The sequence below is a fragment of the Conger conger genome, chromosome 6 (assembly GCF_963514075.1).
Source record: "Conger conger chromosome 6, fConCon1.1, whole genome shotgun sequence".
NCBI classification, from domain to species: Eukaryota; Metazoa; Chordata; class Actinopteri; order Anguilliformes; family Congridae; genus Conger; species Conger conger.
In genome coordinates, this window is record NC_083765.1 from 17344261 (window position 1) to 17405208 (window position 60948).

Sequence of the window (60948 nt, forward strand, 5' to 3'; positions counted from 1 at the left end):
CCTACTTTCTTAATCTAGGCTTGCCTTTGAAAGTATTAAGATATAACATAAAATGATTTGTATTTTATGAGTATTCCTAATAGAAATGGTTTATTAATGCCATTTTTTTTGCATTCCACCCTGGTGTAAAATCCGGCTATGACCAACTTGAAATTACCAGCTACTAACTGTTTCAAAAGATAGCTTGAGCTGGTCAAACCATGTTGAGTATGAAGCTAGTATGGACTGGTCAACCAGCAACCAGCTCTTTCAAAACCTAGCTCGAGCTGTTCTTTTCAGCAGGGTAAACATGCATGCTTTCTTGCATTTACATTTACATTTACCTTTTTGTCATTTTGCAGACGCTTTTAATCCAAAGCGACTTACAAGTGCATAGGTTCTTCCACAAGTCAAAGCATCACATCCATAACTAGGAAAATACACATGGAATGCTGTTCTAAACATATAGTCGTCATCATAAGTTTTTTTGGTTAGACAAGGAGGATAGGGATATCAGAAAGGGGGGGCGGGGGAAATCAGGAGGGAGGACTAAGGTAGAGTTTGAAAAGGTGTGTTTTGAGTCTGCGTCGAAATAGGGCGAGGGATTCTGCTGTCCTGACAGTGGTAGGCAAGTCATTCCACCACTGAGGAACCAGAACGGAAAACAGGCGTGAACGTGCAGCTCGACCGCCAGGTGCACGTAGAGAGGGAACCATGAGGTGACCAGAGCTGGCAGACCGGAGTGGTCTAGCTGGGGAGTAGGGAGTGATCAAGGATAGTATGTAAGGTGGGGCAGTCGGCAGATTCTGGCAGTGGAGGATACTTGTGGAGCCAGGGTGAGGCAGTTATCAAGAGTCACCCCAAGATTCTTTGCCAGTACCGGAGGCAAATGAAATCTGATATGCCAGATCATAATGTTGTGTCTGTTTTAGGGGAAAAAAACCAATGAAATGATTAAGAATAATCCGAAATAATTAACATTAAACATTAAATTCCTTCCTGATTTTTGCAAGTTAACAAATGTTGCTGTATTTTAATTATACGGGGTTATATTCAATGTCCCGTTATTTACGTAAGGACAGCGGACGTCAGAGTTCATGACGTAATGACGTACTGTATTCTCAAAAGAAATGGCTGCTGTTTGACTGGTGGTTTGATAAAAAAAGAAACGTCCACATGGAGGCGACATTCATTCGTAAATATTGAACTGTGGACACTTCAGACAACTTTTTAAAATTATTCTTTTAAAAACTAATCAATTCGTATAATTAGCCATAGAACGGTATGAAAAATGTGATCTAAAACTTTATGAATGATACAAAATTTTTGAAAGAAATAGAGAAATATATTTTTGCATTTATTTCATCTCTGAAGAGCATCTCCGAACACACAATGCGTCAAACCTCTTAAGTGGATAGGCTACAGCAGCAGAACACCAATAAGTTAAAAGAAAAGTCTAATAAATACCTAATAAAAGTGCTCGCAGAGTGTATATATGCACGTGTATTGTGTGCATGTATGTATGTATTTGTATATGTACCTATACATGTATATACGAGATATACTGTACGTTTTTAATATTCTTATATTTTATCTGTTTGTGCCTATAAAGCACATTGAACTGCCTTGGCACAGATTATGCTATATAAATAAAATGTTATTGATTGATTGATACGGCGGCACGGATGGTGCAGTGGGTAGCACTGCCGCCTCACAGCAAGGAGGTCCTGGGTTCGAATCACCGTCGGCCGGGGCCTCTCTGTGCGGAGTTTGCATGTTCTCCCCGTGTCTGCGTGGGTTTCCTCCGGGTACTCCGGTTTCCTTCCACAGTCCAAAGACATGCACGTTAGGCTGATTGGAGAGTCTAAATTGCCCGTAGGTATGAGTGTGTGAGTGAATGGTGTGTGTGCCCTGCGATAGACTGGCGACCTGTCCAGGGTGTATTCCTGCCTTTCGCCCAATGTATGCTGGGATAGGCTCCAGCCCCCTGCGACCCTGATCAGGATAAGTGGGTTCAGATAATGGATGGATGGATGGATGATTGATTGATATATTTTTTGTTTTGTTTTTATCATATAGCCTCTGTCATAACAATTACCAAAAGAAATATAACAGTTTTATTATCTGTTATGGTAAATGGCAGGCATTTATAAAGCGCCTTTATCCAAAGCGCTGTACAATTGATGCTTCTCCATTCACCCATTCACCCATTCATACACACACTGACAGCAATTGGCTGCCATGCAAGGCACCGACCAGCTCGTCAGGAGCATTTGGGGGTTAGGTGTCTTGCTCAGGGACACTTCAACACAGCCCGGGTGGGGGATCGAACCGGCAACCCTCCGACTGCCAGATGACTGCTCTTACTGCCTGAGTCATGTCGCCCCTTATGCCCCTGTTATGCCATCTTGTGACAACTGTTAAGTGTATGCCAGCCTTATATTGAAGGGTTCAAGTAATGTGTTACTCAAATTTTATATTTGAAGGTATCACATACATTTCATCACACACTGTAATCTAGAATTATAAACCATTTCAGTGAATTGCTATAATTACAACTAAATTAGCAGTAAATGGCAGTAAATTGTAGCCTGTTGAAATTGGTGTACTCCTGGATTAACAAAAAACAAACAAAACAAAAATAAATTTAACCTTGAGAATAATTTTACTATGAGTGCTATTTAAAGCGAACTACTTCACAAACTACATATTATGAACTGTCAATTTCTTTCATTTCATCCTTCCTGAAAGTACAAAGTTCCTTGATATAGACACCATTCATGTTGAATGTATTAGTCCTTGATTACAATATTTTTGACTCCTCAATCTGCTTTTAGCCTTGAGAGCCAAAAACAGCACTTTCATTTACAAAACAGTGATAATCGTGAACTTTCTCACTGCCCAGTGATGGTAATGTGGAGTGTATTAATGTAATGACAAAATACTGAAATCCTCTGCCAACACTGGAGCTGTTTCCAAACATCTTGTCGTGAAGAAGCACTTCTGTTTGTAACTACTGCCAAAATCCAGCTGCCTGCCAGTAGGCAGTTAGAAAGTTAGCAGTTAATTTGCGTGATATTGGTGTTTAATTTCCTGTATTTAAATTATTTTATTTCATCATCATGAACATCTGCTTATTTGGGGTTTATTCTGTTTGTGATCATGAACATTACCACAATGTTCTTTATGCAGTGATCTAATGAATAAAAAACATAGAAGATACAGTATCCTGTAGTTTTACTTTACACCAGGAGGCCATGGGCACCTTTAGTAAATGAAACATGAACACAAAGCTGAGGTCCTTGCTCTGACCCCAAAATAATACATTAAATTAGTCTGGAAAGTTGATTTTACTGAAGTTACTGAAGCATGGCTTCCAACTTCCTTGTTTAGCCTGAAAACCGTGTACATGTAGGCTACATGTCAAGGTGCACAACACCAGTCCTTTGAGACCTGTTGAGTATGCAACCATTTTTACTGGATTGATGTCCTAAACGATGTCTACCCCAGTGTGAGTTTACTCTTATATCAGGCCATGTGCAGTAAACCATTTCCACCAAGGTATATTTACACCATCAGTAGCTAACATCTGTATACAAATGTAATTTTAAATAAGTGTTTGGGTGAATTAAATAATGAAAGAACAGAGGCTGGAATGAAATCAAGAAACAGATTTGCCATGGTTCTGCATCCCAGCTGTAGGCATTACTATGGTTTGCCTAGGACATGGTACATAGTACATAGGTACTGAAGACAAACTGGACATGATTTTGGGTAATTTAACATTTTGTCAAAATTATCAATGGTCAAAATGAATCATTACATACACTCACCAAGCACTTCATTAGGAACATTTTTACTTTATTACACCCACTTATTCATGCAATTATGTAATCAGCCAATTGTGTGGCAGCAGTGCAATGCATACATTCATGTAGATAAGGGTTGGGAGCTTCAGTTAACGTTCATATCAACCATCAGAATGGGGAAAAAATGTGCTCTAAGTGACTTTGACCATGAAACGATTGTTGGTGGCAGACAGGGTGGTTTGAGTATCTCAGAAACTGCTGATCTCCTGGGATTTTCACACAGGCTAGTCTCTAGAGTTTGCAAAGAATGGTATAAAAAGCAAATTAAATCCAGCGAGCAGCAGTTATACAGACAAAAACGCCTTGTTAATGAAAGACATCAGGTGATAATGGCCAGACTGGTCAAAGCTGACAGGAAGGTGGCAGAAATGCAAATAACCACACATCACAGCAATGGGATGCAGAAGAGCATCTGTGAACACATAACACATCATAACTCTAAGTGGATAGGCCACAGCAGTAAAAAAAACTGTAATAAATACCTAATAAAGTGCTCACATTTATATAATCACCTGGGAGCTGTCAAGTTTTGTACTATTTATACCTGGGGTACCAGAAATGTATATGCTGTTTGTCCCAGGACAAAGTGCAACAATGCAATACTAAACTTAATAATAAAGTATTCTGAAACATGCAGTTTACCACAGTAATATGTTGGTCATTCTGAATCAAATGCTAGAACACTCAAATCATGTGTGCATTCCCATATCACAAGCATAGGAACCCACAGTATGCTGCTGTTCATGCTGAGATTTTTCTTTTATTTTCTTTTCTTTTTTATCATTGCTTGTGCCTTCTTATGGTATTGCATTTTTATATTCCTGAGACTGATTTTCTCCACTTTTGATATGATATGATATGGATATGAATGATTGCTAAGTGAGTGTATAATGTGATGTAATGTCTCTGCCCATAAACAGACAACAGCTCCATGGCCTTAATGTTTTAAAAATATCAGGCAATGTTAAATCCTGGCAAATTGCTATTTGTTTCTTGAAAAACAGGATAAAAAAATGGATTGCTTCTGGGGCAATAATAGCATGAAGAATATATAACTTCTGTATATTTCCAAGGATTCCACATGCTCATTTCAGTTTAACCATAGCCATACACCCACACTGGATTACAGTGACAAAAACAAACGCTCTCAAATCCTTTTTGGCGGCGGGGGGCGGGGGGGCTTTTGGGTGGAATACTGACCGCTCTTTTTGTTAAAAATGTGGTTTGGAATGTCACATAAACAATTCTATTCTTCAGTGCCCTAAAATGAAGCAAGATACATTAACGGTTTCCAAAACACAGGGTCCCCCATGCACATCTCAGTTTCTATCCTTTCTATCCTCATTTCTGCCCATTATAAAACAAAACTCCGTACAGTCACATAATGTAAAGTTTACTTTATTAAATACAATCACGCAGCTTACTCTTCAATATGCCAACATGCTGTGGGTAAAGGTACACAGTACTTTTATTTGCAAAAAGCCATTTTGCAATACAGTCAACCAGGTCTGTACACATTATTGCTTATTGTGTATGCTATACACACAGACTGTACAATGTACTTGAACAATTTAATAAATCTTAAATATACATAGAAATATAGAAATATACATCTGTTTTGTTATTTTACCAAAATTATTAAAGGAGTTACTTTTTAGTTTGTAAAAATATATTATTTCCTTTTTAGTGTATGTTTTTGTTTGGCAGATACAGTCTGATAATAAAATATATTTCATAAACATAAGTTGCTGATAACCAGTCATCTTTACATGTCATATGGTCAGATAGCCAGTAGTCTAAAGCAGTGGTCCTCAGTCTTAGTCCTGGGCTGAGGGCCACTACCTGGGTTATTGGATTGAAATATTTCACATTGGGCCGAGCACCCCAGGCCACACCATGCCCAGGCCACAACCATACCTGCACAATTACAGCATCACTTTCTGAGGGCTCCTGTGTGCCAGGAACCATACAATCAAGCTTATGTTCCCAAAGACTCTGCATATGAACAGATATGTTTTTTATAAAAAATTATAATAAACATATACTTTTTTTATTACACTGGTCTCATGTTGCAGTTGCCATTGGAAACAATTATATCTAAAAATAAGATGAAAAGCAATTAAAAAAACTATAAGATAAATCAGGTAATAGTACATACACCAACAACCTCTGGAGGCATAACATTGCTGAACATGCTGCTTTTGTATTACTTTAAGTGCATGGTCCTGCTTTGAACCACAAACCCTCGAATGCCCATAAACCAGCCCCACATGCCCCTAGACCAGCCCTGAGTTTCCCTAGACCAGCCCTGAATGCCTCTAACCCAGCCCTGAATGCCTCTAACCCAGCCCTGAATGCCTCTAACCCAGCCCTGAATGCCCCTAGACCAGCCCTGAATGCCTCTAACCCAGCCCTGAATGCCTCTAACCCAGCCCTGAATGCCCCTAGACCAGCCCTGAATGCCTTGAATGCCTCTAACCCAGCCCTGAATTCAATTTTCATCCGCAATCCTCAAATTTGGGTCACAATCACAGAGTGATTTGTTTTTTTTTGATACTGTAAATACATTTGCCAAATGTTTGTCAAAACTTGTATTTTGTAAGTCAAAGTTGAATGCTGATTAAATCCAGGCCATTGTCATGCTTTTTTAAATGGTGGTTCTTTTAAACAAACATTTCTCCAGGTTCTCCTTTCTGCTCTTTGCCATTATAAAGTAACCTACAGACGCGACTCGCTGTGAAATTGTACAGCAATCTCTCCTGGCACTGCCTGGGGTTTATTTCAGAAGGAGATCTAATTGGATAGACGCACAAACACACGTGTTGCTGTTAATCCGCCTAGTCCAATGTGATACCCAACCCCTTCTCTTTCAAACATAGCGCAGACCAGAAACGACAGTGTTCTCAGAGGAAATTTGGAAGTGTAATGTGAGAAGAGAAGTAACGGGAGCCAAAACAAAATGAAAACTCACAGCTTCACGTTGTCCTCGCCACTTACGGTTACTTATTTACTTTTTGGTGTTATCTTCACGGTGACCGGTGAGTCGGATTTTATTAAGTTGGCTTATTTGTACTAGTTCGCTAAGGGTTTTTAATACTGTAGCAAATAGGTTAGCCAGTATAGCCGTATACAGTACGTCATTTTTCGGAACGCAGCTATGTTTGTGTTGCTTGGTGGTTGTCCGAGTTCATTGCATGGATCATAAGATTGTTTCATTATTTTAATTTATAAGAAAAGGCCATTGTCTCAGTTAAGTTTGTTTGCTTGGTTGTTTCCAAAATCTATGTAGAAAGCAGAAAGCAAGTTTTATACCTAATAGGGTGTTGTTTTGTTTCACTGAACTTTGATGAAGTCAGATATTCCAGTACAGCACAAAAATATTAATATTAACAGTGAACTATCTATATTACGCAGATAAACTCTTTGATTAACTGGTGCAACTGTAAATAATACGACAATAGCGTTCTGATTTTGTCCACATCACAGTCTACATTCACGTTGTTTTGATTCTGTCTGTGCTTTGTTTGTTTCCGCTCGAATGTTCGTCACGACATCTGAATGAATGAAAAGCTCCTGTTTCCAGATCGCTGCAAAGACAATGTAGCCTTAAAGATTGCACTGAATGCGCGGGGACTCGTGAGATGAGCACTGGGACAATGTCCATCAACAAAACAAAAACAGCCAAGTGAGGCCATGGAGCTGTTATTTATTTGTTAGTCTACTTCCCAATATGAAAATTGCAATAATTTGCATACTGAAGTGATTGCCTTGCAAAAGCTTTCCCCTTAATCACATGGCGTATATTATGTTGTTGAGTACCTTTATGTAACTTGCATTTTGTAGACAGCAGCTTACGAGAGTGCAATGTTTGCAGTGAAGCTAGATGTTGTTTCTGGGCTGTACAAATAAATAGCTGACATAATTTCCACATTAACATGACAGTTGCAACAGGTCAGTAGTCAAACATTTAAGACTCAGGCTTATTGAAGAAAGAGATGGGCCAGACTTGGTCTTTCATCATGAGAATGGCATGCAGTTCAATTGTATTGTAAAGAAATACATGTACATTGGTCTGGGAAGTAGTGTTCATTTACTTTGCCTTCTGCTTCTCCGTAAAAGTGTTCAAATTATGTGCCATGTTTGCTGGTCTCATTAGTCTCCCATGACAGCCATGTCTTGGTGGGAAGATGCTTTCATGTTTCTTCACTGAAACATCACTGGCACAAGATCAGACCAGGGTATGGCCCAAAGCTTTATTCCGGCAGACTGTACAATAAAACTGATGATCACTTAAAGAAGTTTCTCTTAATTGTGATACACATTCAGCCAAAATGAACGTTTGTATGTGTTTAATGTGCTCTCAATGATTACGCTGCATCATTGCAGTTAAGCATCTGGCAATCATCTTCTTTTGTTTGAATGTATGTGCATGAGTAGTTATGGTTACTGTACTTTTAAAGCCAACCCATCCTAATCCAGGCTGATTGGATTTTTTTCAGGCAATCTTTGTAATTGTCTTTTGTTGCAGTTCATACTTTGTTGTGTTGTGAAATTATTTTATTCTACCCTTTTATGATTTGGTAGCATGATGTAGTTTTAAAATCCCTTTTCCAAAAATTCTATAATGCTATTTCTAGTTAGCAGTGTTAAAATATTTTGTATCTCTCCACTTGAGAAAAAAAGGCAGTTCTCTAATGTGAAGGATCTGGCATATTCTATTATTGGGAACAATGAGGAGGCTAATTTTAATGTGTGATAATTAATTGATTGGTCATATCACCAGTGTTCATCTTGGCAACATTTATCAACTTGAAATTATAATGACCCCATTTCCAGACAATTTAATTAGGTATATTTCACAGTGTTGGGTAATATCACAGTTGGTTCTCCTTCTGTTTTGTGTAAAACTGACTACACACCTTCACATTTTGTGTGTTTTTTGTCTTTTCATCTAAAATCCTTCATTTGAAGAAGAAAAACATCACTAATTCAGAAACAATTTGCTCCATTTCTATTTTTAGCAGCAGATATCTCCGCTGCTTTGAAATTGTGCCTGAAGATTACAGAAATCTTGCCTGGAACCATTTCACCGAACGATCCATGTGCCTGCTTATCACGGGTAGATTATGGTTTCCGCTGGGTTCAGTGTGTGCTATCATACTGTTCAATTGTGTTGTTGCCATGTAACATGGATAATTGGCCTGGAAATATGGGGCACGGTCATTTACAGATTTCTTTCTATTCTGTGCCCATATTTCACTTTCTCTTCTATTTATCTTCTCTTTCTATTATAATTATAGTTCACAGATTTCTTTACTTGCTTGCAACTGAACCTTGTTAAAAAAAATCTGTTTTTGAGGTCCGTCAGTGCAACTCATATAAAATAATGGAAGTAGAGAGTGTTCACATCATTACTGATCCAAACACAGTTGGCTGTTCAACGATTCCCTTGTCAAGAAACAGATTCATCCTTTAAATAACAATATTGAATGTTGTCATACAGATACAACTCCATTAAGCTGTGGTATTATAGTATATATATATACTAGGTACGACCTGTTTTAAACAATATGGTACACTGTAACAATTAGTAGTTGGGATGTGCATGTTTCTTGTGAACACTGACTGTTTTGATTTGACCTTGATTCACAGTTGCTTCAATGAAATTACAGCAGAGTTGGATATGCTATGAAAATAATAGGTTGGCTGCAGTAACTGTAGCTGGGGTTTAAACCACTAGTGTAAACCACGAGACCACAAAACTCATCACACTGGGAACCACCCAATTTGTAGACCTAATAATCAAAACACGTGGTGATTTAAATCCCTGACCGGGTCAATGCAGTTCACTCAGTGTGTTAGTTCTCTGAGGGTATTATGTTGAAGACTACCTCAGAGATCTGTTGTAGTTCATTCAAAGTTTATGCTATGGGGTGAGATGTGTTGGCCCAGTCCATAGGGTAGCAGGGTCTCAAGCGATATACAATTTCCCTTCAACAGCACCTTCTGAGCTCTTCTGTGGTCGCTTTTCTATCTGTTAAGTGCTTTGTTTTCTCCCTGTCTGAACAAAGAAAATATGTGAAAGCTGGGCAAACTGTTCACTTGCCTTTAAAAAATGTTAATGAATGTAAAAAGTGTGGTACAGTACATCTTAATGTTAGTTTTGTGTATTACAAATAATGTATATGCTCTCACTGTTCATCTGAAAGGCTACCTTTGAGCTTTGATTTGTTTTGTCCTGTTTTGATCTCCGGGCACTGTAGTTGCCTGTCCTTATTTATGCTGTAAGGGCCTCATAATTTGTTCTGACTCATGAAGCCAGAAGCTCTTTTTGAATGCTCAGGAAACATACATATTGCGTTACTCATCAGGAATCGGATTCCACACCCTGTGTTCTTCCATTACTAATATGGGAAAATACAGTCATAGGGAATTCTGTCCTCTTGTTTAAAGAAATGACAAACACTCCTGGTACATTAAACCTAACAATTTGATTGTCCTGGGGGGACTGTTTATATATGGTGTTCTTTGTCCGTTGTCAGGAATGAATCAGTCTCCACATAAATGTAAGATTCATGGTCAAATTTATATTTATGCCATTTCTATCGAGTGACTCTATTATCCTGCAAAAAAATGGGCATTCCCATTTTCTGCTTGCAATTGATTTTTTTCTCCAGCTAAAATATGCATGTGGAAATACCAGTAAAGCCTGGTTCACATCAAAATGTGTCTTGTGAAGAGGCAGATGTGAACAAACTTTGCATGAACTACTGCAGTTTAGAATGTCTGCTGATGGCTGCTGTAGTGTCCTGAGATTCATCTTGTGAAATCTTGAATACAAAGTTTAGGATATGTACAGTCAGGTCCATAAATATTGGGACATCGACACAATTCTCTTCTTTTTGGCTTTACACACCACTACAATGGACGGCGCTTCACAGTGCAGATGGACAATGACCCGAAGCATACTGCGAAAGCAACCAAAGAGTTTTTTAAGGCAAAGAAGTGGAATGTTATGCAATGGCCAAGTCAATCACCAGACCTGAATCCGATTGAACATGCATTTCACTTGCTGAAGACAAAACTGAAGGCCCCAAGAACAAGCAGGAACTGAAGACAGTTGCAGTAGAGGCCTGGCAGAGCATCACCAGGGATGAAACCCAGCGTCTGGTGATGTCTATGCGTTCCAGACTTCAGGCTGTAATTGACTGCAAAGGATTTGCAACCAAGTATTAAAAGTGAAAGTTTGATTTATGATTGTTAGTTTGTCCCATTACTTTTGGTCCCTTAAAAAGTGGGAGGCACATATACAAACTGTTGTAATTCTTACACCGTTCACCTGATTTGGATGTAAATACCCTCAAATTAAAGCTGAAAGTCTGCAGTTAAAGCATATCTTGTTTGTTGCATTTCAAATCCATTGTGGTGGTGTATAGAGCCAAAAAGGGGAGAATTGTGTCGATGTCCCAATATTTATGGACCTGACTGTAACTCATTGTATCAGCCAAGTGAAATAACAGCCACTGTTAACCCTTTTTTTGATGTGTAGTCAATTCAATTAAGATTTAGCTCTGTCACGACTTCAGTGTGAACCTGGACTATGAGAAAATGGACAGTGTTTCACATTTATTGTTCTACTTTCCTCAGACGTGAAAAAAGCCAAATGAGTTGAAGTGCAGCATGTGATAAAAGTACTTGTAGCTCTCTTTAGCCTACGCAGTGGTTCTGACCAGCAAGTGAAATGGCTTGTATTTATAGTAGCATTTTGAATTAATTGCTGAAAAGACCTATGTATGAATGACCGTTTTATGTCACACCTTGGTAAAAGTTAACTACTCAGTTCACTAATTTGATAGAAATGGTCTCATAACCAATACAAAATACTGTAGGTAACGCTATGCTGTGCATTATTCTTTTTGTTACTGCCACAAGAAACCAGTCATGCAATCTTGTTGAGGCAGATACATGTCAGTTAGTTGTCAATCCAGTCCATTCAACAAACGGATCAACAAAAGCTACCTGCTGTTTTCTCTTTTGTTGATTGCATAATAAAAATACATGCGTGCTGTTCCGGTATTTGTTTCACGGAAGTATTTCAGGTGTTCCTGAGCACATTTGGTACCAAATCACACGCATTATATTAATCAGTGAATGCCTGTGATGGACGCTGCAGGGCTGTAGCTGAGCGCGAGGCTCAGATTTACCACACATCTGGATGTTTTGCTGCGTTTATCTTTCAGAGCCATTGACTGCAATTATATTTTCTCAGGGTTAAGAGCCTGTGTGTAATCTGAGGGTTCTGAGACGTATATGATGTGCCGTCTACACCACAGTGTATCTTAAAACCCATTAAATCCTACAGGAATTATAATGCCAGAAAAAGGATGGGCTGGGTGACTATTTATTCTATTTTTCCTTTCCTATAACTCTGAGTTAGTGGGTTATGCCCTTTCTGGAAGCAAAACGGCCTTCAGAGCTTTGTTTCTAAAAAGAGAAGCAGAGCCTCACAGCCTGGCCTCTTGTGTGGCTTGATAAACGCATGAAAAACATTACAAACAGGAATAAAAGGAATGTTTCCCTTTTTGCATCCGTGAAATTGATGTAAGCCACTCGTAGTTATAACCTTTTGTAACCTCTGGCTATTAAATTTGAAATGGTTTCCTGTCCAAAAACATTTTTTGGTTTCTGTGCATAAGCAGTTCTACCAAAGTCAATTCATGAAAGAAGTCTGGTACAACGTGATGAGATATTGAAATCAAATCCTTGTGTTACAGGCATTGTATTCATTTAAATTCATTATAATATTTATTGTAAAACAAAATCTTTTTTTTTGATTACATTTTGAGTGGAGAACTGTGCTGAAAAGTTTTGCCTGAAGGCATACCACGATGGCCTGTTTCTGTGCTGCTAAATGCACCATATGGTCTTGGTCACACTTAAGGCCGGGGAAACCAGCTGGCAAAACATATTGCGCCTCTCCTAATAGAAACATCCAGCATGAGTGGGTTTATCTCCCCAGTGTCCATTAATGGCTGTGTCAGCAACCTAAACTCTAAAGTGGCCTGTGTGGAAAATCAGTCACGGATGAATTGAGCTGTCCAGCATGTGACACTGACCAGTCTCACTGATCAGCATTGGTCAGACAGCTGACTGACATCCTTTCCCTTATCATTCACATGTGTGAAAGCCAGTGTGGCCACACCTGTTAGGGTGCAAAGTATGTGTTGTTCATCAATAAAGCACAGTGTTAGCCTGATCCTATATGATTATGAAGATAAAGATACAGACTCTCTCGCCCTGCAAAACAGTAGTACTCATTTGTGCTTTTTTTTTTGTCTTTTTAAAAAAAAAACTTGGGGCAGCTTGAAGCCCAGTGGCTAAGGTACATGATTGGGACACGGAAGGTTGGTGGTTCAAGCCCCGGTGTAGCCACGATAAGATCCGCACAGTTGTAGGGCCCCATGAACAAAGCCCTTAACCCTGGATTGCTCCAGTGGGATTAGTCTAATCAACTGTAAGTCGCTTTGGAGAACAGCTAAATGACAAACGATTATTTCTTATTTTCAGGAGATAGTTGTGAGGTGAACCACTGCCAGAATGGAGGGACATGCGTGACGGGCCTGGGAGAAGGCCCCTTCTTCTGCATCTGTCCCGACGGATTCACGGGCGACACATGCACTGCGGTGGAGAGCGGTAAGGGGCAGCACTGCTCAGAAACCTTACAGTTGACTCCGGAGGTGTTTGAGGTGGTACGTCATCCTTTTAACTGAACCGTTCCCTTCCATCTCCAATGCTGTTCCATTCAGGACCCTGCAACCCCAACCCCTGCAAGAACGACGGAAAGTGCGAGGTCGTGAGCCAGTCGCGGCGAGGGGACGTCTTCAACGAATACGTCTGCAAGTGTGCACCAGGCTTTGATGGCGTTCACTGCCAGAACAGTAAGAACCTCATCTTCACTTAACAGCTGTTCACCGAGTGATGACTGTTTGTACAGTCACATCTGTGCAGCCCACAGCTTAAAACGGTTTCATTTATTTAGCTTTTACAGTCATGCATTCCCTCCGTGGTTAAATAAATAAGTAGGTTATCCTAGAGTAGAAAAGATTTTTGGGGGCTCAGTAGTTCTCAGTTGAATGTTATTTGTATGCAAGCAAAGGAAAACGTATAATGGAAAATAGAAGCATTTGGCTTTGCATAATACTGTAGCCAATTGAAATGCTGGAGCCATTGTAAATATATGTTTGGCATGTTGTAAAGACCCTTTCAGAACAAACTATCAAGTTGACTTCAAGGCCATATTGTAACCCACAGATGAGCCCAGAATGTGCTCCCACAGTGTTATATTGGTGGAACAAACTTTCGGTTTACTATGCACCGTAACCTGAGACTGAAAAATTAATTATTTTCAGTTTGAGGAGATGCACAATAGGTTTTCGTTATAATGGCACGTTGTTTGTTTTTGAAGTGCAATATCCATTTTCTTAATTTATTTGCATATGTGGCTGGCTGTATGGGCCATCATTGATTTGTGTGTGGGCTGCATAGCGGTTCAGTAGCTCATCTGCCTGTAGTTAGTGTTCTGTGGTGATCTTCCACTGAAAGCCGCTAGCTCAGCTCTCTGGAGCCGGCGCAGATGAACCCTGTAATCGCCCGCGGCCCCGCCAGGCAGATCAGCCCCCGCAGCAGGCTCTGACACGCACACGCTGAGTAGGCCACGGGCCCTCTCACTGCACAGAGGCACCGCTCCTGAGACAGCCATCTAACCCCGTCCACCTCTAGTATACCACTGCTTTTATCTGTGCGGTCAAGTTAAGAGAGATGTCGATGGATGTGATGTCTTTTTTCTGTTCATCTGATGGTAGTAATGATGTTTTGTTGTGCCTCACCCAAGTCAGAGATTAAAATTTTCAGTTTGGTACGTGAAATCGGTGTGACTGCTCCGTGGCGAGATCATGAAATTGTTGTTGACATCCCCTTAGCTTGTGGTGTGTTTATTTTATGACTAAGACGAATCCAGATCATAATTTTCACGGTTTTTGAGAGGCCTTTTCTCTCTCTGTCGCTCCCCTATAATGTTCATAGCTACCCCAGGGTGTGTTTTTGTGAGTCAGACGTGCAGAACTCTGCAGTGAACATCTGTGACAGACCTGTGGGAGGTGGCGGTGTGCTGGTGGATGGAGTTCTTTGGCCCAGAGAGGGTGGGGTCAGCTGTGCTTCCCGGATTGCGGTTCTGCACGCGCTCGCTGACTCACTCTCAGAAATGCGGTGATTCATGTCTGGCAAGAGTCCTTACCTGGCCTAAATGTGTCAGTCGCAACATTCAACACACAACATGTGCTTATTGAAATAAACACTATTTTTTTGCAAGCTGACTCACAATGTGGTAATTGTGGGCTTTTTTCTCTCTTTTTTTGTTTGGATCCGTGCGAGCTGACGAGGCAGGGAAACAGTGTTGCGTGCTGTGGAAAGTTATTCCCCTTGTCTTGCACAAAAGGCAGTCTGTGCCCTGCTTAGTGAGCCGTGTCTTCAGGGCAGTGCCAGGGCTTTTTATAGAGCCCATGGACCGCTGGCCAGCTCCCTGCCACCAGGGCACCTCCAGGCCGATTGGCCACATTCCTAGGTCAGCTGGTAATGAGGGATTCTTATGCTGGAAGTGGTGTGGTTACAGCTCATTGCACCAAGAGGTAGTGTAATGCACCTCTGTGTACTGTTGGGTTACGTCAAGTTTCATTGTGTATTGAATAAGTCCTAACTAATCTCTAATTAGTCTACAAACAAATTAGTCTAAATGCATTCATTGGTCTCTACTGTGTTTACTCAGGCTAATTAGAGTAAATCTTGTTTAATCTCTGTTTTTAGTCACACTGGCTGGCTGTATTCATCAGAGGAGCTGTTGCTTTGTTGGTTTTTGGTACAGCAGGCAGAATTAGTATTGAGGTTCTAAATTAAGATCCATGTGCGCATGTTTATCATTGCGTTCTGTTTACTAATCGCATGCCTGTTGTGTTGACCCAATTTGTGATTGACTGTAGTATGTGTGGCTGTGTTGTAGTGCTTCTCTAGCTGTGCATGTCGTGAAAATTGCGAAAATTTCTGAATTTGTCAACGTAGTTCTGAATTGAAGAAGAGATTGTGGATGATTCTCCCTAAACCTTTTATCAAAATCAACAAAATGGAGTAGAGCTGAAATTTGGCCTAGTGGCCAGCTGGGTCAGGCAGCATAGCGAGCATGTGTAATATTCTGGAACAGTTTTCTGTTTTCCATGGTCCTCACAAAAACATTGCACGGTCGTGCCACTGTGTTCGTCATTTCCCTGAAGCGAGTCATGAACTCCTCCCCGGAGCGTCCCTTTACTGTTCTAGTTTTCTCACAGCAGCCATTATGTAATGCATAGCTGACAACAAAACCGCATTGCTTCGGAAGGAACCCATGGCCAATGTAATTACGTCCAGCTGAATCTCAATGTATGTACGAAGATTCATATTTTCCAAGCTTGTAAGATACATAGTTACATTGAATTCACTCATACACTGACTTGGTTAATAGTTTGTTCAGTCATTTTGATCCATCTTTAGCAGTCAAGTAAAATGTGCCCATAAAGGGGAAATATCATATGTTGTCACACTAGGCCATCACACTGTGTGCTAGTGTGCTTCCTCCCTTTAATAGGCCCCTGCTCACGCTGCCGGTCCGGCCTCATCGGAAAGGCAGAAGGTGCAGACAAAGCACTTATGGTGCTGGAATGACATCCCTCTAACAACAACTCTGACCTCAATTAAGCAGATTATGTGCCTGATGAAGTATGGTGTTTATGTGTGCGTGGCCGTGAGGGCCTGGTGGTTTGGAGTGATACCCAATCCTCTTAATAGCAGAGGCAGAGGTAGCAAAACAACCACAGACAGAGCAGACGTCGAACCTGCGTCTGTCTTTTGGATTACAGCCTCTGCTTGTCTCCTGGGGAGGGGGGCACCATTAAGACTGTGATAATCAGTGTCCACAGATGTAATGTGCTCAACCTGGTACAACCTTTATAGCACAAGCACAGCTACAGGATCTTGGCCCTCTGTCAGCGTAGCCTGAGGTTGTACTCAGTTTTACCGTCTGATCTGTGGAAACCATCTGCCCATAACCAATTGCCTGTAATTGCATTAGTTTACTGTAGGTCACAGACTGTGTGAATTATCTGCATAGTTTAAAATAGCTTTCATTAAATTTTTTTCAGCATTTGGATTTGTGGAAATGTATTTAGCCAAGTGGTTAGGAAGTGATAAAATTATGAAGAAATCCTGCAAATGTTATTTTTTCTTCTCTCGGCTTAATAGTACAAAAGCCAAGAAATGAATGATGGAGCTATTGAACGTGATAATTCTAATTAAACCACTATTCGTTGGGTTTTCACAATGCATGAAACCGGTTTTAAGTCAGTCATTACAGTAAAAATGTTTTTTCCTGAAATTTTCAGCAGAGATATTCAGCAGAATAATTTTTTTCAATGGATTCTTGATGCCCTGGTCATAAAACATGGAAAGGAAATGCAGTAGGAATATACAGGGTAAGTGTGCCACTCAGTGGAGACTTTGGGGAGTGCAGTGAGTTGGCTCTGATTGAGTCAGTTTAGAGGCAAATAGTTGTTTTTATTCATGTTTTGCACACGATACTACACGTTGAAATGTTTCAAATTCATCTGTGCAGCTGTTTTACTATTCAACAGATTCTTAGGTTTTCCAACTGAAAGTGCTGCCAGCAGAATCATTCCCAAGACCTTTGTTTATTCCATGTCTCTGCATAGTTGGACTCAGATCCATTCTAGTCCAGTTATGACCAGTAGGACACACAATTGCCTTCATTTATGTCTTAATAATGTAGATGAGGAAGAATGTGGGTGTCTGCTATTGCCTGGTAACATTCTGTTAAATCTGTGTGACTTTAATTCCTCCATTGGAAGAATTTTGGTACACACAGACACACACACAAGCGCAGACACACACCTCTCTGGCATGGATACAGGCTGACTGCCTTTAACACTGTAGTGAGCTATAGAGAAATCCATGGACTCAGCATTCTTATAACTTTCCATGTGTTCCTCATTAAGTTGCGTATGTATTTATTTTAACAATTTATATTTATTCCCCTAAGGGAAAATGTAATACGATTTTATTTTATTTTATAGATGCACGGAAAGGGCATGCTGTCACTATCCAAAAAAAGAGAGCAAACTATTTTTTAATTACAGTATACGATCTCTTTAAGTGCAGGGGCATTTACTACAAGTCACTGAGAAAATGATGCTGTCACTGACTCCAGTTTAAAAATATGTTTTTATAAATATATAAGGCTTTCTTTCTTTTTTGTGTGATTTGCTTGCTGTTTGAGCACCTTTCATATCACTCCCTGTGATCTGGTTCACTATCACTATCCATGGTCTTTGGCTGGCCAATAGCTGTATTTGTTATCAATAATCAGAAACTCACGCACAGCCAATTAACCTCGCCCCAGGCGTGTTGTCTTTGGCTCCTCCCACTCTGACATCATGGCTGCCATGGGAGCGGGCTAACGGCCTGGATCCCCCACCAGCAGCACCTCCCCTGGCTAACCTGCCCGAGCACAGACTCCAGTCTGTCTGGGTCCCTGCTGAGGCCCCCTGCCCCGGCAGTCAGAGGGGCAGAGCACCTGTGGCTGGGGCAGCGGGAGACAGGCGCAGTATTGTGGGCCTCCGGACTTCAATCATTAAACTCATTAATTAGCCCACATGCCGGCGCACCGCCGTCTCCCGGCAGGCTCGGCCGTTATGTCAGTTAACCCTCTCCTGCGGGGACCCAGCGCTTCCACACAGTGCTGAGCATGCTCAGTCTAAGATGGAGCCCCCTGCCTATATATTCATCTGAGAATGTAATGGCTTGCAGGGCTGGCTGAGACCTTTAGTTATGCCTGTAAATGCTGACATTTGAGCATATGGAATCGGTTGTAAACCTGTCTTGTTCACAACTAATTTTTTCTCAGAAAACAATTTTGACCAGGGGGAGCAAGTGCTTCAGGATTTATGGGAAACTGTTGCGGGAAAGTTGAGATGTTGTGGATGCACGTTATTTTCATTATATATGACTTTACAAATGGATCGGATCACACCTAATTTTACTCATGTATGCAGTATCATACAGTATAATTGGAAACAGACCACTTAGGCTGGCTATTTAATGATCAGTTGGTTCAACGTGTAAATACGGAGCAGGTGTATTAAATGACCTCTCAGTATCTGTGCCTGCAGATGTGAACGACTGTGTTGGCCAGCCCTGCAAGAATGGAGGGGAGTGCCGCGATCTGGATGGAGATTTCTCCTGCAAGTGCCCCTCACCCTATATTGGGAAGCAGTGCCAATTGCGTGAGTATCTGCCATATGCAGCCCTCAAGAGCCTCCATATATGCTTCTCTCTGTTCATGAAGTCTTGCGTTTTATGGGTGGGAAGTTCAAAAGGCAAATTGGCTTTTTTTGTGGCAGAACATAAGCATGCATTTGCCACTAATACTGCTGCATAAATAATTCAACAGAAATATATTTTCTGAATTAAATGTAGACTTATGGACAAATATTTCAGTATTACACAATCCTGGTCTTAGCGAGTAATAGCGGCTTTAGGTATTATTGAGTTAAACTAAAGAACACTTTACGAAAAGCTGGAGGTTGTTCTCAATAGCCTGGATTTTGTGGTTAGTGGTAGATGGGTGAAAGGAGTGTGACTGAGGAACGTTGAGGTGGACCTGACACCTCCCTGACTCCATCTCCCAGGTTGCATCTCCTTGCTGGGGATGGAAGGGGGCGGGATTGCCGAGTCTCAGATCTCCGCCTCCTCCGTGCACTATGGAATCCTGGGACTGCAGCGCTGGGGCCCTGAGCTTGCCCGTCTCAACAACAATGGCATCGTCAACGCCTGGACATCTGCCACTCATGACAAGAACCCCTGGATCCAGGTACAAGTGCCAGCTTACTGAGAAATTCTATACAAAGTCAGTTCTCGTTAAGTCTGCATTTTCTTTGGCAATTTTGGTTGCAAGTAAAACTTCTCATGACGGGCTATCGTTTATATATATACAGAATGGGGATTAAAAGTATTAATTCTGTTGAGCTAAAGAGTTCTGATGCTGGTTTGAATGGAACCATGAGTTAGGTAAGTTATGGCAACCAAGAGTAAATATGAATTTGTTTGGAGTAGTCAGTTGTGATTTGAGCACTGAGGGTGTTGAAGACACAGTTCACTGTTTGTGAGCGAAAACAAGGGACACAGATGCCTGTTTCCTCTTTTAATCTCTGCTTAAGTCCCTTCCTCCTGCGTTTCCACAGATCAACATGCAGGGGAAGATGAGAGTCACAGGCATCATTACCCAAGGGGCCAGCCGCTTAGGCACCCCCGAGTTCATCAAGGCCTTCAAGGTGGCATCCAGCCTCGACGGCAAGACCTACACCGTCTTCAGAGACCAGGGACAGAGGAAGGACAAGGTGAGGCAAAAAGTGATTGCGAGGAAGAAGAAACTTTGAAACCATTTAGATATATCAGAACATGAGAATTACAATGCTCAGAAATCAAATCACTTGAGCTTACAATGCAAGTTTTTTACATTTTTAGCTCCACCTGGCACACTATAATTCTGACAAAATTGTTTTTAGTGTGTCATTTTTACATTAGATACCTGAGAGAAATTCATCGAACTGAGCTGTATGATTGAAGAGATGAGTTAAACTGTCGATGGCTTATCAACAACTGAATGTGAAAAGAAGTACATTCCACGTTCCAGGCTGTGACTGTACATGACAATGTGGCAGTTGAGCATTTTGTGCTGGGTTGTTTCACAGGTCTTTGTGGGGAATGTGGATAACGATGGCACGAAGACCAACATGTTTGACCCTCCCATCGTCGCACAACACATCCGCGTGATCCCGGTGGTGTGCCGCAAGGCCTGCACCCTGCGCATGGAGCTGGTGGGCTGTGAGCTCAACGGTAAACGGCTCTCTGTGCGGCACGTGTGACCTCTGACCCCGGGGACCACCGGCAGAGCTCGGGGGCTGAACGTAAACAGAGGCCTTTTGAAGTGTTTAGATAGACCTACAAACAGGTGCTGTCAACTATATAAACGCCAGCTACTTTGTGTGTGTGTGTGTGTGTGTGTGTGTGTGTGCTGTATGTTCAGCCAACGTCATGTCATTTACGTCTGAGAACGACCTTAGATGCCTGTCAATTGATTAGAGGCCACCACTCTTCTTCCAGGAATGTGAGTTGCTGTTGGTGGGGGTTCTGGTGATTAGTAGCGAGGCTTAATGCAATTTATTACTCTAGATTGCATTCCTTCCTTTGAAAGGAGCAGGATGGATCCATTGGTCAGAATGACAGTTTTGTAAGCTGAAACCAGGTGGGGTACTGCCATTGTACCCTGGAGAAATGTAGTTAGCCTTTGCTTCAGTCAGAAAGTCTAACTGTATAAATGGATAGTATGTAAGAATGTGAAGTTGCTCTCCCTGGATAAGGGCATCTGTTTAGCAAATCATGTAATGTAATATAAGCTAATTCCCTGGGTTCCCTTCCTGTGGGCTGAAGAAACTTCTCCACTATGGCTGGAATTCTAGCTTGGAAGAATTGTTTGTTTTTTCTGGTCAAATCTTTGTTTAGTTGTTTTAAGTCGTTTACATAAAGAATGACAGAAGTCGAAATGAAAAACTCACAAAACCTAGAATTTGACGTATTTCATGGTATGTTTTATGTACGTATGGGGATGTCTGAGCAATCAGAACTCCATTTTGTAAACCTAGACCCAAGCTCTCCCAGACACTTATACAAGCCAGCTGGCTATGCTACCAGCCAGTGTTTTTAATAGTGTAGAAATACATCTGTACACATAGCTCATGGCTCCTGTTGGCATTTTACCATGATTGGATCTGCACATACAGAGTCAATCAGTTTGTGGTTTCTGCATGGTGGTTTCCAGTCCGGGCCCTTCTTACATTTGAGCTTCATCTCCAGTTTTCTGTTAGTTCTGCTTCAGTTTTTTAACCCATTTCCCAACAGGGACATTCGGACAGGGACATTAGCACAATTCACGTGGTAGCATACCGCTGTATAGCTATACATACACTCACTGAGCTCCTACTTTACACCTACTTATTCATACAATTATCTAATCTGCCAAACGTCTGACAGCAGTGCAGTGCATGGTCTGGAGCTTCAGTTAATGTTCACATCAACCATCAGAATGGGGAAAAAAATGTGATCTCAGTGATTTCGACCGTGGCATGATTGTTGGTGCCAGACGGGCTGGTTTGAGTATTTCTGTAACTGCTGATCTCCTGGGATTTTCATGCAGAACAGTCTCTAGAGTCTCAAACCTCTAAGTGGATAGGCTACAGCAGCAGAAGACTTATAAATACCTAATAAAGTGCTCAGTGAGTGTATGTGAATCACTTTAGGTTTTCTGGGGACAGCAAAGAATTCTTCCTATGGATTAAGAACTATGTGGGAGGGATCAGGGGTGAAGAGTGGGTCGTGCCAATGTTACATTCCCCACATTATAGCTTCACTTTGTGTTGACACATTGCATTCCTTTCCACAAAAGCACTTGTAGTGCCTGAGTCCCATCTTTAATGTTGGCTCAGTTCACCTCCTATAGTGTAAGGCCAGAATTTCTACTGCAGTGATAGATATCCTTAATGACTATATATTTGGGAATCGCAAACAAGCATTTAGTACATAAAGTAGTGACAAGGACAGAAGCTGTTGTCGTACATATCTGTAGGTGTACTTTTGTATTGAATTATCCAAAGAAGGCAAAGAAAGTTATGAATTACTTGATTTGAATGTATAAACAAAATCACAGCCATATACAATGCAGGTAGTGATGTAGAGTATCACTAATCTGTCCATCTCCTCACAGGTGATCTGAAGTGAAAAGCTTTGCCATTATTTGGCATGTCTCTCATTGTTGGCCGGTCAAATACCTTCATATAGCAGAAATTCTGGCTACATTTCATATCCTTAATGACAAAAATATAATTCTTTTGTTTCAGTGATTATTTACGGTATATGCTTCATGTGTTTACCTTCCAGCATACTGGCAGCACCCAGATTCATTGCAAAGGAAGACCAAGGCCATATTTAGCTTTGGTTTGACCACATAATAAATGGTATTTGCCATGGTTTCCTATAGCGTGCACACTGGGAGCGGTACTGAATTCACGCTGCAGTGTGCTTAGCCACGCACTATCGCTCTCTGTCTCGCCCGCCATGCCACTCTGAACTGCATGCCACATGCCACTCGTTCATTCCCCTGTGTCTCCTGCCATATTTTCGGACATTTGTGCTTGTTTTCGTGTGTTTTTTGTTTGGTTGCTTACGCCAGCGCTGGCCTCGCGTGTCTATCACTCTTCTCTCTGCTGTCTTGTTCACAGTGTATTTAAACACGGCAGGTTGCTCTGAGCCCCTGGGCATGAAGTCCCGTCTGATCTCAGACGGGCAGCTCTCAGCCTCCAGCGCCTTTCGCACCTGGGGCATCGACGCCTTCACCTGGCTCCCCCACTTCGCCCGGCTCGACAAGCAGGGCAAGACCAACGCCTGGACCGCGGCCAGCAACAACCGCTCCGAGTGGCTGCAGGTACGGGGTGTTCAGCTCCTGACTCCGGGGTCAGTTTAGGATCTCACTTTTGAGTCATAACTCAGTTTCAGTATCCAACAGGGAAATTGATGCCTACACTACAAATGTCTGTCTTAAGTTTTGTAATGAGACTTAAATTCTTATTTTTATAAGTATAGGGATGTAGAAAATATGTATAAGTAGAATATAAGTGGAACAGATTAACTTGCTTTCAGGTACTATTTGCAGCTCTGTGGCAAAATGTTTGTCTTATTTCAAAAAATGATAATAATAATAACAAATGATAATGATAATAAAATGAGTCTAAATATAAGACTCAGCTCTCAGTTAGACATTCCTGATACACTTGATGCAAATGGATGAACTTCAGAAGGGTTTCTCCATCATTGTCTCTCACTCGCTGGGTGGTGCAGGTGGACTTGGAGTCCCCGAAGCGCATCACAGGCATCATCACACAAGGTGCGAAGGACTTTGGCACTGTGCAGTTTGTGTCTGCCTACAAAGTAGCGTACAGTGACGATGGACATTCCTGGAGCGTGTTCAGGGATGAAAGATCCAATAGTGACAAGGTCAGTGCTTCACAATGTAGTCTTCCGATAATTGACAGGTGCTTTAGTACTCTGTCCAAAATGTTCATTTTTGTGGGGTGCAGGATCTTGGAATGTGTAGGCTGATCCAGGGTTGATCCAGGGTTGGCTCGAGGCCTTGGCTTGCATGTGTGTGTAGGAGTGATCCAGTTATTTTTAGGGCCTGAGCAAAGGGCTTCACCTCATGATTTTTTGATTAAATCTTTATTTTTTTTGCCATGAGATGCCATTAGTCTGCCAGCTACTGCATGTGCTCTATGTGTGACATAGAATGGCTCTATCCTGTACCAGTGTATTTCCACATTAATTATTGTAAGAATAATTTTAATTCAGATAATATCAGGAGAATATTTATTCAGATTCTCTTTAGACACATTGCTATCCATTTATTGATAGTCAGCTGAGTTTCGAGTAATGATTGACTTCAGTTGTAGGTATAAAAAGGCTTGCTCTCGATTCTAGCCAGTGTTAAGGCCTAGACAACAATTTCCCCTTCCATCCATTGCTAGAGAGGACCTATCAGACCAGCACATACCGTAAGGTTCTTAAAATGGGAAATAAAAAAGGGAAATAAAAATGTTGAACATGGAACCAATCACATTACCGCCGTCTGCAGATGCAGCTTCAACCGTCCTCAGCATCTGCTTGTGTGTTGGAGTGCCTTGCTCAGCCAAACCCTCACTCTCCTCTCATTCCTTTTCATTGTGGTTTTGGTGTTTCACAGATATTCCAAGGCAACATTGACAACAATGCGCATAAAAAGAATGCGTTCGAGCCGCCTTTCTACGCGCGCTTTGTGCGAATCCTCCCCTGGGACTGGCACGAGCGCATCACCATACGCATGGAGCTCCTGGGCTGTGACGATTAAAACCTCTCCCCCTCCGGGCTCGTGCCTCTCTCCTCTCTCCACTCCCCCACCTGCCAGGCCTGCATTGCCTTGTCAGCAGCTACAAGGGGAAGCAACGCCCTGCACAGCTCTTAAACACCTTCTTGTGGTTGTGCTGGCTGAACTCCTTAAATGAATTTTCCAGTGAGGATCACCATACTCAATCTGTAATTCAGTGGTAAATTATAGCATGTAGTGAATATTGTGACCACGTAAATATCTCGTACTCTGTGGACTTGACCCCATTCGTAAGCCTGGCTTTTTGTCTGTGTGATAATCCGTTACTTCATGCTTTCTCACTTTTCAGTGCTCTTCCAGGTAGATGTGTTTTTTTGAAAATTTGTATTTTGTGATGGTTTTACAGTGCATAGTTTATTGGTGTGGAAAGCTTATTTGAATTGTGAAACTGATTTGGATCCGGTGGTTTATGATTTCCACATGGTTTTTAAAAACAATAAAGATAAAATGTAAAAAGATAAAAATTATTCCTCCAAATGATTTATTCAGACAAATTAATTTGCCATTTCTGGTTATGTTTGTACTATCATGGGTGGAGAAGAGACCGGGCACTAATTTAACATTGTGAACAACTGTACTTGATTTGTTTTTCTTCTTTTTTAAAGAGTAACTCTTGCAACAGTTGCTGAAAGAATTGCATTATTTCTTGAAGAAAACTGCAATGAATATATTTTGTGATTGAGGTCCTACAGGTTCTATAATTTTAAGATAATTTTAGATCTCTCAGCACAAAAACGGCTTAAATTGAGTTTGTGTTTTGTGTAAATGATAATGGATAAATCCAAAATATGATTTACGTGTCAGTACATGGAAATTATTTATGGACCGTTTACTTTAAGAATTTATGTTTTCTTTATTGAAATGATGTGGGTACATTTAGTAGTTGATTGTTGTTGTGGCAGCACAGTAATTTAAAAATGATTCTTAAAGTTCTGTTTAACTAGATTAATCCACAGTGCATTTACTCACTATTACATGGAAAAACCCATCGCCATTTACGAGTTAACCAGGAGAATTGCACATTTGCCATTAAAACCTTTCTTTCTTTCTGTCTGTCTTTCCTAAGAGCTGAGGCATGCTATATTTGACAGTGATGCAAAATCAATCTTTCTTTGCAGTAGCAGGAAAATGCCTGTGAGTGATTAATAAAAGATAGAAATTATCTTGCACTGTGTGAAAATGCATTCTTTTCTACCTGAGGGCAGTGCCTCTGAGAAATACCTTTTCATACTCTGTCCCAAGTACAAAAGCACTGGTTGTTTAACTTGCCCTAAATTCCCAGCCTTTGTTCTCCCAGGGATCCACCAGTTCCAACTTGCTTGGCATGCTTGTGGGATGTCACCTTGTGAGCACAATGCTTGACCCCAGTGCTCCCCTGTTTCTGTGCAGCTGCGATTCCCTGATATCCACGCTCCTGTGCGCACCAATAGTTTTTTTGCTCCACAGACTTTGTAAATCAGTTTATACATTGTGATTTCCCATGACTAGCCAAAATGAGAAGTTGACTGCCAAATGAAAAATATTTTTTGAAGTTGCATGGAATCTCATGATCTCCTAAGTTAAATATGAAAATGCCCATGCATAAATAATCACATTTGGGAATGTGCAATACATTAGTGAGCATTATCAGTTTATTTTGGGTATATGCTAGTAAAATCAAAAGAACAAGGTAAAATGTGGACAATATCTCACAGCAAGTAAATGCAAGTAACGGTAACCAGAAGGGCACTGATTAGTCGATGACAGACATTGTAAAATATGTATAATTGTTGTAGAGACTGTTGTCTCAGACTTTATTTCAGTGTTGTCCAAAGAGTGTACTGTACTGCATAACCTTGTAATATTCCAGTTCTAATTCCAGTTTTGCAATTTGCATTGTGCAGAAGTCTAACCTTATTTTCACCATTGTTAGCAAAGCAACAATTGTATGTTTATCTCGTGTTTTTCCAGGTTTCATATGATTCTTAAAAACATCTATATTTAATCTACACAGGTGACTAACTCCTGTAATAGATAAAAATGGCTGGATTTTGTTTTGCATTCTTGTGGTTGTGTAGAAATATATTGTGTTTTAAATTGAATTGCTGAATAAAAACACTGATTAAGTTGAGTCACCTTGTAATTTTGTAACAAAGTTTTTGTGCGATAGTTTGGACAATCTTGCATGTAACTATATGCATTCTGACACATTCTGACATACATATGATCTGTGAACACGGGTCTTGTATAGAGAATCTGAACTGATCTGTGAACACAGGTCTCGTGTAGAGAATCTGAACTGATCTGTGAACACAGGTCTCGTGTAGAGAATCTGAACTGATCTGTGAACACGGGGTTGTATAGAGAATCTGAACTGATCTGTGAACACAGGTCTCGTGTAAAGAATCTGAACTGATCTGCGAACACAGGTCTCGTGTAGAGAATCTGAACTGATCTGTGAACACAGGTCTCGTGTAGAGAATCTGAACTGATCTGTGAACACAGGTCTCGTGTAGAGAATCTGAACTGATCTGTGAACACAGGCCTCGTGTAGAGAATCTGAACTGAATCTGAATGGGATCCTGTGATAAATTGACCTGAAAAGATCCATCCATCAGTCCATTCATACATCCATCCATCCACCGATACATTTTCTTAAGGGGTGGGGTGGGGTTGGAGGCTATCCCAGCATGTAGTGTGCGAGTGGCAGGAACACATCTGAGACAGGTAGCCCACCATTGCAGGGCCCACACACAATTCACTCGGTAGGGATTCAAACTCAATACTTTCTTGCTGTGAGGTGCCAATGCTATTCACTGCAGGGCCATGCTGCCCTTACTAAGGCCCTTAACCCTGAATTGCTCCAGGGGAGGACTATCTCCTGCTTAGTCTAATCAACTGTACGTCGCTCTGGATAAGAGCATCTGCCAAATGCCAATAATGTAATGTAGAACCAACTGAAATTAGATCAATGTCACATAGTCACAGCTGTCTAAATGTAGCCTATGGAAGAATTGAGGGGTTTTTCCAACCTAATGACATTAAATCACTTGATGATCAACATGATGTTTCAGTCTCTTGTCTGCATGAGAATAATCTTGTGCTCACGTTCATGATGAACTGAATTGAGTGGAGACGTATTCACTGACCATAGGGTTAACACAGTGAGAGGCACTCTGGGGTTTCACCAGTCTCGTGTCCAAACCAGTCTGGTTCCGTGGTCCTTTGATGCCATTGTTCTAGGGCAGCATGGCAGGATGCAGACTGAGAGCCTGGGTCTCCATCGCTTGATAAGAAAAACAAACTCCACAAAGGAAGGGCTGATCACACTATGGATCCACTGCAGGAACTCCTGGTCCCACAGCCTCCTGGGAACCCCCAAACCCCAGCCGGAAGACCCCCGCCAAGTCACGTCTGACCCCGAGAATGGGCAGTGTCAGGGTGGCTCCGCAGTGGGTATTTACAACTGAAAACAGCCATTTTATTTCAGGTGATACTGATGTGTAATGGCATGGTCAAAGTAAGACGTCAGCTACCTCTTTATTGTTATATATTATCTGTTAATGTCATTATTCCAATCCTCAAGGTCTTTACTGAAGACCATGATTAGTTACTTAGTTGAATCAAGGTGTCATAGTGCTGGGCTAAAACAAAAACCTGCACCTATGCTAGCCTTTTTAGATAACATTGGACACCTCCAGTATGAGAGAATAAGGTCCCATTTTAGAGAAAAATAAAGATTCAACATGAAAGCTTCTGCATGAAAATGTGGTCTACAACGCTTCAGGAAATGAATTTCCCTGTCAGAATTCTGTCAGAATACAGAGAAGGATATCCTGTCATGTAATAATCTAATCTTTGTTTATTTAGTGTTTCCTGTCCAGTCAATCTCTGACTATAGCCATTAGACCAGAGGGAACCGTTTTCCATACTCCCATACAGAGAATAGATTACAGTAATTATTATTGTGTCATATACAATGCTGCAATATGGATATCCATTAGTCTCCAGCTGTCATCACTGTTTAGTTGGGAATTGTTTGATGGAGCAAAGTGTTTGGAGGGATGAATACCATATCCCTTCTTGGGGAAATTCCCCACTATTTCAACGGATACAGAGCTGTCTGTTCTTAGCTCTTCAGTACATCTTTAAGGCATACTTAGCTCACTTAAAAACCCTGTAATTACTGCCAGTCTCATCAATCTTTGACAATAATCTTGTTCTTGGCCCATAAAGCTGTCCCACAGTCCAGGCAACAAGTATCACAAACAATATGTTGGCCTCTCTGCTGTAAAACTGTCCTACCACAGGGAGATTTTTGTCTGTGTGTCAAACCACACTCACATCCATTCTTTGTGGAAAGGCTACTTTGACATGTTTGACATGGAACGCTCTTCTGGGCTTGAGTTATTGTACAAATTATACCTTCCTGCAGCTCCCTGCTATTCACACTGCTCAGGTATTTATAGCCTCGGGCAACGTCTTTCATCTGTGCTTTCTGCATACACAAACATAGCTCTTCAAACACATCTGGAATAGCCAAGTGTATCTGTGAGAAAAGTGGAGTGAAATGTTGGCAGGAGAAATGTGTCCAGAAACAACAGCGATACCTTTGTGGTGGAGAGGGGGAGGCGGCTCAGAGCACCCATGCTATGCAGTTATTGGCATGTGGGGTGCAAGTGTGTGTGTGTGTGTCTGTGTCTGTGTAAGTCTGTGGTGGGATTGGGATGTACTCTTTTAAATCAACAGTATCCAGTGGGCACGGCAGAGAAATGGAATTCCATATGTTTGTTATTTATGTACATGGTCCGGTAATGCAATTCATTCCACTAAAACGTGAATTCCAGTGTGTTGAAGGAAGTTTAAAGAACAACGAGCACAGCTGAAATGCAGGGTCCTTGTTGAAGTAAAAATCACAGGTGCAGGTAGAAAAGAAACCCTTACTGCAGCTAGGAAGATAATTAGGAAAGTCACTTCCATTAAACTGAGGCGGAATGCTAAACACAATCCAAATGTACTGTATGTTGCCTTGATTAGCGTACATGCAGACGTCCAGAGAAATATCTTCACAGTCCAAGATGTTCACAGTCCCTGCTCATCATTAAACACCGCTGTAATGTAGAACATCGATCATTGTCCAAATTATATACAGAATGCGGTGTAAATAAGATCCCTGGAGTAGTATCCCATTGTTGAAATTTTCTCAAATGAATTAAATTAATATTCAAAGCGTATGGCTGTTAATTCGACGGCTTTATTCCCTGCGGAATGCTCATGTCACTTTAACAGCAGGCGTTATCTTAGTTCAGAGGGGCTGTCTTGCTCTGGTGACGTAATACTTTCTGTTTTTCTACATGATCAATGAGCGGTACGGCGACTTTATGTATAACAACAAAAGTACTTTACCACCAGAGAGAAAAAGCAGCAAAGAAGAAAACTGGAAAGACGCGGGCGAGCTCTGTGAGTAGCTATTTGCTATACATTTTATAGTTTATTGAAATACATGGCATCAAAATGCAATGAAAACTCCCGCTTGTTGTGTGTGATTACACGTGGAAATTTCCTTTATTCCCTTGTGGTATAATATAGTTAACGAGCCTATATGTACATATATACAAAACACTGAAACTAGTAAAAGTAGTTTACTGTGAATTGTAGGCTGCATTAAAAATATTAAGAAGAGTTTAATCATGATATGCCGCAACATTTCTGGAGATGAGGCAAAGGAGTTGATATGTAAACCACCTTAAACCAGTAGTTAATAAAAGCGGATTTATCCGACTGTAGGGGGGAGGCGAAATTCTAAGATTAAATTTGATTATTTCCATTTCTTTTTTTTCTTTCTTTCTTATTTTGTCATGTCTAATTTTAAAGAAGCATAATTTCTCAAAAAACTGAAATAGTGAGAATTTGGCTGCAGCAAGGTCTGTATAGCACCATCACTTGGTACTTTTTTGGTCTTTCGTCGGGGTTCCCAAATTTACACCACTTCGTGGTGATAAGAACATGAAACTACATACTTCTCGATCAAGAGGGATTTGATGAATTGATGTTGTCACAGGCTGTCTATGCACTATGTGTAGATACATTTGATCGTTGAAGAGATGATAGCCTTTTACTTCGGTTATGTTTGAAGGGTAAAACTTACTTTACGAGTGGCAAATGTATAAGGAAATTATGGAAAGGTTTGTGCTTAGGGCAAGGTACTGTAATATAGGGTATATACATTGCGCAAACATGCGTTTATTATTAATAAATAATAATTAAGGAAGGAGTCATGATGATAAGCAGTGTCATTAACAGAACATTCGTCAAATTTGGTTATTTAATTACACTGTTAATGTATTCATATGATCATTTTATTTCACATATTTTGTCCACATATTTTAATAAAGCGATCAGCTTGACCACGCCCACTCATATGAGCGTCGGCTACAGGTGAATTAGCCTACATCAATTATTTCATGTTTGCCAGGAGTCCTTCGTCCTAATTTTTAAGATCGTTCTGCTATTTCCATTGAATTTGTAGATTCGACAATTGAATCGAAGACAAGTCTTCAGAAGCATGTTATGGTGATGAAAGTTAATTTTTGTCAGTCAGACCTTTTATTAAACGGCGCCATACCTTGTGTTTTCTGTCCTCATTAGTATTTTAGCAGATTGAAATATATGTATATATATATATTACTATACATATATAGTAATGCTGTACCTTGTAACTTTGTGCATATTAATATAATGATAATATGTTATAAATGCATTTTGTCTAATTAACTCCCGAGTTACTGTTTATATTTAAATATAATTATTTATAAAAAGTATTTCAAATATAAATTTGCCATACCATATGACTTTTTAGATGTTATGATTCTGTGCGTGTACAGCTTTGTTATTAATTGTGGTCTTCCACAATTGGAAGTATAGTTTCTCCTTTTCTCATTGGGAAACGTAGTATAATGTCAATTATACAACATTTTAAATACAACATTTTATTATGTATATCTCAAAATAATGTAATAATGATTCTCTATAGTATTTTCAGTAAATCTATTTGAAAACATTAAAAGTTCGTAGGGCGCTTTGTCATACAATATCTGAAGGCTGAGTTAGTGACTTCACAATATGGAGCGTTATTGACCTCTAGTGGTAGCATCGAGTGGTAGCCATCTTAAATATAAAAGCTTTCAGCCTGACTGGCATGAGAAACCTCCTTGTTTTTGTGATTGCTGTAAACTATTTATGTATTATGGTTTACAATTTAATTAGTTTATTATAGATTTGGGTGATACACATTTAAGGAATTAATGGTGATGGATTGTCACATTTGAGAGAGATCATTCCACCACTTTGACTGATTAATTTACTTATTTAGCCGAGTGAATTTACTCACAACATACTTGATATACTGTCATGCTTGATGAAGAAAATATAGCTAAAAACATGTCTATGTTCATCCCCGTCTTCTTAAAATAACCTAGTATTTAAGTCTAAAATGTTAATGGTTGGAGAGTTGCAAAGTTTGTGAACATAATTAGTTAATAATATAATGATACATTGTACACTCATGGTTTCTGCTGTTCATATTTTTCACAGAACTGTTTTCGTGTACAGCTATAAACCCCCATCAGGCCGGGATACGGTGAAGGTGAGAACAGGACTGGGGTCATGCTGAGAATACATACCCTACTGGCTCTGCTGATGCAGCTTCTCTGCTGCTGCCTGGCGGCTCCAAGCTACTCCAATGGCTTCTTCTACCACGACATCATGAACGGCAATGGAAATGGAGAGAGTGCGTACTCATGAAACCATACATAGAATGAATGTAGTATTTTAGAGTTTACACCGCAAAGTGCAGTCTGTGATTTTCCTCCTCCATCTCCCCTTTCTCGTAGTTTACTTCAACGGGGTGCGTCTTCACGTGGAGACGACGGAGATGCCGGTCTTTGCGCTTCGGGGCAGCAACGTCACGCTGCCCTGCCGCTACCGCTACGAGCCCGAGCTGAGCGCCCCCCGCAGGACGCGTGTGAAGTGGTCCTGGCTGCCCGCCGTCGGGGGCCACGAGACGGACGTGCTGGTGGCCGCCGGCCCCCGCCACCGCAGCTTCGGCGACTTTAAGGGCCGCGTGCGCCTGCTTCAGAACTCCCCGCGGGACGTCTCCCTGGAGGTCAGCGACCTGCAGCTGAACGACACGGGCCGCTACCGCTGCGAGCTGATCGACGGCCTGGAGGACGAGAGCGTCACGGTGGACCTGGAGCTGCGAGGTATGGCCACGCCTTTCTGCCCGCGCTCTCGCGCCCTGTCAGGCTGTCACAGCATGACGCTGCTCATTCCTCTCTCAGGCTGGGCAGCTTGTAGCCTAGTGGCGAAGGTACAAGACTGGGACCTGGAAGATTCAAGCCCCAGTGCAGCCACAATAAGATCCTTTCAGCTGTTGGGCCCTTGAGCAAGGCCCTTAACCTCACATTGCTCCAGGGGGGACTATCCCCTGCTTAGTCTAACCAACTGTAAGTCGTTTTGGATAAATTATTAAATTATCTCTGAACTACCACCTCTGCAGGAGTGGTGTTCCCGTACCAGCCTCCTGGGGGGCGCTATAACCTGAACTTCCATGCGGCGCAGCGGGCCTGCCAGGAGCAGGACTCTGCTCTGGCCACGTTCGAGCAGCTCTTCTTGGCCTGGGAGGAGGGGCTGGACTGGTGCAACGCGGGGTGGCTAGCAGACGGGACGGTGCAGTACCCCATCACCCTGCCCCGGAAACCCTGCGGGGGCCTGGGCATCGCCCCCGGGGTGCGCAGCTATGGCCCTCGTCACCGACACCTGCACCTCTACGATGCCTTCTGCTTCTCCTCCTCCCTGAGAGGTATGTACTCTGCCTGAAACGGCTATTCCTGCTCAGGCTTGAGATAGCTCAGGCAGCCATTTTAATTGATACCTCCGTTCATAAGCTTCATAAACCAAAAAATGCAAGCCGGTTTTATCACCCTGTCCACAGCTGTTCATAGGATTTACAGTATTGCTTTGCCTCAGTGGGAGGGACATATTGTGAGCGTGTTGTGAGCTAATAGGCTGTGTGCTTGTGCTCTGGCTCTTCTTAGGGAGAGTGTATTTCCTGGAGCACCCTCAGAAGCTCAGCTTCACCGAGGCTGTGCAGGCGTGCCGGGACGACGGGGCGCAGATAGCCAGGGTGGGCCAGCTGTACGCAGCCTGGAGGTTCACAGGCCTGGACCGTTGTGATGCCGGCTGGTTAGCTGACGGGAGCCTGCGCTACCCCATCACCAGCCCCCGGGCCAACTGTGGCCCCAAAGAGCCTGGCGTCCGCAGTTTCGGCTTTCCTGCCCAGCAGCAGAAGCATGGCGTGTACTGCTATGGGCCCCGGTAGACTGCGCAAGGCTAGGGATCGCACACTCTGTTCACACATCAGCCAGGACAGGCGGAGGACTCTCCCTCCAGCCCAGCTCTTCTAGTGTATCTATGTCAATGGGAATGTACCAGCAGTAAGATGCCTTTTGTATTTGTGCCATTTCTGGCTCAAGGGCCGTTTCACCACCCAGTATCACTGCTGGGACAAATGCGCATGAGATATAAAGACAGAGCCTCTAGCTATTAGACTGCTGTACTAATCATTCTCACATTAGAGCAATACCTCATGGAAGTAAACTAGGACATTCTGATCAGAAACCTGCTAAAATGACAGGATAGGATAACAAATTAATGTTTTTTTTTGTATTTTCTTTTTAATCTTTTTTTATTTCTCTTTTTCCCTCACTTCATTAGACACCCCCTATGAAAGGCATCATTGTGTACATTTTCATAGTATGCTTTATTTTACGTTATAACAACAGGATATTTGCTGAAACAATTCAGCTTGATACTCATATGCGAGGATACAATAACAGCAGTCTTCCTAGTATAGGAACTTCATATTGCTGCTCAACAGCAGCTGTGTCTTTCGTAATGATAGCACGCCATCTCAGCACTGGTTTGTATTGCTGCATCACTACCAAGAAACACCAAAACCTTTGCTAACTATGGAAACAGAGGAGAACTATCTAGTTGTTTTATAGTACTCTTTAAATGTATCTAAGTATTCAACTGGACTTAAGTTTTGAAGATCAAGCCTTTCCTTGTTTTTTCTAACTTCAGACTTCTGTGAATTGTCCATTAATAGTATTGTTATTTATGTCTGCAATGTTCTGTGATTTTTTTATGTCACAAAAAAATGTCAGTGAAAGCTGCCTTCAAATGTAGTCTGGGATGTGTTCACCCACCTGTAATAATGCTATTCCAGTCTGAGATATGTACTGTACCTTTTATATATTCATAAACATCAGTAACAGACTTAAGTGTGATGTGAAAAGGGATTCAATGAAATGGCATATTTTTTTGTAAAATAAAATCTGTCTATGTAAAGACATCACCAAAGTGTGACACAGTAAATTCTTGTAGAGTTCATGAAATATTTTGTTCAAATACATATTTATATTTGAGACAGATTATCCGCAGTGAACTACAGTGATGAAAGCCATACCCTCTGCTTACTGTACCTGTCACAGTAACATCCTCCTCCTCTGACGGGATCACTGCCAGCCACTGCTCTGTTTCACACTGCCAGCCACTGCTCTGTTTCACACTGCAGTCCACTGCACTGTTTCTCACTGCCAGCCACTGCTCTGTTCCACACTGCAGTCCACTGCTCTGTTTTTCACTGCAGGCCACTGCTCTGTTTCTCACTGCAGGCCACTGCTCTGTTTCTCACTGCAGGCCACTGCTCTGTTTCTCACTGCAGCCCACTGCTCTGTTTCTCACTGCCAGCCACTGCTCTGTTTCTCACTGCAGGCCACTGCTCTGTTTCACACTGCAGTCCACTGCTCTGTTTCACACTGCCAGCCACTGCTCTGTTTCACACTGCCAGCCACTGCTCTGTTTCACACTGCCAGCCACTGCTCTGTTTCACACTGCCAGCCACTGCTCTGTTCCACACTGCAGTCCACTGCTCTGTTTCACACTGCAGTCCACTGCTCTGTTCCACACTGCAGTCCACTGCTCTGTTTCACACTGCCAGCCACTGCTCTGTTTCACACTGCCAGCCACTGCTCTGTTTCACACTGCCAGCCACTGCTCTGTTCCACACTGCAGTCCACTGCTCTGTTTCACACTGCAGTCCACTGCTCTGTTCCACACTGCAGTCCACTGCTCTGTTTCACACTGCCAGCCACTGCTCTGTTCCACACTGCAGTCCACTGCTCTGTTCCACACTGCAGTCCACTGCTCTGTTTCACACTGCCAGCCACTGCTCTGTTCCACACTGCCAGCCACTGCTCTGTTCCACACTGCCAGCCACTGCTCTGTTCCACACTGCAGTCCACTGCTGTTTCACACTGCAGTCAACTGCTCTGTTCCACACTGCCAGCCACTGCTCTGTTCCACACTGCAGTCCACTTTGCAGTCACTGTGTCTGATGAGTACATGTCATATGCATTTGCTGAAAGCAGACTATGAATTTGACCAGAGGATGAACACACTAAAATCGTTCTTTACCCTTGTGTTGTTTAAGGGTCAAAAATGAACTGCCACTATGTTTAACAGCAAATAAAACCTCCTAAATGATCTTTTGTCAACTTGACGATTATGATGAGCGACAGGTTGTTTCTTCATGCAAAATAGAATTAAATTCATTACAATTCCATTAACATGCTGTATTTTCAGGGTTTAGTGAAGGCGGGTCAATTTTTACCCTTAGGACAAGGGGATTATACAGAATGTTACGACTACACAAGGGTTAGCAAACTGTCTAGTGCTGAGTACATGTTGTCTGGAGTACAGAAGACGTAGACAGGGCTACACTGTACACTGCAGCAGTTGTCAAGGCTCTGTGCTGATTCACCTTCCTGGAGAACAGGCTGGCATTAATATTAGGGCTAATCAATTAAATTTTCTTGATTTTTGAGGCTTTTGGCAAACAATACGCAAACATTCAATTCAAAACGTAGTATATAATTGGTTATTAATAATACTCAAGCTGCTGCTGTCTGTTTGTAGTTTCTGTTCTTAACCAATAGAGGGCGCAGCATGCAGGCAGGACTTCAACAAGGAGCTCTGGGTAAGAGAGGTGAAACGGCACTAGCACACAGACGACCAGTGTGAGAGAATCCCACGATAAGGGCCCCATTCATGCTAGGGGAAGTCGAATGCAGAAGCCCGCCTAGAAGAGCAAATAAAGAAATACCTTTAATTTTATTATTCTTATGACTCAAAGACATGTCCTATTTACACCAGCCTGCTTTCGCGAAACCAAGTTTATGGGATAAAGGTGCATTTGTTCCCTCACCTTGGCTGTTTTGAACTTGAAATGAATGAAGGTACACACTCTGGGGTGGAAATATAGTCAAAGATATGAATGCCATTTATTCAATTTCTAGCTTTGAGGGAACTGGAGGCAAACATACACTAAATTGCTCTTTGTACTGAGAGTTCTGGCGCAAACTTAAATGTGTCTTGTCAATGTCAGAATTTGGATTCAGTTAATACTGCATTTCAATATTATTTACATAGTAATATAAATTAATTAATCACTGCCAAATGTATGTAATAGATTACAGTCCCAAAAGTTAAAGATAGGGATGCATCACAATGCCTTTGTGCCTAATTTACTGTACATGAATTACATTGATTGTTGATACTGCTGATAAATTTGATTTGCTAAAAATATGAAGGTATGCATTTTAATAAGTAACATAATATTTTCTGATGTATCTGAAATACTAATAAGAGGAACTGAATATTGTTAAATTTTATTAATTTTATACCATGAAATTTCATCAAAAGAGTCAGACATACATACAAGACAAATTTCTGTATGTGCGAAACACATAAACACACGTGTACACATGCACACACAACCACACGCATACCACCAACCAATCAGTTCTTTGAAATGTACACATGCGTAGTCCTGGGTCAATACCACACACATGAGGCTACAATCCTACCAGATGTAAAATACAGAGTGTTTTATTTGGCATCATTTGCGATGTCTTAGCAAACTGAAAATACACACATCAAAACACAATTGTCCTGTCTCTGGTCGTTTCTGGGATGCATTTGCGTTTAGCAAAGCTCTGACCGACACCAGCTTGGTACCACAGTGGTGACACAGTGACATGAGGAGAACCTCACTGTACAGCAACAGTTTCTGACTTTTCCCTCTTTCAGTCTGTGGCTCTTCCTGGCTCACAGACAGAGACAAATTAATTGGACTTGTTACTGATGAATTAAGAGTGAATATGATACGCGGGAGTGCCCTATCTCACCCCTTTGTCGAGAGCAAGTGTACTGTGCTGTTTCGTGACTACACGTGAGACTACCATCTCCTTGGTCCAAACTGCATCTCCACCCCACCACTAGTCTAGATTTTACATTTTTATCCTTTCTGCAAAGCATAAAGGTCCACAGAGAACTGTGCAATTTTTGCGGCTTGTCCATCTCTTTACCCCCATTTTACCTTCACAGACAATTCTTTTTTTAGAGGATCCACTATGAAAGCCTACCTTTAAAAAAACTAAACATTTGGAATGAGCCCAGTATGAACCAGTAAGTCAGTTGCTTTAAATTAAAATGTAAAGGAGGCACAGCCCCCTGCCAACATTATGAGAGCTACAGATAACAGAGCTATAGATAACACATGACAAGTTTCCAGAAGACATATTGCAAGGCAAGATTACAAAAGAGCCAGGACATCGCCAATGTGGAGCTGGTATTGTTTTGTTTTTCTTTTCTCTCCCCTGAATTTAGAAGTGCCTTAGACTAAGTGTGAGGAAGAGAGCATAAACAGGGAGAAAGCAGTTGCTGTAAGCAGGTTGTTCTTGGTTACGCTGGCCCCACAGAAGTACTGTGCACTGCACAACCCTGGGGGGAGAAGCTGGCAAAAAAAATAAAACAAATAACAAAAAGAAAATATTTTCATCAAAAAAACTGAAAATGTACATTAAACCAATGATCCTGTTGTAGCCACAAATGCCCTGTTTGTTCCTAATACTGTCACATTCAGTGTCACTCCAGTAGCTGAGGGAGAATCTGAGTCAATCTCTCCCCCTATGGCAGAGTGTGTCAGGCTCAACCAATTGCAGGGCACTGCCAGTCCAAGTGCCAGTCTGATCCCAGCACAATGAGATATCAATAAATAATATATATTCACATTATGCAGACCTCCCCTTCTCCAGAAAATACCAAGATAAGTCAGGAGGATGTCAACCCCTGTGTGCTTTGTGCCTCGTACATCTCTCCGGGACTGAGACTAAATACCCCAGATTCCCCTATTGCCCCCTAAACTTCTTACTTACACATATATTTTTTACAAAGGATCTTTCTTCATTCACATAATCTTAATAAATGCATTATGCCTTACATTGCAAGTTCTCGCCACTGCCAGATTGTGCTGCTGAATCATGTTAATCACTTCCAACAATTGTTCTTGGACCTCAGATGATACTTACAGAATTACTATTTTTTTTATTCTTTTTTATTTACGTGTACTGTTTCTCCCCTGCTGTTTAATGCTCAGTCTACTTGTGGTTTACAACAATTTCCACATGCTATTTATTTCATGCTACAGTTTCTGTAATCTGTCTAGACCTGGGAGGCTACTTCAGTTCACAGTGCAGTACCAGTCCACCGCAGAATAGGAGCTGGTCTAGGTGAAATATTTACATCTGGATGGTGTACACGATCCAGGTTTGTGAATGTCTGGGAAGCTCAGCTATAATTCCTGAATAATGCTACTGTTTAGGTCTTTAACATGGGATTGTGATTTAATATGGCTGACTGAGGGGGCAGTCTCACTTTAGTACCACTTCCTAACTCTACAGACTGTCCTCCAAATAATAATAAAGAAAATAATATAATAATTCAAATATTTCAGTGTGTCTGGCACAAGAAAAACAACAACAAAATAAAATCTTAATTTGCTTTATCCCCCTAAAGCAAGGCACAGAGTGACACTCCAGAACCAATGCATCAGCCAGATGGACAACACAATTATGTCTAAACTTGCTTTGGTGTTTGTATATACAAGATGGCAAATTTTACTTTATAATCAGTTTTTTAGATGGAAGAATGACTTTTTGAATATAAGTGTTCTTTTAAAATAATTATCTTTTAAAATCTCTTTCAAATCCCTGTGTTCTTGTTTAACGAAGTTTTCCCCAAGATCTGCTGCTGGCTGTTTTTGATCGTCTTTTGATGGATCTTTTCTGTAGACTGTGGCTGGCTGTGGCAGCTGGGGAAAAAAGAAACAGCAGTCAGCATTTTGATTCATATATGTATATGTCAGTTTTAATGCCCTTGCAGCATGAAACACTGAAATAACAAAATGTCAGTTGTGCACACATTCCTGATGTAAATTAAATTATAGTATGCCTATATATACACTCACCAAACACTTTATTAGGAACATACAATACTTTATTACACCTACTTATTAATGCAATTATCTAACCAGCCAATTGTGTGGCAGCAGTGCAATGCATACAATCATTGTAGATACGGGTTAGGAGCTTCAGTTAAGTGGTGGGGGGAGAAAATCACCGACACGGACGCAGTTCAGTTAAGAATGGTGCAAAAAAAAAAAATCCAGTGAGCAGTAGTTCTGCAGACAGAAACGCCTTGTTAATGAGAGATGTCAGAGGAGAATGGCCACACTGGTCAAAGCTGACAGGGAGGTAACAGCAAATAACCACACATTACAACAGTGGTATGCAGAAGAACATCTCTGAACACACAACACATCATAACTCTAAGTGGACAGGCTACAGCAGTAGAAGTCTAAAGAAGGTCTAATAAATACCTAATAAAGTGCTCACTGAGTGTATAGTAACTCTATATTAACACATTGATAGTAGTTTTACCTGACATGGTCTGAATGTGCTTTACTATCAGTAGCATGTCTGTACTTCTAGTTCTTGAGTATGTAAATCTCAATCTGCAGACGCTGGTGTTGTGTGAGCATTATTGTTCATTATGTACTCACAGCCTATACACTCCACTCTCGGTCTCTCCCACTGTCCATCCACCATGCATCGCACCACAGGCAGGTGGCGCTGTGTGAACCCAGGGTTACACTGGTAGCGGATTATGGAGTTCACTTGGTAGCGGTCTCTTCTATTCCCAAACATCCTGGCATTTTCCACTTCAGGAGGGGGGCCACATAAGACTGGTGGGGGGGGAGGAGGAGAGAGGTGAGAACATAGAGGTCAGTTAATTGTTCTGGAATATTAAAATGTCATGATTTGAGGAAACTAAAATGTCTGGGGCGCCATTATCGCTGCCCCATTTTACATTACATTACATTAATGGCATATGGCAGATGCTCTTATCCAGGGAGACATACATTTGATTAGACTAGGAGCAATGCAGGGTTAAGGCCCCAATGGCTGTGCGGATCCTATTGTGGCTACACCGGGATTACATTACATTACATTATTGGAATTTGACAGACGCTCTTATCCAGAGCGACATACAGTTGATTAGACTAAGCAGGAGACAATCCTCCCCTGGGGCAATTGCTCAAGGGCCCAACGGCTGTGCGGATCTTATTGTGGCTATACCGGGATTAGAAGCACCGACCTTGCGTGTCCCAGTCATTTACCTTAACCACTACGCCACAGGCCTCCCATTTATAGCACGGCAGAATGTATCCTGACTCTGGCACTCACCAGGCCCAGTCTTGCAGGTGAAGGGCAGGTGGTAGTTGCAAGGCACGTCATTCCACTGACCGTTCTCATGCCAGATCATTACCACACAGTCCTCTCCAGAGTTGAAGTAGTTATCCGGCTGATTTGGCCTCCAGTTCTCATATTGCTGAAAGGCATCAAGTCAAAGAACAGTGGCCAGAAGCAATTAAGAAAACCATGGCTGAAATGACATCTTTCTTTTCCTTTCAGAAGTGTTCTTATTAGATAATCAACCTTAAATCAATAGCCATGACGCACTTCATGTTCTCTGCTGCCACCTGTTGGCAGCAACAATGACACTAAGGACATAGAAAATTAGGTTCTTTGGAAAGAGGAAGGAGCAGAAAAGCAATTTTGATCAGGGAGGTAATTACTTTAGAAGACACAGATGGAGTCAACAAAACAGCCTTTTGCCTGTCTCTTGGGAAAAATCTGAGGCCAATTAAACGCATGTGTGTGGTATTAACTCACTAATCAGGACAGCTCCAGGCCAGGGAAGCTTTGTGGTTCTGTTCTGTGTAACAAATCACTTTGCCTCCCATTAATCACACAGCTGGGTGCCTCACTGATCCAAAGGATACTCACCAAGGGGGTTCCATCGGTCCAGCGAAAGTCATTCTCCACTGTCTTGTCATTGAGCCCAATCCACTGGTAGTCTTGTGCATTGGCTGAAGATAGGGGGCGGGAGTCAGGACACACACAACTGAAGTAGGACAGGTTGGATACTGACCGTGAGAGCTGATATTGAGACTCTACTCACAGTTGACGAAGCCCTGCTCCTCCGGGGTGACAATGCTGACCAGGTGGGAGTTCAGCTCTCGGCAGCGCTGCTCAGCATCCAGCCAGGTCTCGCGCTCGGAGAAGTGCAGGTAGCAGTTTCCCTGGAACTTTATCCATCCTTCCTCGCAGCTCTGCACATCTGCAGCAACAGTATGGGGTGACACAAGCTAACATTTGAGAGAACTTGGGAAAAGACCTATGGCAAGACCTATGGGATACAAATGAATTCTTCAATTGATTCCCCTTTCTGCACTGCATTGCATTACGCTGAAACTAGCCTTATATACCAGACTTATACCTATAAGACATAAGCCTGTAGAAAGTGCAATTTAGAGCGATAAACGTGCTGCTTTTCAGAGTATAGCCAATATTTTCTAGACAATCACACTCAGTGAAGTCAGGTAAATATTGAAGGCAGGTGCATATATTTCACCCCTTATAGGCATGATGCTTTCAACTAAGGTGAGTTCACACAATTTGCTGCGTGTTGTTTCCCAAATACACAGGGGTTCTCTGTGGATGAAAACAGTATTTGCTATCTGGTTAATTGCTAAATACGTCCATGTCATACAACAGCTCCAAAGCCTTAAGCTTTGTATAGCATTCTCTGAGGCATTAGTTAGGGGTGTATGTGCAGATAGACAAGGTGCTTTTATCACGAGAGAACAGCTTATCAATTTGTGCATTTACTCATGCTGTAGCTGTGGGCATCATGTGGGCCAGGGTTCCCCTCCCAGAGCTAATGAAAAGAACAGATCATCTTTTCACTAACATTGATATCTGGCATCTTTTCTTACCTGGATGATTATTACCCAACACAACTGCATTATTTACAGGCATTATGGACTGATACCTGTTTTTCTCCACTGATTAAAATTCAAGGGTGCCATTCATTCCTGTATTACACAATAATGACTTGCAATTGCATTCAATGACAAACTCCTCCAGCGCACCAGGAGGAAAACAGCAAGGGAACAGGACCTCAATGAACAAACCCCATCAGACTAGAAAAAATTCAACCGAGGCCAAAAGTGGATTACCCAAATCCAGGCAACAGCCACACCGAAATTACAACCAATGGAGCAAGTGTTTGTGTTGTCTGTTGATTTGCTGAAATTTTGTTTGAGGCTGTTAGTACACTTAGCTGAAGCCAGCCTCATACCGATCTCACAGCGGTACCCTCCATAGCTGGGCAGGCATAAGCATTTGTAAGAGTCCGTGCCATCAATGCAGGTAGCTCCATTGGTACAGGGGTTCGAGTTGCACACGTCAACCTCTGCAATAAAAGGTCTGCTGTTAAGATTCCTGCCTGGGGGAGAGGCCCCAGGGTGGGCTGTGCCAAAGCCAGACAAGGCTGGAGGAGGGCAATGCCACAACAGGAATCAGACCATCAGAGTTGCTGCAACATTGTTATCCTTACACTGTCTTGAGAGCCAAAATGGTGTTGAGAGGAAAGCTGTGTTTCCTGTATGGATAGTATATTTCTTACCAAGCCATGAGCAAGGTCCATATAAGGTAGGCTAATTTCCATTTAAAGAAATATACATTAATTTTACAGAAGTATGATTTACATACCTTATTTGAAAAGTATAAATTATATTAATAATGTCCAATGTGATTTTATGGTTTGTGTTATTAAAAGGTATGCCCAATGTATGGATCAACAAACTGTTTGGCAGCATTATGCACATTTATTGTAAATGTTGATGAAATTGAAGCGTTTCAGGTGTTATTGAGCATGCAGTAGGGTTGAGGGTTAGGCTTACAGGAATGCAGGCACTGCTGGACAAGAACAACACAGCACGAGTGTAACCAAAAGTCAGTTACAAGGAGAGCTTGCCATCTGTAAACAAAGGTACTGTATATCCACGGAGACAAGCCAAACACCTGCAATCCACAGAAAGCACAAGGAGCAAACCCAAAAGCCAGGGATAAGCAAACCAGCACACAGGTTTAAAGACACAAACAACAAAAATAAAGCAATGAAAAAGCAACAACATGAATATTTAAATATATTCAGAATAATATCCATATTAAGTGCTCTTTTTAGCATATGACAATTCAACTTGCTAAAATATGACTCACCTGATTACTAGATTTGCCTAAGAATTGATTAAGTTACAGAAAATTGATTAAGTTAAAGAAATTTGTTTGTCTTAAAAAAATTGCTTGACTTCAAAGCATAACATAATTTTTCCAGAGATCTTGGACATTGTTTGCGTGCGTGCAACTTAACTAATGCATTTTCGGCATTAGACCCTCTATGGTGTATGTGAATAAGAACTCCGCATCATTACTCACCCTGCTCACACTCCACTCCACTCACACCAGGTGGGCAGTGGCACAACCCAATTCCATCTAGAACTGTACATGAGCCGGCACCACATGGGTTTGGGTCACATGGGTTAAGTGAAGCTGAGGATTAAAGGTAGAATCAGGTGAACTATTAAACATACAGTAGATACAGGGAAAAGCATGCTTGCTTGATAGACAACCAAGGAACAAACTTGATTGACACACAAAAAAAGACAATTTCAAAAGGTGCAAAAAAGGCAAAAAGCTTTTTACCATTGTAACAAAACAGGAAAACAAGGCTTGTAAGATCATTTAGGTGGCATACCCTCTACTGACAGAGGCTCCTCCATAACAGGTGGTGTCTGCAGAGAGAAAGCTGGGGCAGTGGTGACAGGAGCTGACACTGTAGAGGTAAAATAAATCTCCATGGACTCCGCCAGCTCAGAGAGAGCCTCCTCGGGCCGCTCTGTTGTATTTATGAACTCCTGATCTTCAGTTCCAGAGGTTAAGACTACATGGGGCATTTCGCTGGAGTGGACTCCTGAGGTGATCCCACTTGAGGATCCAAGCTGATCCTCATGACCAGAAGGAAATTCCAGTCCGCTGCCATCTGCACTGAATTCCACTGGCCCCTTACCAAGCTCTTTGCCCTCCATTGGCCGAATGGTGACTTCAATCATCCCTTCTTCTGTCAGGAAAGTGATGTCCCCACTGGCAGAGTCCCCTGAAATGTCCCCAGACGGGGGACAGAATACCCCGGAGTGGTATCCACTTCCCACTCCAGACCCAAGCCCAGAGGCCTCCTGTTCCCCTGTGGGTCTCTTTGTCAGATCAATGAAGTCAGGGTCAACAAAGGTAACCTCAGGGAATCCAGAACCACTTCCTACTGCAGAAGAGCCACTAATGTCACCACTGGGAAATCCGCTCACCCCGGATCCAGAAATGTCCCCAGAGCCACTGAGCTCTGGACGTATGCCTCCTTGCTCCTGCTCTGTTGGCATCCGTGAAGTGGACACTTCAACCATGTCGCCATCTACCAGGGTAATCACAGAAATACCACTGCCAGAAACATCCCCTGATGTGCCGCTGATGTCACCCGAAGGAATGAGTCCGGATGGGAATCCACTGTATCCAGAGAATTCCTTGCCGAGGCCTGACCCACTGAACAACCCAGAGACTTCCCCACTTTCCTCAGAGCCCAATCCGGAGGCACTGCCCGATCCAGACAGGTCCCCGCTGATGCCGGAGTGGAATCCGCTGAAGTCCCCTGATCCCATCCCGGAGGGAAAGGTAATGACACCCGCACTTCCCTCCCCAGCTTCCTCTGGAGTCCCAGACGCTGACCCATCCCCGGATAAAATCATTCCACTTCCCTGAAGGGTCACATTGATACCAGATCCTTCACCGGATTCTCCACTGGGCAGCCCTGCGCTTCCACTCCCAGAGATGTCTCCGGAGAAGCCACTGGCCCCGGAGGCCGAACCAGAGCCTGACAGATCCACGTGGATGGGAGGTGCGACAGATGGACTGACTGTAGGCAGAGAAAGATGGGAAAGACAAAATAATAGGAGGGAAAGACACAATAATCTTTCAAAGAGAATCTTTCACAGCACTCTAAAACACTGTCTGATGCCGTAAAGATGAGCATACAGCATGTCTTCATAAATGAGAAAGCACTTTACCAGGTCTCAGCAGATCCGGCACCTTGTCCACTGTAATGTTCAGTCCAGTCTTATTGAGAAAGGCTGACAGATCAGCTACAGAAAACACACCAGGAACTTCATTTGTACAGGTTCCACAGAAATTCATGTGGCTGAATTTTGGCTTTTGCAAGATCCCTGTTTGATTGGGCTATATTTACCTCGGAAGCAGTAGGCATCATACTTGGAGTACAGTTCGGGGTAGCCAGTCTGGTTGGGGAAGCGATAAACGGTATAAACTCCAGCTCTGCCAGCACCACACTGCGGCCTGGGGTTGTTAATGGGGTATCTGACACTCAGGTCACTCAGCCAGCCTGCCCGACACTTGTCAAGTCCCTGCTTCCAGGCAGCGTACAGCTCACCAGTAGATGCCAGAGTGGCATTTTCTCCCTGGCAGTAGGCCAGGGCCTCATCATATGTGAAGCCCTCAGTTGAAGTTACATGGAAAAGCTCCCCTGAAAACACAGAACGTAGGTAGAAATGATCAGACCATTCAGACCCCAACACCTGTCTCTCACTCAGTGTTTGGTTTAATTAAAATTCCCTTTCAATATCTCGTAGCAATATTCATTGAAGATTGCATGTCTGAGCAAACATTTGCATGTAGAACCTATCCAAGTAATTTTTGTTTCAAGAAACAGGAGGCTAAAGTCAGCTTCCAACTGCATGATGTACAGATGACAGTTATCAGTTGATGTCACTTGACAAAATTGCAAAAACCTACAGATCACTAAAGTACAGATGCATGATTGTGAGATGTTTTGCTTATTGTTTGTACCCAACAGTCCATCGATGTAGCAGTACACGTCATAGCGTTCATCTGCTGGGCGCAGGCCATAGCTTCTCACACCAGGTAAGTGCTCCAGATCCCCTGAGCATTTGTCTCGTGGAGACACAATCGGGTACCTTTAAAATAAAAACACTGTCAGTCCATTTTAACTCCCTGGATGTAGCAAGATACTTAAGTAATGAAATGAACCAATGAATGTTGAGTAAATAGATGAGACCAGGAAGAATGCAGATTGAATGAGTTTGTGGCCAATCTGTTGAGGTTTGGGCCAGATGGCCCAGTGTGATTGATAGGCGATCTCACCGAACGGTCTGGTCAAGGAGCCAGCCAGCATCACACTGGTGGAAGCCCGCTTCGAAGGCAGCCTGAAGCTGCTTAGGGCTGGCGATGATGGTACCGATGCTGCGACAGGCCAGCTGAGCTTCCACGAAGGTGAATGCGTAGCGGCTGGAGCTTGCACGGTAGTGAAAGACCATCCCTGCCCGGAAACAGCAGAGCAAAAGGGGGGATCATGCTGTCAGACATTTTTAATAACTTTGGAATTGCTACCATAAATGTAATTCACTTGCATTTGTGGTAGCAACTTGAAGTTGCAACTTGAAGTTATTTCTATGTGTTTCAGAAAACATGAGCAAGGGAAAAATGACTCTTGGTTCCTACTTTTGATTTGTTAATCAGGTTTTCTACTGAATTTTGGGATGGAAATAGCAGCACAACCACTTACCCGTAGAAGACACTTCAGGCTCAGTGTAGTTTTCATGGGGAAACTCTGACTCCACCCCTGGCTGGGCAGTTGCCATTACAATGCTCTCCTCTGTGAAGTTCAGGTAGTCCTCTGTGATGCTAGGAGGTGGGATCAGGGGTAGTTCCATGCCTTCCAGGGCAGTGACATTCGCTGGCCCCTGTGTCACCACCTCTCCTGCTGCTTCACTCTCTCTGGAGGTCTTCCAGATGATCTCTTGGACCTCAGTGAAAGTGGCCACGGTCACTACGCCGGTGTCAAAATCTGGGGTTGTCGTCCGCAGACCTGTGGCTGCTGTGGTCAAGGTAAAGACATCTGCAAAAAACAACATTGTGACACATTTCAACCTTTGGGGTTGATGGGTTGCAAAGCAAAGGCTTAGTGAAATGGTAATGATTCTGATGGTTCCTCCTAATGAGAGGGTTTGTCTGGTTCCTCCCAATATTTTTTTGTGAAGGAGGTTTTCCTTGCCACCGTTGCCCTAGGCATTCTCTTGTGGTGCTTTTCTGTGAAGCGAATGGTGACAATTGTTTGTGATATAAATACATTTTGATTTCATTTAATTTCATAAGATTTGTTTTGTCGGCCAGTGATCAATCTAATAGGAAAAAAGAATTAAAAAAGAATTGATGATCTTGAAAATAAATGGTCAGACTATGTATATATTGTGTGACAGTGTTTGCCAGTGTCAAATGCTTTAATTTACCTTGGTAGCAAATCGCATCGTAGCGGGAGTCTGGGTGGGGGTAGCCTGTTTGATTTGGGAAGAGATACACCGTGCGCACGCCTAGAAGTCCACCTCCACACTGGGGCCGGGCGATGTTGATGGGGTAGCGAACACTCTGGTCTGCCAGCCAGCCTGCATTGCACACATCCATGCCCACCTTCCAGGCCAGGTACAGCTGCCCCGTGGTAGCCAGCTGGGCTCCCAGCTTTTGGCACTGCTTCTCTGCCTCAGCAAAGGTGAACTTGTCCGGTGACATGGAATAGAAAACCTTGCCTGTGTTTTCAAGGAAACAGAGCAAACTATAGTCATGCAGTGACCCTTCCTTTTCCTCTGCGGTGCTTCAACACTTTTGCCAGCATTTTTAATTTGTAGGTAAAGTATTTTGTATACTGTACCTGCCATCTCTTCAGCAAAACAATACACATCATAAGTCTCAGTGACGTCTCTCACTCCATAGGTTCGCACGCCAGGGAACTCATCCTTATCGCCATAGCAACCCTCTCGTGGATCATGAATGGGATACCTTTGGCACACGGAAGACAAACAGTACTCCAAAAGCAAGAATATAACAATTCTCACATTTGAAATAATGTGAGTATTGTTTAATGATTTCATGGCATAATATGCCTCGTAACTATGAAGGAGCATCAATGATACAAATTCTATTCTTATCATGCTGAGAAGAATGCAACCCATGATATTGGCGAATGCTTTTGGCTCAATTGCCTGAAGCACTTCTTCTAATGTTTTGAGATCCTTTATTTATACTAGAAATGATTACAGTGACATTGAACATACCTAGGGAGTTTAAAGGCAATTTGGTATTTCTCAGTCTTGAAATGGATTAATAATAGACAAAATATGGTTTGTACAAGGCAGACATAAGGAAGTTGATTGCAAGTTTTCTGTTGAATTTGTAGATTTTAGAAAATAAAGCTAAATGATATAGTCCTTCATTGCATATCTTGCAAGAGTGAAAACAGTTCTGCATCTCATACCTTGCTGAGACTCACATAAGGGGACATTGGCGAACTTACTGTACATCTTGATGTAGGGAACTCTACAGAGATGCCTTTATAGAGATTCAATGATTTACAGTAATGCTAATTCATCCACTAGCAGTGGTAGCTACCTGACAGTCTGGTCGGCCAGCCAGCCGGCGTCACACTGGTGGAAGCCGTTATCATAAGCAGCCTGCAGCTGTGCTGGAGTGGCGATCACTGCGCTGTTCTGAATGCAGGCGGCTTTGGCTTTCTCAAACGTGAGGGTGTAGCGGGTGGAGATGGCACGGTAGTGGAACACAATGCCTGAGAAGGACAGAAATAGCATTCAGTATCACAGATACTGCTCCCATGAAATGGATTGTGAAGAAGATTGTGAAGCAGACAAATGAGCGACCAGATGACTAGGACAGTAAATTAGGTGACAGTTGGCAGCAGTGTAACATAATGATAAGGTAACTGTGCTTTCAAACTCAAAATTGTATGTTTGACCCCGAATAGGTACTGGTCTTGTACCCTTCAGAAAGAAAAATAACCTGAATTGCTGCATTAAAATATCTGTAAGTTGCTCTGGAGAGGTCAATCATTCATTTGCAAGGGGGCTGGAGCCTATCCCAGCACACATTGGGCGAAAAGCAGGAATACACCCTGGATCGCAGGGCACACACACCATTCACTCACACACTCATACCTATGGGCAATTTAGACTCTCCAATCAGCCTAACCTGCATGTCTTTGGACTGTGGGAGGAAACCGGAGTACCCGGAGGAAACCCGCTCAAACACGGGGAGAACATGCAAACTCCACACAGAGAGGCCCCGGCCGACGGGTATTTGAACCCCGGACCTCCTTGCTGTGAGACAGCTGTGCTACCCACTGCACCATCCGTGTCGCCATGCTCTGGAGAGGTGCATCTGCTGTATTGGATTTCTATTTTGGCCCCAAGTAAAGGTCACTCTCTATTGGCCCAACAGCAGTAACCTTGTTATCCCAGAAGGTCTCCTATCAAGGTATTAACCTAGCTCACACTTGGCTTCAATGGAAGAGTGACATGGCTCCTGGCTGCTGTTAGCTGCTATAATGAATATGTCATCATGACCCATTCATGTTGTCAGTTTATGCACAGCCTACAACTATCAGTGGTGACACAGTAGATCTACAGTTTTTCACAAACATCACAGATAAAAAGCTACAGAGGAATCTTAGTGATAGTGGGCCATTTCCTGAGCACAGATATTTTTGCTCGCAGAGACAGTTCCACATGTGGACAGTTGTATGGACAGTTGATATCTCAGCACGAACGGAGGTAAATCTTATCAAGATGTGTTCTGATCTTACCTTGAACCTGGATCTCCACAGTGTCAAAGCTGTCCTCAATGCCATGCATGACCTCGCAATGGTAGGTGCCGGAGTCGTTGGAGCGCAGCTCGGTGATCTCCATGCTGACGTCGGTGGGCACCATGGGGTAATTCACCATGGTAACTCTGTCCAAGTACTCAGATTCAACCTTTACTCTGCCTTCAGTGGCCACCATGATGATGGAAACCTTGTCCTTTGTGATGTGGCTCCACTTGATACGATGAGACAGGGGTGCAATTGTGGGGGCGCCAGGGTCGTGGATGGTGTGGTCCAGGAAATAGCAGGGCACCACCAGTGATCCGCCCAGCAGGGGGCGCAGTGGGAGTTCTATGGGGATGCTGACGCTCAGAGTGCTCTCAGGGTCTGTGAGACATATGCAGCAGTTCAGCAGAGGGGACAAATTTCAGATACATAAACCTCATTTGTTGCACTATGCACAGAAGCATGTGGGCATCCAGTTATTTAAACTGTTTAGAATGCACCAGCTGTGTATTATTATATATCAGTTAACTGCATCCTCCAAAAATATTGGTAGACTTCATGAAGATGAGCAAAAAAGGCATTTCTTTAGTAGGTTCATCCTAGCAAAAGGAGGGCACAAAAAAAAATTGTGACATGTCTTATGGGGAAATAACATTATTACTTCAAAAGCAGTTTCTCTGGGCAATTACATTAGTATAATATAATTGTGAATATAATCAAATATAATCAATTTTGCAATATAGGTCAGCACTTGTGTTGTTCATTTTTATGGACTTATTTTGCCTATCTTTATCAAGTGCGCCTATTGTGCTGAGCATTGTATGTGACATGGGAACTACATTGTCCCAGAGAACTAATACTAGGATATTTACTAGGAAATTGTTTACCTGTGCCAGATGGGTCCTCAAAGGACATTGTTGCAGTGATAACACGCAAACATGCACACAGTAGAATTAACATGGTCATAATGTACCTGCAAGTAAAGAGAGAGAAAAAACAATTTCTTAATAATCTTAAGGCAATGCAGCTAACTGTTTTTTGCAACTAAAAACATTGTTATGCACCAGTGACACACGTAATCGCTGCATGTGCTTTGTTTGATTGGGGCAATAATACTGCCTCTGGGATTTAGTCACATTGCAAACATTCTTCAGATCTGCAGACTGTCTCTTTAAGTTTAAGAATTGAGTCAAAAGTATCCCATAATTTGTACCAACAACTACTAGTAATATTTGCCCTATGTTTCAACATATCTAGTGAACCTGAAAGTTCCCAGTACACATGCCCACAGGCACACACACATGCAGTACACATGCACACAGGCACACACACATCCAGGACACATGCACACAGGCACACACACATCCAGGACACATGCACTCAGGCACGCACATCCAGTACACATGCACGCAGGCACACACACATCCAGGACACATGCACACAGGCACACACACATCCCGGACACATGCACACAGGCACACACACATCCAGGACACATGCACTCAGGCACACACACATCCAGGACACATGCACACAGGCACACACACACATCCAGTACACATGCACACAGGCACACACACATCCAGGACACATGCACACAGGCACACACACATCCCGGACACATGCACACAGGCACACACACATCCAGGACACATGCACTCAGGCACACACATCCAGTACACATGCACACAGGCACACACACATCCAGGACACATGCACACAGGCACACACACATCCAGGACACATGCACACAGGCACACACACACATCCAGTACACATGCACACAGGCACACACACATCCAGTACACATGCACACAGGCACATCCACAGCCCTTCAAATGACATCATAAAAATATTTTACTCAGAATTGAAGTGGAACAATATTATAGTTGTTAAAACAGATAAAATAATCCATTGTGTTTTCTCAGCTGTATAAATAACCAGAAACACCAAAACAAGCATCCTCTCTAAAAGACTAAAATATACAGCAGATTCTACACTACAGTGTAAGGAGTATAAGGTGCAGAATACACAACAGACTGGATGTCAAAAGCCTGTCAGGGTGAGACTTTGAAAGCTTGCACTGTCGCATGTTTGACTCACATGACTTATTTCTGACGCCTGTGCCACACTGCCATGCTATTGAAGTGAAATAAAATCAATACACTGAACTAGAAAAGCCCATTATAAGAACTAATAATGTAATAAACGGCAATAGGAAAATGGGTGAATATAACTGCTCCTTGACCTGCACAGCAAACACATTAATTGTATGTTGGATGATTTGTAATGTAATGTAATGTAATGCTGTGTTAATCATATAATGTAATATAATTGCAACATTTACTGTAATCCACTGCTGAGAGAGGATAACTGCAACTTTTGGAATTACATTTTTAGTATCAGTTAAGCTAACAATATTTTGCTATGTAAGAATAGTATCACTGACCTAACAGAAAGGAGGGTTATACTTATTACTTGCTACATTCTGGTTAAATTAATGCATATAGTTTCAGTATTATAAATCACTGAATGAAGTCTACACCTCCTTCATGGCTACTTTATTGCCCCCAACTGATTTTAGAGAGATACTGGGTTGCTGAACACTATTGCATGGTAGAAGGCACAAAGTGTTCCATTGAAATAGAAAATAAACTGCTTTCGGTTAAAATCTATATGGGAATGTTTTTGTTTTTTTTGCTCACATGCGACTGACGTCTGGATGGCATTAGTAGTTTTCCTTTTACAAGTGCTCACCAAATCCCCTGGAGCTCAACCATTCACTTAACATTAAGAAAGCAGAGGTAACATATTATGCGGAAAGCAATGGGCCATTATTCCAAAACACCTCAGGCAAATAAACAAAGCCTTCACATTAAGTCTGGCTTTCTCATTCTAGAAGTGTAGATGGCACAGTGTGTTAATCATCAAGGCCAACCATAATGTAGATGCTGATGTACACTCCAGAGTTGAACAGTGCATTCTAAAACAAGGTTTTGTAAATTCAGCAGTCAAAATGAAATAAATGTCCATTACAAAACCATAAAACAGGTTTTACGAGTATTTTCAAGTTTTTGGTAATGCTTGACATATAGGCCAAGCTCAGATACAGCATATTCATACCGACACCACATTCATAAGGTCTTTACATCAGGTTCAGCTCTCATGTAAATGTAAAACAGAGAAGAGAATATAAACAGAGGTTGAAAGAGATAAAAGAGATATACAAAACAGGCTATTTTCTTGAGGAAAGTATAAACCAGACATTGCAGATGTTTCCCTTGGCTCTCAGCACTATGGTCAGCTATATGTTGAGGTGATGAATGTGAGACACTGGCAAGACATCGCTTGGACCCAAGAACTGGCACAGTCTTCATTCTCTGGTGCAACACAGCTCCGAACGCAGCTAACTCTGTGGATGTGTATTATGTGATAATCTGAGCACTTATAGCTGATGCTTTAGCACCAAGAGGCCTCAGTCCATCACTGAAGCAATTATGTTTAGCTTACCTTACTCATAATCTTTCAAATCCAATATACAATGTAAAAAAAGTGCAAGACAAGTATTATTCTTTGAGAAAACTGCAGAATACAGATATGCGCTTCATCTGATCTGCACTAATACAAACTGTCAAATAAAGAGAGCAAATGTAAAATTATTGTTATGGCAGTGTCATATATTTCCAAAAACGATGACAGCATTTTAATGAGATGATCTTTGTGTCTTTGAGTCAGCAATGGCAAACTTGTTTTAATTACAAGTGTACCTACGATTGCTGACACAGCAAAAAGAGAGAGAGAAAAAATAGAAAAGGGTGAAAAGAGCACTGTTTGAGATTTGGGGAAAACGAAGCAAATCTCTCATTAGCTTTCAAATCCATGACGCCATCAGAGAGCACAGAATTGCAACAAGCAGGCTGTTTGCTGGCTGTGCTGCTCATCTTTTCACTGCTGTAACAAACAGCCACTTGATGAGAAACACTGCAGTGTTCAATTTTTAAGGCAGGGGAGGTGAGGGGTGAGCAAGAGCGAGGGAGATGAACACTCATACCCCCACACTAACTCACACATAAACACAAGCCTGTTCTTTACCAGTAACAAGGAGCCACTCAGGTGGAGGTTTTTTCTCTAAGTAAACTTTAGGGTTTCCGTTATTGCGTCGCAGCTTGATTTGGTTATTTTTGAGTAACAGTCCACCCCTTTAAATAAAAACTGCAGCGCTTGACTGTTCCTCATGGGACAGAGTGAGAGAGAGCAACTGATTCCAGAGAGCTGCCCACAGCAGGCCCTGAACACCTCCTTTGTTGGCAAAGAGAACTGAGAGATCAGATGCCACCTTGTGGTGACTTGGGACCAGTTAGGACTTGACCAACTTCTATAGCAGGAATCTCAAAATTCTGGAGGGCCACTGTGTGTGCTGGTTTTTGATGTGTTCCCGTGCTTAAGTTTGTAATTTAATTGGTTGATTGGGTCATTGAGTTTGCACACATTGCTTCCCAAAAAACAGCTGAAGTTGTGGCCCTCCAGGACTGATGTTTGAGAAGTCTGTTCTAAAGCAACAGGACCTTAAAATGGAAGTAAATCTATGTTAGGCAAGATCATATTCCTCACTGTAAATGAATAGTCTTTCTACAGGGTAGGTCATATGCAGGGTGTGTAGAATGGACATGAGTTTCAACTGATCTCAAAGACAAAATTTGACACAATTAGGCAAGAAACATGTTTATCGTTATTGTATCTGATCACAAATACACTGGTCTTTGATTTGGACACGCTTGAGGTCGATCTCTCTACTGCAACTTGTAGATTTTTCATGGTGTAAAAAATGGAATTTACTCTACATGGACGTGGAGTGAATTCCTGTCTCTCTGGTGCTGCCCTAGAGATGCCAGTCCTTGCGAGCATATGGTCTAAACTCGCTTACAATTACAAGTACATGAACAGAACGGGATCCGAGTACTGGTCTCAGAGTTCTGTTCAATATTTGCTCAGTATTGATATTTGCCCATCTCAGATACTGAGGACTGCATCAGTTTGGACAGAAGAACAAACAGGGCTTAGGCTTTGCCTCTGGGGTTTCACCTGGGTCCAAGGGACCATGTCACAGCCTCGGAGCTGGAGGAGAGGCACCCCTCTGTTCCTGCCTCCACACTGCTAATAACACCAGTACAAACATCTGGCTGTTTAGCTCAATAAATCATCATCTTACAATGATTATACATTACATTTCATCTTGAAAATAATGTACATACATGTATAGCTCTGTATACAGTACTTGATCTGTTTTTTTCATTTATTTTTTAAACAATGAATAAGAAGGGTTTTACTGAAGCTGAAATATGTATTATCCCTTTTAACCCAGGAAACAAAAGGCAGCACATAAAATACTGATTTTCATACCTTTGTGGCCCAGGCATTTTTTTACTCCTTTAACATGGGTGATACAGCTTTTTGGTTTGTGGAATCTCTTTCCTGTCCCAGAATAACCTCTCACACACATGGCAAGCCAGTAACAGACAGCATAGATTTTTGGAAGAGGCTAGGGGGCTTACAAATGAGGCTAATTTTGTAATACAGGCAGTAAAACTCCATTCACAAACATACTTATCAAGATATCTATACATGTGTCAAAATGTTAACTGGCTATTTTTTTTGGAGACCCCCGGTAATGGGTATGCAATTAAAATAACTTGATGTATAGGTTCATGTTTGGCAGTGACTTCAGTTTAAGATTCAGAGACCTAGCTCAGAAAATATGCCCATTCATTGGCCACAGTATTATATGAGGGCCTTGCTGAAGGAGGACCCTACAGTATGTCCATTCAGGTGCTATGGTATGTTCTACTCCTGGGGAGGTACACAGACCAATAGAACTAGTTTGTTCCCATAAGTCTGAATTACAGGAACTCTAACTGCATTAAGGCCAATATAAATAGTACAGTGCATTCCATGACTCACTGAACAGTGTCCACATTCAGGTGAATGTTAGGAGAAATGTGTGACAAAACTAGTTCTAGTCCTAGTCCAAGAAAGGCAACCATTTTGTCAATGACTACATAATGAATTGTGAAAAACGAATTAGAATATGTCACTAAAAGCACAGGCACAATACCAGCAATGGAAGAGCTCTGTAAAATGTTATCCAAAAAGGTGGCATTCATTTGTCATATATTTATCATATCTGTCATACACCAAGTTCATTCAAAAGCTACTTACATTATTTATTTAACAACTACATAGTAATATTTATTAATTAAAATGATATTTAGACAATAATTTTCAGTGCATGTATATGCATTATAAGGAGATGCTCATTCATCTGTCAAATTACTAACGTAGCCTACTTTATGATTCAGAAAGGATTAAGATTTTATTCTCTTTCTTTACCAACTACCTCTGTAAATATGTATTAATATCAGATTTTGAAATGTACAGCTTTTGCCATAAAAAACCTGCTGTGGGAATACCAGAATACCGTACATGCCCCTTTTAACCTGCTTGATACCTGTACTTCTGGACAATACAAAGTACTGTGTCTTATATATAAAGTACATAATTCTACAATGGGTTCCATTCAAACATTATAGTTATCATGCCTACTTAATTTTCCTACTCTATACGCTCCAGGAAAAGAAGAGGTTGGATGGGCATCAAATTTATGCTACCCAATGCACAAATGAGACCCTAATAAAGCATGTTTTCCATTGCTTGCTCAGACCTGGCCAAATTATTGGCAAGCTAATAATTATGCATGCGATAGAATGCTCAATGCTTTCTTAAAGATTGTTTTATGCTTCCTTGAAGATTGTTTTATTTGGGCTTTTGATTTGTAATGAGCATCTGAGTTCTTCTTTTAAATTCAATATAATTTATTTACATCAGTGTTTCATCAATATTATAATAAACCCATTACTTTTGTTTCTTGGGACATACATGACTAAAACATATTTGAAACCACGCTCCTCTGTGATTTAAATAGACCTACAAGCAGTTAACTCTAGGGTAGATTAAGAATAACAAAGTTACACAAATTCTTAAATTATAACAAGTGTCAGATTCTACTCTAATCTAGTTTGTATTCAAATCATCCAGTTAATCAGCATCTATTTAAAACTGCCTGTGCACATTTCAATGCACTTCACAGAACAGGCAGAGCCCACATTTAGATGTGTTCTCCATTCATGACTTTTCAGCCAACTGCATTCAGGTAGCATTTAATGTATTCAACATATGCATTGACATGAATACAGACGTCCAACTATATAAACTGGATATGCAAAATCGTCAAGTAGCCAACAAATTCACTGTGTTCAATGTAATATTTGTGGTCCACAAACCTCAAGCAACATGGTGCGGTTTGGTACGACTAAAATGGAAAAGAGTGGAAAAACTGCCAATTTGTTGAGCCTACCTCCGCTATGATGTAGAAATATGGTCCAGGGTATCCACCAACTCCCAGATAAAATATTAAAATTACTTTATTTTATGGTCGAATCGTTTCAGGTGTCCGTTTCTGACTTCTTTTTTTTATTTTGAAAATATCCTCTCCTTTTTCGAAAAGAGATCTTCGGTCTTGGGTAGTCGGTGATGTGATGAGGATGTTCCTGTTGGTTTGTACCCAGTTGAAAATCCTTGACAGCTCGCGGGTCCTGGTAGAGCGTTGCTCCGCGTGTGTGTTAGGAGCAGAAAGAATCCTTTTTCAGTGGACACGTTTAGCTGTCAAAGATTGGGGAGGTAGGGAAAAAAGAGGAGAGGGAGGGAGATAGAGAGCCCGCACAAATTTCGAAGGTGAAGACTCCTCCTCGAAACCTTCGTAGTTTGTACCGTGTACTCCCGTCTGACGAAGCAAATGCACACTATGGCACCTGTTATGGAATTAAATGGATGTAATTTGTTACAATAACTAGGGGAAACTATGCTTCAAGTAGTCATTTGTAAGAACGTAAGGTTAACAGGGTGTCAAAAGCGTGAAACGAATGTCGCGGATAGAAAACACAAATGCACACCTACAAAACCACGGGAGGCGACCAACATCTAGGTTGGCAAATCGGAGTTAAAGTTATTTTATGTTTTTATTGTACGAAGAAAAATGAATCGCAATGTGTAATGTCCCCTCGATGTTAAAAGGGTAGCCTATTGCAGAACATATTCGACAGACGTTATTATGCAGTAAGTAAATATTACGTGAACATCATGAATATTCCATCCAAATGTTGTTTAGATAAATACTGATTTATCTGAAGTCTGATTGCGACTGACCAACTGGTCAGACGAAATGACAGGCCACGAATTGCCAAACCACTACATGTGGATAGAATCATTAGCAATTTTTTACGGATCATATACTGTCCAGTTTTAGATAGAGTATGGTTATGGTCATCAGGGGCTTGGTTAAATAGTCTTTGAATGTCAGTGAAAAGAGAAAGCTTGAGATGTTTATTGTATCGGAGCATAAATGAGCCGCCTGTTGATAGCTCGTACCGATGGAGTAGCTTTGTTATACTAAATGGGTGTTAATCCAAGTGCTACTCTGAATAATGAAACCAGATTTAAGAGTTTTTTAATTACACTCAATAGTCCCAAAGTCTTCCATTGACAGGATCCCTGTAGATTATGGACAACACACACACACACACACACACACACACACAAACACACACACACACACACACACACGCACGCACGCACACACACACACACACACACACACACACACACACACACACACACACACACACATAACTGGAAAGAGAATTAGTAGCCAATCTGCTGACATCAGCCTAGCTCTGAACATATTTGGTGACTTGAGGTGTCAATTAGAAAGAGTAAACTCCCCTGCAGAGTGTGTCTGTAAAAATACCACGACTGTCTCTCGGGTCTGAAAGTGTGAATGATGTCAAATTGTAGCATCAAACGGATGCAGTCTATGGAGATTTTGCTTAAGACTTTGAGAGCTGGCAGGGACTTCCATGATGAGTGGGATGAAACAGGCAGTTTGCATGGTTAACTGAGGGTTGCTGTACAGCTATATCTGTATAGTGGAGCAGCTTAGCTCAAAATATGAAGGAATTGTGCCTTTTGTGATAAAAGCATGAAATTTGGTAAAATGCATTCCCAAATTGGTAATTGCCTTTTGGATAATACAACCAAGTAATTGAAAATTCAATATGGCCGCCATTTTTCAGCTATGACGTCGACTGGTCAGATATGTATGATCTCAGTGTCGAATTATACTTTCTTATGTCTATTATATTTTTCTTGATGCAGAATTTGAATTAGGAACTTTAGAATTTCTCAGAAGCTTCCTTCTATCTCACAAGACTCAAATTAAGTGATGACAATAGCCTGGCCAAACCTAGGGTCTGTCATGGGGAAGTCACACTTGCCTTCACAGAAACAGAGGGCTGTGCACTTTAAGGCAGCTTATTTGCACTTGCACTGCTTAACACAAGCTTCTTACATTTGCAGGAGACTAGTTCACAGCTGAACTGGCCTGCATCTGGTAAGCATGTCCAGAATGGTTCATAGTACCCCTCAGATGTCTTTGACCAGGCCCATCTACACGGAGAAGGTAGTTCTGGTGTGGACACCAGCACCTGACCCCACACATGGCCTCCTTGGTACACTGCTCTCTTAACATGCTCTTTTAAGGCAGCCTCTGTTGGAGGGACTGACTGCACATTGTGCCTCTTCGCAAATAACTTCCTCCTTACTGTGTGGTTCGGTCATAGAGGAAGATAATAAACCTCTTGATTGTGGCCATTACCTCCTGTGGTATGTCATTCGGGGCAGAAGATTGTTTCAACAGTGCATATGTAAGCTCTGGAAACACAACCCATACAGCCCATGCAGTCTTTTTCTCATGGCCAACAAAGCTTGATACAGTGTCACAGC

The 60948-nt window shown here is 41.9% G+C and overlaps 3 protein-coding genes across 6 annotated transcripts; 2 read left to right on the plus strand and 1 right to left on the minus strand.

Annotated features, from left to right (window-relative positions):
- Nucleotides 1–6733: 6733 nt before the first annotated feature.
- Nucleotides 6734–27082, plus strand: LOC133131240 (lactadherin-like). Of its 4 annotated transcripts, none has more exons than XM_061246498.1 (10): nt 6734–6886; nt 13416–13541; nt 13655–13786; nt 19100–19228; nt 19634–19815; nt 20186–20341; nt 20696–20840; nt 23279–23481; nt 23895–24050; nt 24793–27082. In XM_061246498.1, the coding sequence occupies exons 1-10, from the start codon at nt 6808–6810 to the stop codon at nt 24934–24936; spliced, it is 1452 nt and encodes a 483-aa protein (XP_061102482.1). In that variant the 5' UTR covers nt 6734–6807; the 3' UTR covers nt 24937–27082. The 4 variants fall into 4 exon arrangements, with proteins under 4 accessions (XP_061102482.1, XP_061102484.1, XP_061102483.1 ...); XM_061246500.1 differs by having other exon boundaries at nt 23297–23481; XM_061246499.1 differs by having other exon boundaries at nt 19115–19228.
- A 3284-nt stretch (nt 27083–30366) lies between these two features.
- Nucleotides 30367–35317, plus strand: LOC133131169 (hyaluronan and proteoglycan link protein 3-like). Its single transcript, XM_061246370.1, has 5 exons — nt 30367–30411; nt 32545–32740; nt 32844–33212; nt 33509–33811; nt 34047–35317. The coding sequence occupies exons 2-5, from the start codon at nt 32617–32619 to the stop codon at nt 34328–34330; spliced, it is 1080 nt and encodes a 359-aa protein (XP_061102354.1). The 5' UTR covers nt 30367–30411; nt 32545–32616; the 3' UTR covers nt 34331–35317.
- Nucleotides 35318–37939: 2622 nt separating this feature from the next.
- On the minus strand, nt 37940–58645 carry LOC133130754 (aggrecan core protein-like). The gene is made up of 19 exons (XM_061245576.1): nt 58466–58645; nt 51942–52027; nt 51052–51435; nt 49845–50019; nt 49108–49235; nt 48692–48985; nt 47968–48300; nt 47547–47721; nt 47232–47359; nt 46615–46908; nt 46436–46510; nt 45079–46284; nt 44760–44873; nt 43621–43734; nt 42439–42597; nt 42264–42346; nt 41661–41805; nt 40976–41158; nt 37940–40225 (listed from the first exon to the last, which is right to left on the minus strand). The coding sequence occupies exons 2-19, from the start codon at nt 52018–52020 to the stop codon at nt 40137–40139; spliced, it is 4158 nt and encodes a 1385-aa protein (XP_061101560.1). The 5' UTR covers nt 52021–52027; nt 58466–58645; the 3' UTR covers nt 37940–40136.
- Nucleotides 58646–60948: the final 2303 nt, after the last annotated feature.

Bases quoted from the DNA above. Each gene is read 5' to 3' on its own strand.
- LOC133130754 (XM_061245576.1), bottom strand. From the start codon at position 52,020: ATGACCATGTTAATTCTACTGTGTGCATGTTTGCGTGTTATCACTGCA. The intron at 48,301-48,691 runs GTAAATTAAAGC...TGTTTTTTGCAG, and splicing joins CGATGCGATTTGCTACCAAG to ATGTCTTTACCTTGACCACA. The intron at 47,722-47,967 runs GTAAGTGGTTGT...GTTTCCGGGCAG, and splicing joins GCCTGAAGTGTCTTCTACGG to GGATGGTCTTTCACTACCGT.
- LOC133131169 (XM_061246370.1), top strand. From the start codon at position 32,617: ATGCTGAGAATACATACCCTACTGGCTCTGCTGATGCAGCTTCTCTGC. The intron at 32,741-32,843 runs GTGCGTACTCAT...CCTTTCTCGTAG, and splicing joins CGGCAATGGAAATGGAGAGA to TTTACTTCAACGGGGTGCGT. The intron at 33,213-33,508 runs GTATGGCCACGC...CCACCTCTGCAG, and splicing joins GGTGGACCTGGAGCTGCGAG to GAGTGGTGTTCCCGTACCAG.
- LOC133131240 (XM_061246498.1), top strand. From the start codon at position 6,808: ATGAAAACTCACAGCTTCACGTTGTCCTCGCCACTTACGGTTACTTAT. The intron at 13,787-19,099 runs GTAAGAACCTCA...ATGACCTCTCAG, and splicing joins TGGCGTTCACTGCCAGAACA to TATCTGTGCCTGCAGATGTG. The intron at 20,841-23,278 runs GTAAACGGCTCT...TCTTGTTCACAG, and splicing joins GGTGGGCTGTGAGCTCAACG to TGTATTTAAACACGGCAGGT.